The following is a 70530-nucleotide window of genomic DNA, read 5'->3' on the forward strand; positions in this document are numbered from 1 at the left end:
TTTACATGAGTTTGAAGTGCTGTTGAGAGAGAAAACTGAAGCTAATAATAGAAGATTGTTATAGGCTATAGAGCAAAAGACAGATAAGGCTAAAACATATTTACAACTTACGAATCCAAAATTATTGACATAAAATAGAATCGCAGTAACTATATTGTGAGAACTACAATAAAAAGCAGTGATAATAGCAAAATCCATCTGCAAAACTATGGACTTAATTTGAAGTGGGGACATGAACCTGACAAGAAAATTTATTTAATCTATAATTTTTGGGTTAAATTTTTTCTTCTATTTTTACCCTTCATGTACACCAGTTTATCATTTTTATATTATTATTGAAATCATCAATAATACCATTAAAATAGGTACAATCCAACACAATAGAGTGAATAATGCACAATCATAAGATCATATTAGACATTAAAAAAATCTTTATTTTAGTGTCTTGATGCTAGTTAATAGAAAGAAAAAGTAACTTTCTTTTCACATCAAACAATAAATCCAGAATTCCAGCATTGCAACTCTTTTTTCTTTTTTTTTGACGGAAGCAATGTAATTCTTTTCTATCATTCATCTATGGTAATTCCACTTAAATATATTCTTACGATAATTAAGATTATTATTATTATTATTATTATTATTATTATTAATATGGAATTTTTGCTTTTCATTGCTTTTCCATGCAAGCGTTCTATTTGCCAACTCAGTGGCGCGTGTGAAAGAAAATTTGACACTCAGGATTTTTATGTATGCATGTCTTGGTTTGATCAGGGTTTTGGGAGTTTTGAGTGTGCCCTTTACTAACATGATTTTTTATCAAGTTTAGATGATTATTTCTCTTTGTGTGAAAACCTCGTGCATTTGGAACCCTATTTGTGGGGATGGAGTTGAATCCTTGATACTTTGATGTTTTAAAAATGTTTGAGACGTCATGAATCTATCCTTAGCTTTGTTACCTTTAACATGCATCCAATTTTTGCTTAATTGAGGCCTAAAGAACAATTTTGTTTATACTTTTAATTTTTTTTTCTCCTTTAGAGTTTTGTAAGTTATAATTAAAAATTAAGTGCATAAAATAGTTGTTCTTCCTGGCTTACCTATGAATTTCACATTGTATCTTGGGTATAAACTAGTAGTTATATGGTGAAACTGATGAATTTTCATGCATGTCATAGTTTTTTTTTATGATCTGCATGCCATAGTGATGTTTGTTGAATGATGCTGAGTCCCTTGATTTACTAAATCAAATATCAATGTTGTTGTTTCACTTCAGAATAACATACAACTTATATGACATTTTGTTTGCTGAGCATATTGCTAAATTGCATTGAAACTGTTATAGAGGATACTAGAGTTCAAAGTATAAGTGCTCTTCAAATTTATATTTTTCTCGCATTCTTTTTTACTTTTCAGGGACATTTTGTGTACTTCTCAAAGACGATGGATGCAAGAAGCATGCAAAACGGTAAGCAAGTAGCAAACATTGCGCCAGAGAGATGGAAAGCGGCTGATTATAGAAAAAAGATTCTGCAGAGCATCTAAGTTTAACTATGATTCAAATTGCTCACGTTATTTTAATTTATGAAAACCTATGTATGATGTTCATATTTCAAGCAGTGTAACAAAATGTGTTAAGCATAAATTCAAACATTAAAATCTTTTTGTTTTCTACTCGAGCATTTACAATTCTCAATATCTTTCTGTGTAATGATAAGCTTTTGTAATTGAGTTATAAGAAGATGCATCAATTTTGTCAAAGAAAAAATAATATGCATCAATGCAATATGCGTTTGCAGTCCTTGATCACATGAATTTCACATCATTTCACTTCATAGTGCATGCCTTACATTTTTATCAGGAAATTAACTTTCTCTTTTACTTTGCAGCATGAACGAACTAATCGAGCATGTTGTTCCCTTTAAGAAACTTAGTTTATCTGAGCTTCTTCCGTCAGTGGACAAATAAGAGGAGAAATTTTATGCTTCTGCCCAAACTGAGGTATCCTTTTTATGTATTTTTCAGTTCAGGGATTTGCTTTGCTTGTTTCTGTAAGTATATATTCCAAGAATTAACTTTTGAGAATCACTTTTATTTTACTAAAGTCACGTTCTAAAAATATATAGTGTGTTTGTTTTAACCTTTTGAAAAGAATTAGATTTGTTATTATTTTTAGCTAGCTACTTTGAATAGTTTTCAAAACAAAACCGACGCTATAGTAATTTTACAATAGTAATATTCTTAACCTGAGTATGTTGTAATGTTTTGTTCTATACAGTATTAGGTTCTAACATGAACAAATAGTTTCAACAAAATTATGTATTTAACTTTCATGTGAAAAATATGTGTTGAAAACAATAGTAACGTACTTTCTAAATCTTTTTAAAGGATGAGTACCTTGGTTTGGTGAGAGAGAAGATGAACTCGATCCGTGAACTGTCACGGAAGGCTTTTGAAGCAAAAAATCTGCAGATAAACCCGTTGGAGTCAAGTGAGTTATTCTCTTCTCTAAATATTAAAATAGTTTAAGCATTCTTTCTAATTCTATAATGTATCCATGGAAACTTTTCTAACCATCAATATTAAGGATTGTGTATTTACTATAAACAAGCATTGTATATTTACTATAAACTTTTCTTAGGTTTTTAATTGTTTCATTAATCGGTTGATCCTGATATGTTTCACTAGTAACGCTAAGATACATTTAATCTAAAAAAGGATTCCACAATAGTGATAGAGATACATTTCGTAATCTTTATTTTAGTGTCTTTTTTTTTTTTTTAGGTAAACCAGGAGAGAGGACGGCATCAAGGAGAAGAAACGACATCCCAACTAGGTTGGCACCCGGATGAGCTCCCATCCTATACTGCCAATCTCAAATTTTATAAAAAAAAGGGGGGGGGGGGATTACAAGAGGGGGACTAGGCCAAAACCCTCGGAAAAAAAACAGAAACCAACAAAAAAAAAACAAACAAAAGAGAAAAGTAGCCAAAACAACTTCCTCCTGCAGAAATCTAAACCGAGGTAAACCACACTAAACCGCAAAAATATCCTGTTGAAATTCTGATGGACTTCAACAGCAATGCATTGATCAGACCAATAGCAATCACCCTCTATCATTCAGACAACTCTTGGTAACTCCAATACCATGAATCCAATGGGGGAGAGATGGAAGTTTCGTTGGCGTAGGGAGTTGTTTGTATGGGAATCAAATAGAGTTCTAGCGATGATGGAGAGGTTGGAAGGGGTGGTGGTTTCGGAGGGTGTGGACTAATGGTTTTGGAAGCCGGATGCGGATGGAAAGTTTACCGTCAAGTCTTGCTATTTATTATTACAAAATTTGTGGCTAGACGATGGGGTTTTGTCGTTGGAAGAAGCATTGGTTTTCCGTGAGCTTTGGAAAACTAGAGCACCGACAAAGGTGTTGGCTTTCTCATGGACATTGTTACTAGATAGGATTCCGACCAAGGTGAATCTCGATAAGAGACGGTTATTGGGAAATGAGGATTCAAAGCGGTGTGTGTTTTGTGATACCCATCATGAATCGACTTTGCATCTATTTCTTCATTGTGAAATAATTGATAAGGTTTGGAGGGAGGTCATGAGATGGTTAAATTTTAATTTAACTACTCCTCCAAATCTTTTTATTCATATTTGTTGTTGGACAAGGGAGGTGTGGTCTAAAAAGCTTAGACGAGGGGCGTGGTTAATTTGGCATGCGGTCATTTGGGTGGTTTGGCTTGCGAGAAATGATCGCATTTTTAATAACAAGATCATTGAGGTGGAAGAAATGGTGGATAAGATCAAAGTGCTAGTGTGGCAATGGAGTATGTGTAGGTTGAAAATTCCCACGTGTCTGTTTTATGAGTGGTGTTGGAACCCTCGCCTTTGTATAGGTAGTTAAGTTTGGTGGCTGTTTTGTTTCGGTTTGGGTGGTTTAGGTAGACTGTTGTCACTTTGTTTTGTGTTGCGGCTGTTCTGTTGTATTTTTCTGCAGTTTCATGTTCTGCTGGGCACCTGGTAGCGGATTGTGCTGCCAGTTTTTCTACTGGAACATGTTTCTGTTTTCCCTGTCGTGTTGCAGGACCAGGGCCTGTGTTTTGTTGCTCTGCGCCTCAGCCTTCTCTGCTTGAGAGGTGCTGTTTTGGCTTATATATTAATGCTGTTAAAAAAAAAACTATTTTTGATGTAATAAGTTATACTTTTACTATAATGACATTATTCATTTAATATCTTATTTCATATATTTCTCTCTCCGCAATAAATAATTAAGGGTAATATTGATAAAACATCATTTAATATTGCATTGAACTTTGAAAGTGACAGTTAAAAAGGAATAGATGGAGGGAGTACATTATTATATTGTAGCAAGTCACACACTCTCACTGATCATACCTTTTTCTCTCTACGTTTTTGCGTCACAAAGATGTATTTGGGATGGTATTTTTGCACAATTTAAATTTGTTTAGCTTGTTTAGTCGTTTTTATTCATCATTTTCCTTTTTGGTGTGAATACTTGTTATTTTAAGTTCTTGATTGATTATTGAGCATGTTTATATGTGACTTGATGCATTGCATGTCTTGTGAGTTTTTGACTGGATGATAAGAAAACATTAAATGAGATGAGAAATATGAAGATGACTGATGTAGTTTTAATTTGATGGAAAGTAAATTTCAATCCATTTTGATTGGCTCATTAAAAACAAATGAGTCATGATCCTATTTTTATTGGTTGATATAAAATAAACGTGCCAAAATCCATTTTGATTGGATGATAAGAAAACATTAAATGAGAGGACAAATATGAAGATGCCACGTGTAATTTTAATTTGAAGGAAGGTAAATTTTAAATGAGTCATGATCCATTTTGATTGGCTCATGAAAAACAAATGAGTCATGATCCTTTTTCTATTGGTTGATATAAAATAAATGTGTCAAAATCTTTTTTGATTGGATGATAAGAAAACATTAAATGAGATGAGAAATATGAAGATGTCAGGTGTAAATTTAATTTAAAAGAAGGTAAATTTTAAATGAGTCATGATCCATTATGATTGGCTCATAAAAAACAAATGAGTCATGGTCCTTTTTTTATTGGTTGATGTAAAATGAGATGAGAAATATGAAGATACCAGGTCTACTTTTAATTTGAAGGAAGTTAAATGTTTATTACATAGAGATATAGACATATAATAAGGTTTTCAAATTGTCAAAAAACAAATTAAGGTTTTCAAAGAAACCAATCTCACTTGCCGGCTGCTTCTCTCTCTCACACTGTTATCTGCCACTGCTATCCCTAACCCTTACGCAACTTATTACTTTCACCTTTTGTTCCTTCCATTCCACCAAATGTAAACAAAAAGCTGTCATGAGCGAACCCTTGGTATGTTTAACTACAAACAGGTATGCCTTAGATCTAATTCCACTTTCCTCTAGATTTTTGTTTTTTTTTTTTTTTAACTTGTAGTCAGTTTAATTTGTAATCTATTTTCCTCTAATTTCTGCTTAAATTGTTGCAGCTTCATTGTAGAGATCGGATGCTATTCCTTGATAATGATTTCGATTTCATCAACGAGTGTAATTTCTTTGATTAAAAAAGTGACTGTGAGTCAACATGTCAGGAGCTCAAGAAGATGTCTCCATAAAAAAGGTACTCAATAATCTACTTCAGATTTTAAATTCATGTTTAGGTTGAATCATTTGATTCTAGTCGTGACATTCAAAATTTTCATATTTATTAGGTATTGACACTCATCCCATAATGAGCTGCAACCAATCAAGCCTGCCTGCAACCACATGGTATGTTTCTCAAATCTGCTCTCTTTTTCTCACATCCACACACTGAATTGACCTAAGAATGAAGACTGTTATTGCCAATTTTAATTTGACTTGGAAGTTGCTTACGCGAATTTGGTGTCGGTGCGGGTTTATCAGAGGTGGCAGATGGGACGATTATTAATTACTTTTATAATGGCAGTTTCAAAGAAATAGTATTTTGGAGACATTATTTTAAATGATATTGTTGATTTTCGATTTGGATTTACTATATCATCAATTACATTTTGTGTTTATTTAAATAAAAATTTGAAACTTAATGATATCAACTTGTTTCATTTGGTCATTGTAAATGTTTTAAGCACAAATTAGTTGTCTCAAACAAAAAAAAAGTTTTACATTGTTGTTACTCATCAAAATGAGTGTGCTAGTGTGTTTTCGACCTCAAGCCAATGAGGTTAGGTCTCATAAAATGGTGAATCACAATTGTTGGAAGATACTTCGTATCTAGTATCCACCAAAAAAATATTAGTAGCCACCACCATCTAAATTTGTAAAATAGGCAAGAACTTTAACTTTTTCCAAAACTGTTAAGAATTGTGTGTTGTATGAGTATGTTATGAGATATAAGTTTTTATAAAAAATATTTTTGAAAATTAGTTTTATCAACAAAAACTTATGCTAACGTAAAAAGAAAAAACTAATATTTACTAGTTAACCTTTGACTTTCTTTGAGGTATGCTTGAATAACATACACATATCATTTGTACTTTTCATAGTTATTAGGTATTGACACTCATATTTATGTTTATCCTGAAAGAGATGAAACTCTTATCTACTATATAGTGTATCAAACAGTAAATGTTAATAGTACCCTCTTTATTCACGAAATGTTGGCACTGAGGATTTTGGTACATGGTGATATGTGTGATGCAGGGATTGCTGTCAGCTTCCCGCCAAAGAAGCAGCTTCAGGACACCAAGGCAGAATCATTAGAAACATTCAATGAAGGGGTTGGTTATATTTTGAATAATTGGTTGGCTCTTTGAGGCACTGTTGATTACCAACAAGGTGGCAAAAACTCTCACCTCAAAGCTAAAAAACTCATTAACGAAATCCGTTCTTGGTTCATTCAATCCAATGATTTCAAGTGATATCAGACATTTGAAGTGTTCAAGAAGCTGTTCAGCCGCCATTGCTGTCTTTTTGGCTAAAAGAAATCTAAACCTAATCTTTGAGTTTGAATGCCACCATCGATCTCGTTTGTTGGTTCCATAAAAACGGTACTAAAAAATTATCATTTATATTGTTGCTGTTTTAGTTTAAATCATTTACGACTTCAAATTTTGCTGCTGACTTTGTTTTGCTTTTCTGATTGGCAAGTAAATGCCTTTGTTTTTTTTTTTTTTTACACTTACTAGTAAATGTCAAGTAGACTAATTAAATGCTGAAAAATATGATCACCTAGTTTTAATTGAAAATACCTAATTGAATAGCGTGGCTTTGTTTCGATTGAAAATGCCTAACCTGTAACACTAGATATTGATACAGTTGCATTAAATTTTCCAGATCTTGTGTCCTCCTTATTCAGAAATGAGTAACGATATTTTTGAAACTATGTCCAATGATCAAAAAATTAATGCAAACTTACTTCATTTTGTTTTGGGATAAACATGATATTTTTGGATTCAATGTGTTTTCTCTGTCTATAATTAACTAATTCCATTGGATGAAAACACTTCTTGGTATGATGTTTTTTTTTGCTTTGACATTTTTTATGGGATATCTGTGTTAATTGTTTATCTTTGACATTTTTTTTTTTTTTCATTTTTCCTTTTTGTTATGATATCTTATCGTTCTTTCAAATAGTATTTGTAATTATTTATCAAAATAAAAAACTATTCTCTTGTAGAATCAACAACTGAAATTATTGGCAGCAGCAATTCTATTTTATATCTTTGACAAGTTTATGAACATAAGTATTCATGTATCTTTTTTTCATTGAATGCTTCTCACTTTAATGTGTTGTATTTATCTGTCGTATTAGATACTCGGTTTTTTGTTTTTCAACTCTTGTAGCTTATTGTTGTATAGTTCATTAACTCTTCTAATCAAATATTTAAATCGATATCGAGTCAAAAAATTTCCTACATTTTTTAGTGTAGACTTAGACAAAATTAGTATTTTCTGACATGAATCAAAAATAGTTTTTTTTCTTTATAATATTTAGGAATCAATATTTTTTCTTCATTTAGAGTTATACATTTATTGTGAGCCATAGTTGGATGCTATTCTCATTTTTGGATGTCATATTTACTGGTTTCCATTAGAGGTCATACTCATGGGGTTGAGTTTTATATTTCAGGTGAAACAGTACATGATTACGCCTACCCCAGCACATTCAGAGAGGAAGACCATCACCCATGTTGGAAGGGAGGCAGAATTAATGCCTCTATGAAGTTTGATAGGGATTTGAGCTATAGCCCTACACAGTCTAAGTTAGACTTAGAATTCGCGATGATAATGTCCTTGTCTGCACAAGAGGCAGCCACATTCTGCTCAAGTATTTTCTGAAGTGAAAGCCATCCTAGAGGAAGTTGAAGAAGCAACAGAGGAAGGCTTCACTATACTATGGTAAAAGTTTTTGTGAATTTCCATGAGTCTGCATATATGATGTTTAGAAACTAAATAATATTGTTGAATTTTCGTCCACTACTGTTTGATAGTCTTTTTTTTTTTAGGAATCAATATTCTTTCAAATAGTATTTTTAATTCTTCTAAAAATAAAAAAATTATCCTCTTGCAGCAGTACCGGAGTAAAAATATTTGCAGCAACAATTCTACTTATATCTCTGACATAGAGAGAAAATTAATTAGTATTCATGTAAAGAAATAATTATTTGAATACTCTCCATCAATGTATCTTTTTCTATGAATGTCTATCACTTGACTGTGTTGTATTTTGGTTGCAGTCTTATTATTGTCTAGATACTGAGCAACATATCTATACATATCCCATCATCATACACTGTGGAGTATGCTGAGAAAAACCGAGAAAACGGCCTAAGGTCTGACTAGAGGAGAGGATAACGGAATCATACATGATTTCAAGTGAAATCAGACATTTGAAGTGTTCAAGAAGCTGTTCAGCCGCCATTGCTTTCTTTTTGGCCAAAAGAAATCTAAACCTAATCTTTGAGTTTGAATGCCACCGTCGATCTCGTTTGTTGGTTCCATAAAAACGGTACTAAAAAATTATCATTTACATGGTAAATGTCTTTGTTTCAGTTTGGCTAAAATTATCGTTTGTTTCAGTTTAAATCATTTACGACTTCACATTTTGCTGCTGACTTTGTTTTGCTTTTCTGATTGGCAAGTAAATGTCTTTTTTTTTTTCTTTTACACTTACTAGTAAATGTAAAGTAGACTAATTAAATGCTGAAAAATATGATCACCTAGTTTTAATTGAAACTACCTAATTGAATAGCGTGGCTTTGTTTCGATTGAAAATGCCTAACCTGTAACACTAGATATTGATACAGTTGCATTAAATTTTCCAGATCTTGTGTCCTGCTTATTCACAAATGAGTAACGATATTTTTGATACTATGTCCAATGATCAAAAAATTAATGCAAACTTACTTCATTTTGTTTTGGGTTAAACATGATATTTTTCGATTCAATGTGTTTTCTCTATCTATAATTAACTAATTGCATTGGATGAAAACACTTCTTGGTATGATGTTTTTTTTTTTGCTTTGACATTTTTGATGGGATATGGTTGTGTTAATTGTTTATCTTTGATGTTCTACTCTTGGTTAAACTTTACTATATTCAGATTTTAAGAAACTAAATAACTTTGTTGAATTTTTATCCACCATGGCTTGTTTTTTATTTTTTTCATTTTTCCTTTTTGTATGATATCTTATCATTCTTTCAAATAGTATTTGTAATTATTTGTCAAAATAAAAAACTATTCTCTTGTAGAATCAACAACTGAAATTATTGGCAGCAGCAATTCTATTTTATATCTTTGACAAGTTTATGAACATAAGTATTCATGTAGCTTTTTTTCTTTGAATGTTTCTCACTTTAATGTGTTGTATTTATCTGTCGTATTAGATACTCGGTTTTTTGTTTTTCAACTCATGTAGCTTATTGTCGTATAGTTTTTTCAATCTTATGTTTCTTTCTATTTCATATGTTTAGAATGATCAAAAGGAAGAAGAAAGTCTTCCAGCTGAGGGAAAAGAAAGTCTACTTTGTGGGATGTTAAGTCAGAAGTTCAAAAGGGTGGCTCCATAAAAATGGAACTCAAAAATTTTATTTATTGATATTGATCATGTTTCAAATTATCTTTTACATAGCTTCTGATTCGGTTTATTTCATTTTATGAATTCAAATTATACCGCTGATTTTGTATTTCTTTTCAAATTATATCCTCCAAGTCTTCAGAAATTTCCAATGTTATAAGTTGTATGATACGTACAGTTCACTTAACATTAACATAATTAATTATAAAATACGAAATACTTCTCTATAGACTACGTTTGAAGTTACATTAGTATCTTTACCGTATCGGTTATCATAATCTCAACATTAGTATCTTTACAGTATCGGTTACATTAGTATCTTTACCGTATCTGTTATCATAAATTCCAATATGGAAAAAAAAAGTACTAGTTAGGGGAACATTTTAATATCCCTACTTGGAGAATAGATTTATATTTGGCATTGATAATTATCTAATCTCAACAAAGTACACTATAATATTTTGGAAGAGCAAGATTAAACCTTTATATAGTGGAAGCCAAAGAACTATGAAGCTGTACCAAAGCAGCTGAGAAATTCGGATACTAAATTTTAGTCTTCCAATTTATATTTCAATTATCAACTTAACGCAAATCACTTGATCCATCATATATTTCTACTGGAAATTACAAAACACAACATAGGAAAAAACTAAAGAGATTACAAATAAAGATACATAATACAAACATCCCAAGTCTTTAGACTAATTACAGACCCTAGCTAACACTATATATACACTGTTAGTTCCCATAACAACACCAGTAGGAGAAATTTTCACCAAAGTGAGAAGCATATGACTTAGAATGGTTAGAAGCATAGGCTGCTTCAAAAAATAAACTTGTAAAGAATGGCAAGAATCATATTTCTTCTCAGCACCAGTAGAAGAAAAGCAACAAAATCAAACCCATGTCGACTTCTTGGAATGTTAAATCTGAAAAAATAAAATTCAACATAAGAGATTTTTAACTTAACAGAAGTGATAAACTTTAGAAACATTAATTGCTAAAGTAATGGTTAATGAAAAGGCTTTCAAATGAAATTTAAAAGTCTATCAAGTTTGATAAATTAGAAAATAAAAAAAGGCTTACAAAAGCTCATGGACACACATTAAGCATATGCTACAAAAGCTCATTTGAAAGTTGTAAATTCTGGTTTAACCTAAAAAGACAATAATAATGAATCCCTAATATATAGATTGTTGTACACTATTATATAGATTTACATGAGTTTAAAGTGTTGTTATACAGAGAGACAAAACTGAAGCTAAAAATAGAAGGTTGTTACATGGTTATAGACGAAAAGACAGATAAGGCTAAAACATATTTACAACTTAAGAATCCAAAATTATTAACATAAAATAGAATAGCAGTAACTATATTGTGAGAACTACAATAAAAAACAGTGATAATAGCAAAATCCATCTACAAAACTATGGACTTAATTTGAAGTGAGGACAGGAACCTGATGACTTTTCTTATAATACAGATTGAAATGTGTGACTTTTCTAATAATTAGGACTGAAGTATACTCCAAAAATTTATTTATTGAGGTACTTATTCAATTCATGAAGATTTACATACCTATTCAATAGTTATTTAATACATCCTTTAAAAAAAAATAGTTATTTAATACATAAAGATTTATGACTTATATCAATAAATATTTTTTAATTCATATTTTCTTCATTTAGTACTCAAGTACTAATTAACTTCATTATTAAGAAGATATGACTTATTTTTCCAACCTTCCATTTAACAAAAAAACAAGAAAATTTATTTAATCTATAATTTTTGGGTTAAATTTTTTCTTCTATTTTTACCCTTCATGTACACCAGTTTATCATTTTTATATTATTATTGAAGTCATCAATAAATTTTTTTTGTTAAATACCATTAAAATAAGTACAATCCAACACAATAGATTGAATAATGCACAATCATAAGAACATATTAGACACTAAAAAAAACGTAACCAACAAAAAAAAGTATTAGACACTAAAAAAATCTTTATTTTAGTGCCTTGATGCTAGTTAATAGAAAGAAAAAGTAACTTTCTTTTTTTATGTATGCATGACTTGGTTTGAACAGGATTTTGGGAGTTTTGAGTGTGCCCTTTACTAACACGATTCTTTATCAAGTTTGGATAATAAGTTCTCTGTCTTTTCGGGATGGGATTTTTGCACAATTTAAATTTGTTTAGCTTGTTGAGTCCTTTTTTCGAATGATTTTTTGCAAGAGGCTATGGTATTTTTCATTTAACATTTTGTTATCTTGGATTTTAGGGTAGGCCTTGGTGCAACAAGGTTTCTGCCCTGTGATCTGGAGGTCACGAGTTCAAAATAGCCTCTTTGATTCCAGGATAAGATTGCCTACATTATCCCTTCTCATATCCCATCCAGTGAAAACCTTGCGCATTTGGAACCCTATTTGTGGGGCTGGAGTTGAATCCTTGATACTTTGATGTTTTAAAAATGTTTGAGACGTCATGAATCTATCCTTAGCTTTGTTACCTTTAACATGCATCCAATTTTTGCTTAATTCAGGCCTAAAGCAGAATTTTGTTTATACTTTAATTTTTTTTTTTTCTCCTTTAGAGTTGTGTAAGTTATAATTAATAATTAAGTGCATAAGATAGTTGTTCTTCCTGGCTTACCTATGAATTTCACATTGTATCTTGGGTATAAACTAGTAGTTAGTTATATGGTGAAACTGATGAATTTTCATGCATGTCATTAGTTTTTTTTTTTTTTATGATCTACATGCCATAGTGATGTTTGTTGAATGATGCTGAGTCCCTTGATTTACTAAATCAAATATCAATGTTGTTGTTTCACTTCAGAATAACATACAACTTATATGACATTTTGTTTGCTGAGCATATTGCTAAATTGCATTGAAACTGTTATAAAGGATACTAGAGTTCAAAGTATAAGTGCTCTTCAAATTTATATTATGGTCTTTTTAAGGTGCTGCTTCTGCTTTCTTGTTAACACAAGAATAAAAGCGACTTCCGCAGCTTTTTTATCATACTCCTTAACTCTGCGCAATAATTCCAGGTCATGCTGAATTCTAGAGCTATTGTGAACCTCTGTTACAACAGGTAGCGATGTACCATCCTGACTGCTAATATCATGTTCAATGTCACCATCAAGAGACCCATCAGAAGGATCCGTTACAAACAAAGGCATAGCTTCACTAGGCATGTGGACTGCTGCCAAATGAAGAGGGATGGAAGCTTTTGCATCCTTGGACGCAGCTACTACTATATTATCTTCATCAACGTCCTCATCATCATCATCATCATCATAATCTTCACCGTGTTCGACAGAGAAAACAGGATGTGCCGAAAGAGTTTGAACATCATTGTTGCTATTAACCAGAAGAGGAGCTTGCTCAGATGAAAGTTGTACATTTGCATGCTAGTTCCAAGATAGGTTGAGTAAGCCGAGGTAAATTACCTTGAGGAATCTGAAAAAATCATGCAAATTGTTGGGAGTAGGACCTGCTGCGTCGTTGTGCGGGACGATTTCATGGGAGGATGGCTGGGGGGCAGCAGCTGTTGTATTATCATTGGGGATGGCAGCTGTTGTTAGGGGAACAACAGTGTATGCCGCTGCAGAGGGGGCAGCGGCTGGTGGGGGAACAACCTAAACGTAACGAAGGGTACCTAAGGAAGAAGCGTTGTTCCCAACACGTGTTGGAGCTTTTGCATCATTAACCTGTTTCTTCCCCCGGTCAGGGACCTTGGCAGCCTGAGGATTTAACCTCTTACCATTCATTTCATTATGTCCAATGACATAGCAGTGGTGGAAAAACAAAGGACGTCTTTCATATTGCACTTCGACGTTAAAAGCAAAGCCCTCCCGTTCAACAAGGATTTCATCATAAACCCTCTTCGATAAATCAATGTCCACAAGGATGCGTGCATAGTGTTCAAAGGCTCTATTACGTGTAGGTCCATCAATAAATATAGGGGTACCCACAACCAAGGTAGTCAGGAACGAGTCCCAGCACGTAGGATCGTCCGCTCCTACGTGCTTCCCACACAAAAACGTGCCTCATTCTTACCTGGGTTCGTTTTTTGCTTCTTCACAGTCAGGAACGAGTTCCTGATACAGGAACGTAAGTTTCAAACGTGCTGGGCTTAGCAATTACAATTTGGGCTTAACGAACCGGGTCGGGTCAAAATATAACCTGGTTTTATATAAAAGATAAAACCCAGAAATTTTTCATTATTCTGTTTCTTCCTCACCTAAACCCTAAATGTGCGGCCACTTCTCTTTTCCGGTGAATTTCTCGCCGTCGTTCTCTCTCTACCCTCACCTAAACGTGTTTTTCGTCGTTCTCTCTCTCTACCCTCACCTAATACTCTGTTTTCGTGTTTTCTCTCCATACCCATACTCTGTTTTCATTTTCTCTCATACCCAGACTCTGTTTTCGTTTTCTTTCCATACCTTTGTAATGGCTTCAACCAGTAATGTCAATGAAACTTCCTCAGTTGCTTCTTCAGCTCCAGTAGCTTCTTCATCAGCTGCTGCTAGGGTAAGGCCAAAAAATGCAAAAGGGAATAAAACTGATCCAGCATGGGAGTATGCTATTTCTACTGAACCAGGATCAAGAAGGGTGCAATGTAAATTCTGTCAGCTTGCTTTTACAGGAAGTGCTTATAGGGTTAAGCATCATTTGGCTGGAACGAGTAGAGATGTTGCGGTTTGTCCGTCGGTTCCTCTGGATGTTAAGAAACTTATGCAAGATAAGGTTAATAAGTTACAAAAGAAGCTGCTAGAAAAAGCTAATTTGATAGTTGTCGATGCTGATGGTGACAAAGACGGTGCTGCTGATGCTGATCTTGAGATTATTAGTGGTGGGAGGGGAAAAAGAAAAAGTGCAGGGGAGATAGCACATAAGAACATGTTAAAAGAGGACTCACTACGATGAAACAAAGCACAATCAATGGTGTGTGGAAGAAGGAGCACCGGGAAAATGCTTGTAAGGCTATTGCTCTCTTTTTTTTACAATAATGCTATTTCGTTTAATGTTGCAAGGTCTGATGAATATCTTAAGATGTTTGAACTTGTTGCAAAGCATGGTATAGGATTTAAGCCACTCTCTTATGATGAGATTAGAAATAAATATTTGAATTATTTTTATGGTGAAATTGGTAAGGATTTGGAAGCACACAGAGCTGTTTGGGAGAAATGTGGTTGCATAATTATGACTGATGGTTGGACTGATAGAAGGAGAAGAACTATATTGAATTTTTTGGTACATAGTCCAAAGGGAACTTTTTTTTTAAAGTCTATTGATCCATCTGACATTACCAAAACTGCTGATAAAATTTTTAAGATGATTGATGATGTTGTTGAAGAGATTGGAGAAGAAAATGTTGTCCAGGTAGTTACGGACAATGCAGCAAATTATAAGGCAGCTGGTGAGTTGTTGATGGAGAAGAGGCCACATTTGTATTGGACACCATGTGCTGCTCATTGTATTGACTTGATGTTGGAGGATTTTGAGAAGAAGATCCCTCTCCATACAGATGCAATTTCAAAGGGCAAAACGATCACCACTTATATTTATGGAAGAACAAGTCTCATATCTTTGTTGCATAAGTTTACTAATGATGTTGATTCGATTCGACCGGCAATGACACATTTTGCTACCTCTTATTTGACATTGGGGTGTTTGAATGAACATCAAAATCAACTTATTGATTTGTTCAAGTCAAACGAGTGGAAGACTAGTAAACTTGCCAAGAGTAAAGATGGAAAGATCGTGCAAAATGTTGTTTTAAGTAAGGTTTTTTGGAAGGATGTTTTGAACTGTTTGAGGGGTGCTTTCCCACTTGTAAAAGTGTTGTGTATGGTGGACTGGGAAGAAAAAGCAGCCATGGGATATATTTATGAAGAGATGGATCGTGCTAAAGAGAAGATTCGAACCAACTTTAGTGGCCAAGCTAGGAGGTAACTATAATTCTGCCTATAAATCTCTTCTATTTTACTATAATTCTGCCAATAATTATGTTCTGTATTGCTCCCTTCAATTCTGCCTATATGTGATTCAATTCCTTTCCCTTTTTTTAGCTATAATCCCATATGGAAGATAATTGATGATAGGTGGGATAGGCAACTTCATAGGCCATTACATGCTGCTGGCCTTTTCTTGAATCCTATGTTACGTTATGCTCCTAATTTCACAGTTGATGATGAGATTGTAAATGGCATGTACGCATGTTTGCGTAGAATGGTTGCTGATGCTGAAAAGAGAAAAAAAAAATTGATCAGCAACTTGAGGATTTCAACGCAAAGGCTGGAAAATTTGGTGATGACTTTGCTACCTATGCACTTGAAACTAAAACACCAACTCAATGGTGGGAATCTTATGGATCTGGACATCCGGAATTGCAGTGGTTTGCTATGAGAGTACTTAGTTTGACATGTAGCTCATCAGGGTGTGAACGGAATTGGAGTGCTTTTGAAAGGGTGAGTTTTCAAATTATTTGAACAAATTGTATTACAATCCAAGTATCTATGTTTTAATTCATCTTATAAATATAATAGGTTTACACTAAGAAGAGTAATCGCTTGAAGCAACTCATGATGAATAAGGTTGTTTTTGTGATGGTTAACTCAAAATTGGGAAAGCCTAAGAAGGAGAGAAAGAGTGCTAACTATGAGGTTCATGAAATTGATTCCGAAGATGATGCGGAAGAGTGGATTGAGAATGTGGAGGATGATGAAGATGGAGAAGATGACATCTCACTTGATGTTGGACAAGGTGCTAGTATTGGTGATGATTTGGAGCTGCCTTCCATTGATGAAGAAGGAGACAATGATGATGATGAAGTGGAAGAGAATGAGGATGAATATGATGATGACCCTTATCAAGAATTTCCTCCTGCCATGGGAATAAATGATGTCTTAAACTTAGATGGGTAGTCTAGTTTCTATGGTTTGTTCATTTAGAAACTTATTTTGAACTTGGTAGTTTCTATGGTTTGTCCATTTAGAAACTTATTTTGAATACTTTGATGATTATGACTTATTAATTAAGTTTGATGTACTTATGATTTCTATGTTTTTTTTTTGTATTATATATGTATATGATTGTGTGCGCGTGAATAGAAAATTACAATTTTGCCCTTGAGTGGGTTCTTACGAACCGTGTTACGTTCCCCGACTTTACGTCCCTTCACCGGCCAATCGAACCTATGTAGAAACTCGTTCCTGACTACATTGCCCACAACGCTTGCAATTTCTTTCAATGTTCTCTCGCGCCAATATTCCTGAGGCAACACGACAAGTCTGATCCACATTGATGCATGTGTTTGTGTCTGAGAATAGTGATTAAAATCCTTCTTCCATTGGAAAAGTCGAAGGAGTCGGTTGTAGTGAACGTGTACCTGTCGTCCAAATCCGACTAAAGTCATATCATCCGGATATTGATAGTAACATTTTAATGAGATGAGAACTTACTAGGTCCATTAAGATTGAGGGAAACCTAACCTAATAGTGAGACTATATAAGGATAACTTTAGTAAGCAACTAGAGTTGAGCATTCATTTCATAAGTTTTACCAAAGGTGGCTATAGAGAGAATAGAGAGATAGAGAGAAGAAGAAGAAGAAGAAGAAGAAGAAGAAGAAGAAGAAGATCTTAGAAGATGAAGAAGAGGAGAGCAGAGCTAGGAAGCAAGATAGAAGAGGAGATTAAAGCTCTAGCTTAAGCTTTTAGGAGATTGAGGTAAGAAGGATAGGTTTGATTCTCATAATAAGCTATAATCATTTTTCTAGCTTTGGGGTCATATTTGATTTGCTTAATTTTTTAAATTGATGATTATGTGTGTTAATTTTTGTGCTTGAAATTTAAGTGATAATTATGGATATGATGAGAATTAAGAAATTAACTTGTTTATATGTTCAAACTCAAGTTTGTTGATTTGAAATAAGTTGTTTTGAGAATTTTGCTTAATTGTGTGAAAACCATGAATTTTGTTGATGATTATTGCTCAAACATGTTTTAAATCACTTGTTGAATCATTGGGTATATTTGAATATTGATGGGTTATGAATTGTGGGTATTGGTTGTGAAGTTTGGTTTGAATTGTGATGTTTTGGAGTTTTTGTGAAAAATGAACATGATAATGAAAACTTAATTAATTGGTGATATGAATCCATGTTTAATATGTTTTAATTGTTCCTTTTAGTTGTGTTATCTATTGATGAAGTTTGTACAACAATTTTGGGTCAATTGGGATCAAAAATGGAATTTTTGGGATGTTTTGGTGTGAGTTCCCGAGAGGGAATCCATTTTCTGGATTCCCTGTTCCTGCTAAGCTCGATGGGCGAGCATGTATGTGCCTAGGCGGGAAGTGAAGAACAACACATGTTGTTATGTGTGTTCCATGCCTTTGGGGTTGTTTCTGGACATCACGAGTGTTCCTTTTATGATGTTTTGATGTTATTTTGATTAATAAAGTTGTTGGAACATCTTTTACTTGGATTTGAGATGGTTTTATCAATTTGAGACGAACTTGGAATGAGAAATGAACATGAACATGGAATGATCGAATGGTGATGTTTCTTAAATGATATGATGATGATATGACTTGTTTTTATGTAATAATGGACATATAATAGCCATGTAGGATTGATATGATCAAGTAACTTGATTTTTGTGAAAAATATGAAAATAGACGAACTTTGATTAAATGATGAAATATAGCTTGATAACTTGTAAATGATCTTGTATTCATGATAGAATGATGAAATAAGAATGAATCAATGATTTATTGATGTATAATATGTTGGTTATCATGATGTGAATAATTAATCATCTATTATGCAAATTGTGCTTTATGAAGTGAAATCGTTTCTTTGTAGTAATAATTGTTGGATGATGATTACTATGATGTGAATGTTGATGGTGATTATGACTTATTGATAATGCAAATGATGAGTTATTGATTGGATATATTATATAATGACGTAAATTATATAATGATGGGTTGTGAGTTATGCATTGTCGAGTCTTTACTTGAAGTTCATGCATTCATAAACATATTTGGCAATGATGGGGGATCGTTAGAGATAAATGCGAATTATCCAAAAATTTGGCAATGATGGGTGGATCACTCGGTAATATTATCTCCGAAATCCAAAATGGTACCACATGCATGTAGAGTCATGTCTAAAGCATTATATGCACGTGAGTTATGTGAAACGTGTCTTTGTGCATTATGTGATTATGTGACTTTGTGCATTATGTGATTGGTGAACAATGTGATTTTGTGTGAAGTCGTGTGCTTGGATATATTTACTTGATGATGCTAGTGCACTTTAGATAATGTTGTAGTTGTAAGAATGATGTGATGATTTATTGATGATGATGTGATTAGAGAATGTTACTTGTCTTGGAAAATGAGTTATGTTTTTACATGCCTCGATTGAATTGAAGATAATATTCATACGATGTTAGTATTCTAGGAATATTGAGCATGTATATATGTGATACTTGAAAATCTAGAATGCTATTTTTGTGCTTGTATCTTTTTATGTGAATATTATCTAACCCCCTAGTGGTCGTTTGGTTGACCGCCTCTCCATTTGTAAAATTTGTGTAAACTTGCAGGCTTGAGGATGTTCATGGAGACGTGAGTACCCGAGGCTTGCATGACGCATTCCTCGTTTTTCTTTTGCATTGAGTCTAGTATATAGGCTTTGTTAGCATTGTCGGGATTCTATGTTTATTTATCTTTGAGGTTATGTTGGAACCATATTGTTTATGGATTATGAGACCTGAGATAGGTTGTTGAGATTTTGTGATTCATGCATTTTGAGATGCTGGATGTATCTGAGATATTTGAGATTTTTTTTTTCCGCTGCGAGTTTTATAAAAACTGAATTATGCATGTTTTTGAGAAAATGATGACGTAACATCTTAAACTCTTTTGATTAAACGATTTATTTGCATTAAATATTGTTTGTAGGGTTCAAGGGTGTTATAGTGGAGAGCTGAAAAAGAATGAAATGAAGAGTTAATAAAATCACAAGAATATGCTAACAAATTTTACGATGTATTATGTAAGGGGCCTTTTCTCATATTATGTCTAAGCCCGCTAAAACTATAGGAACGACCATGCCTCCAACGGCTCCCTGATGAGGCGCTGCATTTCACGGAAGTCGTTAGCATCACTTTCACCTATATAAGGATGACTCAACGTCACCCTCAAGGTACGACTCATTTTCACTCACACTTAGGCATATTCATCCTCATTTCATACAATGACTTGGATGTTGGAGTACTTACGTGTTCGCAAGCACTTTTCACTCTGACTGCACCGCCACCGTACCGAAACACAGCATGCGGCTGTTGCCTCTATCTAATCACTGCCGGACAAATCATTATCTAATCGACCAACTGAATATCTTGTAAAGAACCCGGACTCCATGGTGCATTCACGAGAATATTAAAGCCTTCAACAACTAGAAAATAAATTAAATTAAACAAAATTGCAATCAAATAATGTACATCCTACGGTTCATATCCATTCATCGTTTATCGTCGTTACAGTTGTCGTACTAACAAGCTTTTTTCACTTTTAGAAATAGACAAAAAAAAACTAATTAATTGATTTGTTAAAGTTTTGTTTTTTGAAGGGTGATTTGTTAAAGTTTTGAAATTATTAAATCAGTTCGATCTCATCTCATAGTCCAACATATAGATACGTGAGTGTAATATAAAATATGAAAAGTTAATATTTTTATTTGGATAATAATTATACAAAAAAAAAAAACTAATATTGAATCCAACATTTTACTATTTCAATACCTCAATTTTTTATTCTTATTTCATTAATCATTGGTTTTCATGGTCGCAACTTGCATCCACCGTCACTATAAGAAGAGAAACAGCACAAAAACAAGTTTTCCAATTCATCATGACGTTAGACGTAAGTCATTTTCATGGCATGGCATCCAATTCCAAAGCATTATTAGAATATAATAATATTGAAACAAAAGGTTGGATAACTTTTCCAACTTTTTTAAACATAAATTACAAAAATACACTTTCACCCGTAAACATATATTTGTATAATAATATAGTCAAAGGGACATGCACTATCTATTTAAATCTTTTTTAGATGTTCTCATGAGTTTAGCTCAGTTGGTATAGGACAATGCATAATATATGCAAGGTCTAGGGTTCAGCTTCGGCCACCACAAAAAAAAAACAAAATCTCTTTTACCTACAAACTATAAAAACTCACTTTAATACCCGTGAACTTAACTCAATTGATAAGATTAGTGAATAATATATGAAAGGTGCGGCGTTCAAACCTTCCGAACATCACCAAAAAATAAAAATTCACTTTCAAAATAAATTTATACAAACAATTTTAAAGTACATTTAACAAACAATTTTAAATACATTTAACGCAGTAAACTCATAGTTCTAAGTGAAGGTGGGAATAGTTCATCCGTATAGTAAGATTTTCAAAAAAGATAAGACCTAGATTTAATGTATATTATGATAGATTTATATTTTTAGGTTTGAGTTTGATATTTTGAAAGTTTGATATGATCTCTTAACATCTATAAAAACTTATTTTAAATGAACATATTTAAGGAAGTAATTTGATTTATTTTTAAATAATTTCGTGAACTAATAGATCGATTAGATTAAATTCCTTTTCGATATTTTACATGGTATTTTAAATAATTTAAATATATATAATATGATATTTTATTTCAAGTTTTATAATATTTAAATATATGAGCAATTATTTGTTAAAATATATATAAATATAAAATTAATATATACTAATAAGTTTAAATTGAAAAATTTAATAAACATATAATTTAATCAAAATAAAAAATTTAATATAATAGTAATATTATTATTTTGGATTTTAAAAAATATTATTCATACATACTTAATAAGTCGGTAGGTCTAAAAGGTTTTTCTTATGAAGTGTGGCATGACATTTTTAGCTAAATAAACTTATGAAAAAAGTCTTAATTTTATCTATTTAAAAATTAAATCAATAAATCTGATATGAGCATGACATGACATAGGCCAAGTTACTAGGAAAATTGTCTCTCTCTTCTCCTTCTCTCTTGTGTAAGCCGTCACCAAAACTCTAGTTTCTTTCCCTTCATCCAACAAAGAGGGGTGATTTAGGGTCAACTTTTGACACAAAATCACCCCTCTAACTTGTTTTTCTCTTTCACTTTTATTGAAATAAGTAATTTTCACATCTATTTCGTTTTTTCTTTCATGATTTCGTCGTCTTAGTGAGATGTTGTGTTGTTTGTCGTCTTTGTGCAGCGTTGTTTGTCTATCCTGTTTTGTTCAGGTATTTGTTCGGTTCAGATTGTCAGGTCAGCTTAGATCCAGTGCAGATCCAATCAATGACTTTGGTGTCATCAGCGTTGCAGATCCGGAGACATGGGTATTTCGGAGACTTGAATATAGTCTCATATTGGTAGGCTTTTGCACTATGCCGTTTTATGCTATTAACATGGATGTTGTGAGTTTGTTTGCAGATTCGTCCTTTTTGTTTTTGGCGAATTTGCATTGTATCGATGTACTCTATCAATTTGAATGAATGAATGTCATTTATTTTTGTCAAAAAAAAAATGACATAGGCCAAGTTGTGGGTAATTTTATGATGGTATTTTTCACTTCGTCTACTTAAAATAAATAATGAAATGAAGTACAAATACAAATAGTGTAATTTCATATGATAAACTAAATTTAAAGTGTGCATGTTCTTTAAACTTATTTTTTCATTGATAAACATTTTTTTTTTCTATTTTTGAGAGGAAACATTATTTTATTTGATAAGCAAGTTCTTCAAACTATTAATAACTAGGGTCGACGTAAGAGAACTACACTAGGTCCTTACTCCGCACCACCGCAACCAGACCTTCTGATGGCCTTGAAGTCGCACCGGTGGTGGTTTTTGGTTCGTACAGAAGTTTGTGGAGGTCCTTGTTATAGAAGATTTGGTATTATCACGGTGCATGTTGACGGTGGCTACTCTTTCCTTATGAAATCCTTTTGGGTCATCTTCTTTTTCACAATGACGGTAGATCTTTCGCGAGTTTTCTTAGATCAGTCTTCGATTTGAGTTTCACAGTTGGTTTGTGGTCATTTCCTTTGGGTTTTGTTTAAACCAGATATGTTGTTAACACTGATCCGGTGGTGGTGCTTCTAAAACGTGCTTCTTTGTGTTGCGTCGGTGTTGGTTGCTTTGAAACTAGAGACGACTGTCACCACCCTTTATGGTGTGGGTTAATGGGTCCTCTTTGGTATGTTCTTGACTCAACGGTTGTGGTGTATTTGCTGTTGTGACTGTGTTACTATTAGTGTTAATCCATCGGTTATGGGCTCTGAAAGGCGGCTAGTTCATTGTGGATCATCGACCCTTAGCCTGTTTCTAGGATGTTTGGTAGCTTGTTTTGTTCTAACACAACTTTTAGATTCATTGGCCAGAAATGGCTGCTTTTTAGACTTGATGTTGTGGTTGATGCAGTGGGTGGTGGATGGACTTGTATCAGTGTTGGCAGCCTGGTTCATACGTCGTTATCAATTATTTGGGTATATTACTATTCATTTCTTACAATGTCTTCTATTTTAGCAATTTGATTTTGGTTCCGTAAGCGGTTCCACTGGATTGTGCAAGCGGTTTGAGATTGTTTGTTTTGGACTAAGATATGTGTTTTATACCCTTTATGGTTGATTTGTATCACACATTTTAGGTTTGTTTTTTTGTCACTAGGCCAGTTTATGTCCCCAAGTCGTTTGTACTATTTGCTTTTACTTTATTATACCTAGTGTGTTGCATATTCATCTCTACACCCCATTTGCCAAAAATAAAAGAGGACTGCTACTAAAGCAAAGATTTTAGGCTCCAAAATTTTTTAGGCCTCATATTAGACCTCCGAATATTTTCCCCTTTAAATATATTTATGTAAGTCAAATTCTTTTAACATTTTTATACGTAGTTTGGTTGGTAGTTAAATGCAGAGTTTTAGATTTATAGTTGATGTTGCGAGTTTGATCCTAAAGATATATTATTGTATGTGTTAATTATCCAGTTCAATGTTCAAATCTTATTATGAGCGATACTCATATTTATTATTTAATATGTCTCAAATAAAATTACACTCAATTTTTCTTTCAACATAATTAAAAGGTCGCAATTTATAGTTTATACCTACAAATACATTAAATAGACCATGATAATAACACCTTTTTATCAATTAAAGTTTATTTATACCAACTAGTAGCTAAGTATATGTAAAATTTATATACTATTATTTATTGATTAATGGATACTTGGATCTCAAACATCGTACTTTAATAATTACTCAATATTTTTTCTTTTCAAAAACTTGTCGATAAAGACACAAGAAAGTGCCACGTGGAAAAAAAGATAGAAGAAGAAAAAACTAACTTTTTTGGTTTGTTAAAAAAAGCTGAAACAACTTTATATAATTAGAAAACACACAGCAAAATCACAGACAAAAAAAGAAAGACAGAAAAAACAATAAGGAGAAACAAACAAACAAGTTCATCAACAATCTTCAAAAAAATCAATCTTCAATTTCTCTGTTCTTCTTCTTAGGTTAGTTTCTTTGATCCATTCTTTTTCTTCATGCATCAATTGATGTTTTTTTTTTTTTTGAGATTTTTTTTGTAATTGGATCTGTTTTTGTTTTAGTTTGTGATCTAAATTTTCTGTGTTTTGAGGTTTATTTTGATGAATTGATGGTAAAGTTTTGTTTTTTAGGATTTTATTTTGGTGGGTTTTGAACCGTTTGTTTTGAAAATGTTATCCACTTCATGATTGATGGTTATTTTCTTGTGGGGGTGTAAATATCAATATGTCTGAGTTTCCCCTGATTTCATAATTGTTAGGGTTTTGAATTGTTGGAAAATCTTGTGTTCAATTTTTTTTACCTGATTTATTGGATTTGATTAATGCTTGGCTTGATTTTGAATTTTGTAATTTTGTTCAAATTGGTGAATTAGGTTACTTAGAAAGATATAATTTCTATGTTATTGTTCAAATCTTCACCAATTATGGCTTTATAAAAAAGTTTAATATATTTTATTTGTTTTGTTGGTGATGTTTCTTTTTCTATGTAAAGGATTCTGATCTTAATTATGGCTTTCTTGAGATTCTTTATAGTTTTGACCTATATGTGGATCCATATATAAAGTTTGAATATTGATCCTTTATCTTTTATCATTTTTATATTTATTACGGATCAGATTCATGTGATTTTAGTTCTTAAATGTGAATTTCCATATATAATTCAGTTATGTCAATATTGTTTTTGAAGATTGGTTCTAAATTATTTTTGTCAATTATATATGCAGGAAAAAAAATATAGCAACAAATAGAATGTCTCCATCAATGAAATCAAAATCCAAGTCGAAGGCGAAGGCTGCAAAGGAACAACAAAAGACTTCTCCAAAGACTTCCGGATCTACTAATGATGAGAGCAGCATTCCTTCTAGTGCGTGCGATCTCGAAACATCATTGGTTGATTCTTCATCCATAGTTAATGACAACAGCCAATTCGCAAAAATAAATGAAACAGATGATCATTCTATTAGTCCTCAAGGAACGGTATCTGAGTATGATTCAGTTTCTAATAACGGCAGTTGTTCTGGTGAATCGGAAGACACTAAAGAGAAAGCTGCAAACTCGTCTACTCGGTTGGAATTTATACCTGGTTGTGATAACGACAGAAGGGATAAGATCCGACTGAAGAATGAGAGGAAGCACCAGAGACAGAGGGAAAGGAGAGCTCATGAGTTGCACGAGCGATGTGTTGCGTATCTAATGTCGAGAAAGCTAGAAAAACTTGTGCAGAAGTTAGTGGCGATGGGATTCACTACCGAGCGAGCAACATTGGCTTTGAAGTTAAACAACGGAAAATTAGAAGAATCGATATCGTGGCTATTTGAAGGAGGAAGTGAAGCGAAAGATACTACCAACCTTGTAAGTGATGGTAATTTGAAGATCGACATAAGTGAAGCGCTTGAACAAATTTATGCTCTGGAAGTAAAGTACAATTGTTCAAAGCAAGAAGTCGAAAGAGCAGTTGTTGCCTGTGAAGGTGATCTTCAAAAGGCAGAAAACACGTTAAAATCTCAGAAGGAAGAATCTCATGTGAATCAGTCAGAAGATTCTGCTCAAAATAATAATAGTTCGATTAGATCTCATGGATTACAACCAGCGTCAGTATCAATACAGCAGAGAGGGAATGAAAGTGATTTCAACTATTACAATGTACGTGGTGCTGATTCTATGTTCCATGATCCTGAAAATAGGAATCCACAGTCTCTACACTTGAATCATCAAAATGAACTGACACAGAAAAGATGGGGTGTTGGTGCTACAGCATCAAATCCTTCAAATATGTTACAATCCATGCAAGCAATGTCACCGTATGTTAAAATGGAGGTGCAGCCGAGTGCCTTTAGGAACGACGGAAGAATGATTCATCAAGGCGTAGGAAGGGAACCGGTAGTCATGATGCAGCATCCACAATTCGCCGATGCCAAACAAAATTATCTGAATTCTATGAATTCCATAGCTTCCGGAACATCTAGTTGGTATGTAAATAATGTTCCGTCGTACGAAAATACAAGGTCGAATGGGAATTTACTACTACAAAATCATGGCATGGGAAATGTTGGCGCAGATCGCCTGCAGCAACTTTCTCAAGCTCCGTATAAAGAATATTCCCATGTATTTGGGCAGGCAGATTCTTCAATCTCATCAGGTGGAATGGGAGGTTTCTATAAACCGATGGTTGCATCGTCGCCTTCACCTACAATGCCTTCTCAGTCTCACCCTCAACATCATGGCTCACGGAACACCACCGCATCTTCGCCTGCACTTACAGTTCCACCTTCCCTTGGGCTCTTTTGCGGTCATCAGAATCCATCCGCCAGATCATTCAGCTCACATTCACATGTGGATTGGAATACGGGGGGCATGGTGCAAGAATTTGACTACAACAATATAGATTGGAGTTTAGATTGCCCACCGTCATCCAGATCAGGTGATGTATGGCTAGGATTCTCATCGTCATTGAGAAACAACGCCGGGAATAGGATGGCCAGTTCTTATATGACTGGATCTCGAAACGTTGGCACGGCGAGGGAAATTTCATCGTCTGCTGGATTGCGAGATTGGACCTCACCTTTTGCTGGGAAGGACATATTCAGTGCTCCCAGAAAGTTTGTTACCTTTCCTCCTATGTAGTAATGGGATCATAAGGGGATGTCTTAATATTGTTGTTTCTGGTTTTCCAGTGAAATTCATCTTCTGATTTGTGGTTTATAATTGTTTTTCCAACTACTCCTCATACTTTTCTTCTCTTCATTTTCATGTGTTTTATTTTAATTGAAGTGCTTTTCTAATGCTGATTGTGCTTGATGACATTAAAAACTAACATAGGAGTTTTAACTAGGAGGTGTCAAACCTTAAAAACTAACATAACCATATTAATTTACTACCTTTTTTCTATTAAAAATAATATATTATTGAAGGATTAAGCTTCCTTACCTTCAGAACTTAACAAGATTGAAAAAGAGAAGTTACTCACAATTTTTTAGTTTTAGTTTCAAACAACGAATTTAGGATGTAAGGAGGTTTCTTAATTGATAGATTGAAGACAATAATAAGTAAAATATAGTGGGATGGAGTTCTATCATAGCAATTCATAAGAATAGACTCTATCCAGTCATTAAATGTTAAAAATATATATGATTTCATGTTGATTAAGGATTAAGAATAGTAGTTAAAGTAAAACTCATTTTCTTGTTTCCTTTAAGTGCAAAACTTTATCAAATAAAAAAAATTAAACTAATACAGTGAAAATTATTAGTGAAAATTTTCAGTTATATAATTTGCAGTGAAAATTAAACTAATACAGTGAAAATTATTAGTGGTACATAAAAGAAATACATTATTAGTGTCAAATAATTTGCAGTTATATATAAAGTGAAAATTTACTATTCTGCCTCGTCATCTTATTACATGTATTTTTAAAGTGTCTATATAAAGTTCACACGTTTTAGCATAACCGGCAAGAATACCAAATTGTTAGATCGGACGTTGTGACAAAGGGTTCGAATTCTGGCTCTACATTTTGTGTGTACAAGTTTTCAAGTAGCTATTATCATATTATTTATCTAAAAAAAGTTTTTTGCAAGAATTTTTTTTTTTATATGAGGTTGCAAAATGGTGAGGTATTGATTGTCGGTGTAAAATAAAATTAGCTCTTGTACAGTAATTTCTCTACACTATTTTCTAGTCTGAAATTTTTTTAAAACACAAATCTAGAATGAGATTTTTTTTGGTTACTTTAGATATTTTTATGTAACTTTTCAAATCATTATTTTCTGGTTATTAATATTTTATAATTCTCTAAAGAGAAAAATTACCCATTTCAAGCCTCCTGTAAGCTTTAATAATACAAAATACAAAAGTCTAAACTCGTAATTAAAATAACAAATGTAAACTTCGAAGTTGGCTTTTATCATATTCATGAATTCAGTTTAATTTTCTTTCATCCTTCACAGCAACAAAGGTCTCAACATCCATAAGCAGGCAAGAAAAACCCTATAAAGACCCTAAATCCTAAAAAGATCAAGTTCCTTACAAACAGTTATGAAATAGGACAACTGAGTCGGGTAATCTGAAAGGTGGAAAGAGGACTTCATCAAACTGCTCCAAACATACTGAAAAATTTAAAAATATGACTTTAATTGAAAATAAAATTCAAGATTTTTACTTGAAAGAGACTCAAGATACTTCAATTCATGTCAAATGACTATTTTCCACCTATCTTTGGAATCTATATACATTATCTTTAAAACACAGTCAATGATTGCTGAAACAAATTGAGAACACCCGTTTAACCGAGTCCCAAAATATATTCTATACACGAAAATGTTCAATAGACTTGGTCGCATCACCTCCACCAACAGAATTGTCTAAACAGATATATCTTTCTCATCCTAGTATTGTAAGTCAGGAAGGCTCTAGCTTTGATAGGATCGGCGTTTAAATATTCAAATGCATACATCTGTCTACTCTCTTCCAACCCATCTATCTCCATCACAGCCTGTAATAGTTCAGAGGTATCAATTGAGCATTTGCTGCGCTCGACCGAATCAGCCAATCGTCGGATGCTTGATGCCACTGTCATCAATGCATTGTGCAGATCATCTGAGCTACGAGACCGTTTGGGAAGTTGTCTTATAGGTACCACTGGAGGCTCATCATAGCCATCTGGAATCTGGCCATATTCAGGAGGCCCATTGTATGACTCAGTTCCATCTGTATCACTCATGTTTTCTGAACTAGGAGATGCAAAGGAGGCTGATTCCTCCTCGCAATTCTTCATGTCCACCACTAGACCATTACCATCCTTCATCTTTGCCCAACGCCTTGGAGCTTGATAATTTCCACAAACAATTTTAAGTTGTTCATAAATCTCTATTTGTTTTCCACGGAATCCTTTTGCATCTGGATGTGCCTACCAAATGAATCAAAGAACACTTAAATAGGTGATTTAATATAATTTTGTCGTTCAAGAATTGAGAAAGCTCAAAGATACTCACTGCAATATATCTCTTCCAAAGCTCATTGTGATCACACTCAATCATCTTCGTATCTGGATTCCACTTGAAACCATCCTGACTTAGAATATCTTTAATTACTTTATACCTCTTCTTCAGCGTCTTCAGTCGATTGATAACTTTCTGATTATTCAAGTTTAAGTTGAAATATGTGTTTACAGCTACACAAGCTGCAGTGTATGCATTTTCATTGAAACATTTGTCAACTCTGTTTCCATTTTTTGCTTGAACAACCAGGGCTTCAATGAGGCACTTATCCATTGGAACTGACCACACAACATTTCTTCCCTTATTTTTTATATCCCTTCTTTGTCCTTGCAGATCACAGTGCTCCATTTCTACATGCAAACAACACAGAAATGAACACACTATTCAATTTAATATATCAAATATTTAATATTGCTACCCTCATTTACTTAAAAATGAAGAAAAGCCTGGGCACAACTGTTAAAGTTGGTACCGTGTTGACTAGGATGTGATAAGATTGAGTCCTGGAGTTGGTCTCTGTCTCACTCAAATGTAAGATAAAACTACCTATAACAAGCCCAGTCGCCATGATAGGAGATTTATAGCACCAGGATTCCTTATTGTTATTTTCTTTTTAAACATAAAACGAAACATGAAATTTACAAACTTTTCGCTGAAGAAAAGGGGAAAAAATGGTCTGAACTCTGAAGTAGTGAAAATTCCATATTTTGTGTGTTCTTATTTGTGTACAAATGCACAGGCAGTACAACTCAAAGGTTGCATCAGAAAGCAACAACAATTAGGTTCATCAATATAATATTTCACCTAAAAAAAAGGGAGTTAAGGTTTCATACTAGTAATAGTTTGTATTAAATTCACTTATATTCCAGTGTCTTTTTTCTGAACAAGGAAAAAAAATATTACAATTGAAATCCCTGCTAGTACACTCTTCATCAGTTGCAAAAATTAAACATTCTGAATTCTGACAACACCAGTCAATGAGGGTTCCAGGACATGTGTTTTATGTATAGTGTGTGTGTGTTTACATAAAAAATAACTGAATATTAAGTGTAACTCTAGTCAAAAGTAGAAAATAGATGTAAGCCTGTAAAATATTTAAAACTATCAATAAAACAGGTCATACAAAATTTAACTTTAATTTCATAAGCTCTGAATTTATCTATATACTTAAAAGTTAATTTGATCAAACAGTAAAACATTTCATTTAAGAAGAAAAAAGGTGCAGAATAAATATAAGCATTTAATGATATTATAGCCAGTCCATTCCAAAAATATACTTATCACACGCACACCTCACTTGCATCTAATGGACCCATGATTAAGGACACATATCAGTGTTCTTCACACCAAGCCAAAGTGACACAACCAGGGTACACGGTACAGGTCATGTAACGTATATACACAGACTCAACCAAGCAGTATCGATTAGATCATAAGGCTCCCATCTTTAGTGATGGATCCTATGCAATCCTTTGGAGGATTTGGATAATGCTCGCATCTTTATGGGTGATTTTTCACCTCCAAACTTGTTACAGAATCCAAATTAGGATTATGTTCATGAATGAAAGTTTCTATTTCTTTTGATGCAGAAAAACTGTGCAAACTACCGGCCTCAATGCAGTAGTAATGGTTGCAGCCTGTACAATAGTTGCCGTTGTGTCTGTTGTGATGTGTATTCTACCAAGACTTCGATGTTACTATAGACGTCTTTTTTCCCTCTTCTATACTTCAAATTTATAAAAATTTATTTAAACCCAACCAAGTCTAAAATAACTACTTAAATTTAATTTAATTCTAAGCCTTGCTCAAGCTTATATATCAGGACATCTCATTAGTCAAACCCAACCTCAAAATGTCAACTGAAACTGCATTCCTAAGCAGCCAACAAACAAAATGCTTTAAACTTGAAACTTACAGCTTAAAAGCTCAAGCCCATGAAAAATGATTCCAAAAAATGACCACTGTCAGCCACTTGACCTGGAAGAAACTCTACCACTACTCCAATAATGATTACTCTGATATCAAATATTGATTACACATGCAGACATAATACTATCTTTCAAAAATCACATGGAGATGTTGATAGTGGGCCGGTCGAAAGCCCAACGAGCTAGCCCAACACAATTTTTGTATGAACTAAATGGGTTGGGCCCAATTGTTTTTTGGCTTTGGTTTCCTTTTTTTATGACCAAGCCCATGAAGAATTATGGGCTAATGGGCCGTCCGGTCAAGCTCAGCCCATTTTGATAGCTCTAACAATAACTAACTACTTCGAAAGAAAAAAAAAATTACTCCCTCCAATCCCCCGTCTCATAATACTTGTCACATTTGCACTTATTCTCTATCTTAAAATAACTGTCACTTTAGAATACCAATACAATATTTATTAATTTTTCTACGAATATACCCTTATTTATTAAATGTAACTCCATTTAACTACTCTACTAACTAGAATTTGTAAGGATGTTTTTGTAAATGACAGTAACTTTACTGTTGAAATGGACTGAGTTAATCATTTCCTCAACAACCATGCAGAGAGAGGGTACATACATTGTAATAAAATAAAGTCAAATATGCTACTCCTTTCATATTCACTACATTAACAAAGAACTACAGCAAATAATAACAATAACACTTCATATTGACCTAAAACCCAAAATGTAGTTAATGCAATAGAAATTTCACTATATCAACAATTTGCAAGAACAATTATACTATGATTACAATTGAAAAACACATCATAAAAAAGCTTACTGCAAAGTTTGAATTTGAATACGACCAAAAAAAATTATTTTTTCTTTTCAACTCAAACAAATAAATAAAACTGAAGCAATTAAAGAAAATTTAACACAACAAGTAGTGCATAGTGGAATGTTGAGAAGAATTACCAGATTACGAGAATTTGATCGTAGAGAGACGCATCGGCGGCATCAATGGAGTGAAGGTAGACGGTTCTGGAAGGTTAGATGGATAGAAAGGGTTTTTCTCGGGAAAATGTGATGGGAAAATTTCGTTTGGATTTTCCCGAGAAAATGAATGACCTATAGATGAGAGCCACGCGTGCAAAGATAATAAATATAGAAATTTATACATTTTCAATTCTCAAACTCCTCAAAAACTTTAAATAAATTCCTCAAAAAAAAAAAAATCTTTAATTTTAATTAAATCCCTAAAAAAAAGTTTAATTAAGGACTAAATTACACTTTCCTTCCTTAGATATTTGAATTACACTTTTCCCCACTCCATTGAATGTTAAAATATAAATTGTCTTCCCTTTTATAAAAGAGAAATTTGGATTGCATTCTCTACCATTTTTATGTTAAAATCTAAGCTTTCCTCTCTTAATAATGTTTTTATTTCCAATATTCTAGAAAATAACAATCTAACACACTCAAGAGAAAAATATTGTTGCGGGTCCATTTTAATAAATTAAAATTCGAATATATATTTTTCTCTGTTTTTGATTCATAGTTTCATTAACATCCAATTTTAAACCATATTATAAAATATGAAACAACACAAAATAAAATAAAAATATATAACTATTCTTAAAATAAATAAAAAATTATATAAAAAATTTTACAAATAATTTATTTAAAAGTGAATTTTATATTCTAAATTATAAAATTAATTACAAATATTTAAATTTAATTATCCTTGATAAATGGTGGTTCAAAGTTAGTAGATATCATAAAAATATTTATATATGTTAAAATAGACTAGAGAATAGTGCATATTTAATTATTAATGGAGAGATCATAATTCAATAATCTCACGGGGGGAGGGGGAGTATAAGTTTTACTATTCAATGAAGATGATTGTATATTTTAACATAAAAAGAGATAAGAGTGTAATTCAAACTTCTATCGGAAGAAACAAGAGTGTAATTTACTCTTAATTAAAAACGAAAAATGCTAACATGTACCATAAAGGAAAATCTTAAAGTACTCTTATGTGATCGTTTCATAACTCTCATAAAATTACTCAACCTTTAATCGGGTCATAACTCCCAATAAATTTTGTACGATCAGGGATACAATTCGAAAAATCTAAATCACTTTTCAATTGTGAGGGGCATAAAACAATATTCTGAAGATATCTCTCACAAAAGATCTATAAGTATAAACACACACACACAAAAAAAAAATGTTGGAATCAAACTACTTTGGGGTCCAAAAAAGCAAAATTGTAATAAGCAATGTTGGGATCCAAATGGGCTCACTAAATTCCCGCCAAACGTCATTGCTTGATTGTCTCTCAATTTCACAATGCCCTAACAAAACAAAAAAAAACTCTTCACATTCCACTGCTCTGTTCTTCTTCTGGACAAGAAGCAAGGTTTTGGTACCATCTTCGTCATTATTTACCAAAGGTATGATCTAAACCATTGTTTCTTCTATTCTTCTCAAATTATTGGTTAGGGTATGGCCCCTTTGTCGTAAGTCTTTTGCAAAGGGAAAGCTGCATGTGTTACTATTGGCCAAGTAATGTTATAACGCCCTGTTTATTTCGTGAAAACATTTTCTATTTTCATAAATATAACTTCATTTTAACTTGTGAATAAGAAGATCCGAGACTCTTACGATGGAGAGAAGATGACATGATAGTTAGGGGTGATGCATTTAAAAAAAATAATGAAAACAATTTTTTGGCATTTTCATTGTTTTAATATACACGAAAGGGTGCGTGTATGTTTGGTTTTGCTGTGATATGAATTGATTTTGATTGAATTAAATTTATAAAATTTATTTTGATTAAAAGTGATTTGTGTTTTAATACAATATATTCATGTAACAATGAGTTGAACTATAAATTTGTGTGTAAAAAATCAATTCTATAATCAAAAGCTATAAATCCTAGCTTCAAGTAGAATCAATTCTATTTGAAAGCAACCAAACATGTCAGAATCAATTGTACAACTCCACAATCAATTTTAACCCCTGTAGAAGTGGAACCAAACATACATGTTTTTTTTAACTCCCTGTTATAACTGCTGCTGGAGTTTTGTATGTTATCCTTTTTAACATGGAAAAATACTAACCGTGAGTTTAATAGACGAGCACCGCATTCATTTTACATGTCTATTTAGTTTAAAATTATATGTTGATAGAAAAACAATTATGTGAGTTGGGTCTCGGGGCCTCAAGAGGGTCATGTAGTTTCAGATACCCACAAATGCGGTTTTTGCGTCGACAACAAGATTCGAACTTCGGTCCTTGTGAGATTTGAGCTGAATCCTTACTAACTAGACTGACCTATGTTTGCGACTAGCACTACTAAAATGTCTATTACTCTGCCACTGAATATTATAGTTGTGTTATGAAATGAAAATTGAATGCACATGTTATTATAAAATGCACATATTTTGTAAACAAACTCATTTTGGATTGTTGTTTCTATTTGCAACATGATAGTGGATTCCGAAAGTGTGAGAAGAATGTTTACTGATGCGGAACATGATTTTGAGGAGAATGTAGGTGTTGTGGACAAGACAAATGAAGAAGATAGTGACTTTTATAATTATCATTCTGAAGAGCTTAAGACACCAATAAGCTCCTCGGATGATGAAGAAGAAGAAGGAAGCAAGAAACCTGTGTACCCTAAATTCGATGAATCGGCAAAGTTTGGTTATGTAAGTCTTGAGCTTGGGATGTTGTTCACTAACCTATCAATTTTTAAGACAGCTGTGAAGGATTACAATATCCATTTAAGAAGGGAGATCAAATGGGTCAAGAATGACAAGAATAGAGCTAGGGCAAAATGCAAGCAACAAGAATGCTGCAAGTGGGAGATCTTTTGTAGCTGGAGTGAGTTCTATCAAAGTTTTCAAATCAAGACTTTTGTTTCGAAACACACTTGCTGTAAAGAAGGGTTTAAAAATAAACAAGCTAACAGGAAATGGGTTGTTAACAAACTTGAGGACAAGATGAGAACCGAACCTAGCCTTAGTCGCTGTGAAGCACATGACTATCTAAAGCGCGAGTTTGGGGTGGATGTAGCTGATTCGAAGATTTCTAGAGCTATGAAACGGGCTAGGGAATTGGTTGAAGCATGTGAAGACGTGCTACAACCTGCTCCACTTTCAATGATACTGGCTAGTGAATCGGTTGAAGCGAGTGAAGACGTGCCGCTATCTGATCCACCTGCAAATGTTAGTATGCTTATATGTCTATACTTTCTGCTTTAATAGTCTACATTTGTTTTTATGATAAAACATTGATTGATACAGTTTCTTACCTCCTGTTCATACTGTTCTACTCTAAAAATACACAGCAACTGCCAAAAGCTATCAAAAGGAGCATTGTGAAAAACTGTTTTCTGGTATCTGTATGATGAAAAAAAATTGTTCCTTTGTATCTAACACAATGAGAATTGTGTATATGGCACTGTCCATAAGTTTAGCACTTCTTTTTATAGTTTCTATTTTATGTGTTTTAATGCTACTTTATTGGCTCCAAATGCAGACTTTGAATTAGATTTAGGAGGATTTTGGTTTAATGGTATTTTTCTTTACGTGGTTTATAGTTTTGATTATGACGTCTTATCTGTAGGGACTGGCTTCCGCGAGTGTTGGGGATAATGTAGCTGCAACTCCCTCGGATAAATAGAACCTGCAAGGCTGTGACAACATTGGTTAAGGGTTTGAGATTCTATTTTCTGAAATTAAGGGTGTAAGTGCACACAATAGGAGCAACTTTTTGGATTTTATTTTCTGATTTTTATTGTGTGAATGCACATAGTAGGTGCCAACTTTTTGAGATTTTATTTCCAAATACTCACAATGTAAATGCGGTGCAAATTTTTTGGATTCTAAAATGGTTGTCCTATGAATCAATACAATCTTGGTATGGTAGATTCTATTGGAATTTGAATTAATGCATATTGAAATTGCTGCTATTTGAATCATATAGAAGATTTCATTTGAATTCCTATTACTGCATCAAGATTATTTTTATAGCCATGTGCTGTAATTTCGTTTGCAGCAGGAACAATATTTGTTTTGTAGCCTTTATCAATTGTGCTAGTTATTTATATCGAAAATCTTTATAATTTAGAATAATTTCTTGGATAATCTCTCCACTACATGTTGCATTAGTGATTATGCTCTTATCATTTTATTGCAGTTTTAGCAATTCGGGCTGAAATATTAAATCTTTGGTTGTTTCTGTGATTGCAATTAAGGTTGAATCATCTGCATTTAATCACAGTTCTCTGCAAAATAAAAAATTGCGACAGACTGTTATCACGTCTGCAATTTAAAACTTTAGTCTGCATAAACTTTAGAGTTCTTACTCAATGGTTGTTTAACTGGTATATAGTTTACCCCAAATGTTGTTATTAGAAAAATAAGTAAATTACATGGAAACTAAAATCTCACTCATAAAACCAAGATTGAAGAGTTTACAAACAAGACATTGTTGAATCTCACGTTTACACCTTTCCAGCAAATTTACATTCCAATCAGCCAATTTATTCATTCCTCTTGCTTTACAGCCTGAATTCTGAAGTGATCTAGTGCGGAATTACCATCTAGTCCTTTTCCATAGTAGTGTGAGACCAAACCTTTAACCGATGTTTCTTTGTAAACAGGGGGATTCTCTGGTGTGAGCAACTCAGTTATAGGTCCATATAGTTTTGAATTCTCGGGGGGAAGATGTTGCCTGAAAAAGCATGCTACTGAAATTCGTGGACCAATTTTTGGTGCCAGAACTCTGTGTTTAACACTGAGAAACTTATCGTTTGTGATTAGCTGCAAAATTATTTAGACATTGAAGGACAGTTCGGATTAGCTTCTATCTCATAGTATTTTACTGGTTGATGATTTTATGTTCTTGTTCTAAAGTACTTCACAGCTTTTTTTTTTGATGAAATATACTAGTAGAAATGAAACTGTGTAGGACCACAGGTACTAAAAATCTAAAATAATGTTTTGGACGATAAAATGAAGTTATAAGGAGATGACACATGTCCACTTAATCATTTTTTTTCTTCTGGTACAATACTTAATCATTCTTTTATTAATTAGTTATAGTAAATAGATAGATAGATAGGTAGATAGATAAATAATGAAATTTTTACCTGCATCATGTCACCGAGGTTAATGACCAGAGCGCCAGGAATCGGTGTGACATCAACCCACTGATTTCCATGGAAAACTTGGAGGCCACCAAGTTGATCTTGTAAGAGAACAGTAAAGAAACTACTGTCAGAATGAGCACTTGTGCCAAAAGTGAGTTCTGGCTCAGGGCAAGGTGGGTAATAATGGGAAATTAGGAAAAGTCCTTCTGCACAATCTATGTCTTTAAGGTAATTGGAATTAAGGCCTAATGCTTCAGAAAGCAATTCAAGCAGAATCATCCCCACTTTGTTGACATAGTCAGAGTACTTAACTGTTATATCTCTGCATGTAAATAAGTTAAATATATCAAAATCTGAATGTTTGTATATTTTAAGTTAAATTCAAGGTTTGTACCTAATTTTGAGTAGAAGCACAAGACCAACCATTGTACTGTAGTAATGATTCATTTTAAAGAAAATATGTAAGGGATCCATGCATTATGAACAAATGAATTTGATTGTAATAACTTATTCAGGTAGATGTAAAGCTAAATAAGTATTACTAGACAGTTTTGACAACATTATATAAATAAATTTCTAAATTTTTTAGTAAAAGTTTGTGCCTAACTTTGTAAACAAAAATTTCTTAAAAGTCTTCGTGAGCTTAACTCATGGTTCGAATTTCGGATCCTCCACTTACTCACCTTAAAATGTGAATTTCTCGGATCCTCTACTTATTCACCTTAAGATGTGAATTTCTAACCCCTAAACTACTTGATTAAAAAAGTATCAGAGAGTACATGATAAATATACCTGCAAACTGTAGGCAGATCCTGAGGATCAAGAGGCTGAGGACCCATAACACAAGAAAGACTATCCCTCCAATTAACAGCAGGAGTAACATACAAATCAAAATTGGTATTAAAATAAGCTCTTTTAGTAATATCACGAGAATAAAACTTTTTCTTCATTTCAGTGTCTTGTTCATGAAATCTGACCACTCCATCAATCATTTCATCCAAAACAGTAGATGGAATACCATGGTTGACCACTTGAAAGAACCCCCACTTTTCACTTGCATGCTTTACTTTCTCAATTATCTCTAAACGTGAACTTGAACTTGTGTTGGTAAATAAAGGACCAAAATCTATGATTGGAATACTAAGATTGGTTGAACTGGTTTGTTTGTTGTTATGTTCATGAATCTTATCATGAATGAAAATCTTTGGGACTTTGGTCAAACCAGCATCTACAAGTCCTTTTACACCTTCTTTTGATTCATCAAGAAGCTTTAACTCTTTCTGTCTATCATAAACATGTTCATGTTCTTGTTTGATTTCTTCTAGATTTGTGTTCACCATGCTATGCTTTCTTTCACTGCTTTTTTCTCTATAACAACTCAACAGATAAGATATCTGTCTTTGGCTTTTTGGGAAGTTGTACAATAATGTCTGGAAAATAAGTACACTCTCCAATTTTGAAAATAAGCCAAAAAAAGAAAGATATTAAGGTTACGGTGACATTGATGATTTTAATATATTTTTGATAGAAGACAATGATATATGAATGACTAAAATAAGTTATTTTGATGAAAAAGAATGATCGGTTAGGAGAGAGAAGAGACAACTTCATCAATATTATCAAAATTCAATGTCACCTAAGTACCTAAACAATAATCGATACCAATTATCAATAATTTATTTGATTACTTCACAACCATCTCATCTAAGCGCTCTTGGGTGTGTGTGCCCTCTTTTAATTTAACATTAACGGTACTATGAAATTATAATTTACTAAAATTATTATTCGCTCTTTGATTTATATATTTTATTTTTATTTTATGTGATGGAACGAGTCTCTTCTAGCTTAATCAAGGTCCTGAGTTCGAATCCAGCCTTGGGCATGCAGCAGCGTTAAAACTCTTAGGGAGAGCCTGCCGCCCATTTAGGTCCCACAATGCTCGAGGGATTAATCTCTGCGGGATACCCGGTTTATACCAGGAAAAAAAGAGGGCACACACTAACATGTGTTCTTGGGATACATATTGATGAACTCAAAATAGAAATATTCATTTAACAACTTATCCTTTAGACTAATCGAACGGTGGTTACAGAGCAAGAGAGATCACAAGAGACAAATGGGCAGAAGATGATCTGATTTTTTTTTTTGATAGGGCAAGAGCAAAATGACATCAAAGAGAGTGACTCCCAACCAAGTTGGTACCCAACTCTAATCAATTGTCAATTGTTCATATATATATATTATTAAAAAAAAGGGAAAAAATTACAAAAAAAATTGGGGGGACATAAAACCTAACCCAATCGATCCATGTGAATCAACCATAACAGGTAATACATCAAAGAAGAACAACACAGTGGATCCAACCCTAATCAATTCTAAGAAACGAACACCATAACAATAAACGTTTGTGAGTACCAAGAGGGTCTATAATTTGGCGAATGATGCGATCGTCAACACGAAATCGGATCACATACCATCAACTCCATGCAAAAAATCGCAGCAAGCATTAATGACTGTTTCGAGTTCACACAGTCCCAAGTCAAACATAAGGACACATAATGACTGTTTTGAGTGTGCAAAGCTTCTAAATTGGCGTATGAATCGTCTGTCAACACATAATGATTCAAGGACCAGCCAAAGTACAAAAATTACAAATTCATCCTTGAATTTGCAAGGACCATCCAAATTCGTCCCCCGATTTATCTAAATATCAAATTCATCCATGAATTTGGCAAATGTCAATCAATTTAGTCCATTCATCAAGTTGTGGTGTTAAAGGTGTTGACGTGGTCTGTTAACCTCTCCCAAGGCTTGCCATGTCAGATGTCACACAAGCAGAGATTAATTTTGTAGAAAGTGACAAAATTGCCAAGGGCGAAATTGATTGATTTGAAGAAAATTGAAACCCTGATTTGCAGAAAAATGGTCGTCATACAACGACTTTTCTTCCCCAAATCTATAAAATTGGAACCCCAATTTTACAATCTGTAATCTAGAGTTCAAAATTCCAAAAATTTCTTCCATTAATTGATGACAACGTTCTTCCCCAATTCTAAAAATTTCAAAACCTAATTAATTGAAAGAACCCCACTTTTCACTTGCATGCTTTACTTTCTCAATTATCTCTAAACGTGAACTTGAACTTGTGTGGTAAATAAAGGTCCAAAGTCTATGATTGGAATACTAAGATTGGTTGAACTGGTTTGTTTGTTGTTATGTTCATGAACCTTATCATGAATGAAAATCTTTGGGAATTTGGTCAAACCAGCATCAACAAGTCCTTTTACACCTTCTTTTGATTCATCAAGAAGCATTAACTCTTTGTGTCTATCATAAACATGTTCACGGTCTTGTTTGATTTCTTCTAGATTTGTGTTCCCCATGTTTGAGTTTCTTTCTTGGACAACAAAACAACAGATGAGATATTTGTCTTTTGTTTTTTTGGGAAATTGTACAATGATGTCTAGAAAATAAGTATAATCCAATGTTGAAGATAAGTCAAAAAAAGAAAGAACTAAAGGACACATGAGAAAGAAAAAAGAAATTCTTGGGTGACATTAAAATTTGATGATATCAATGACTTTAATGTATTTTTTTTTTTGAAAAAGAATGATATATGAACGATTAAAATAAGAGTGGTTATACGTTGATTACCATAAGTGGCACACATCTTTTTTACCGCCATACATGGATGTGTCATGTGGCCATGTGAGCCTCACCACCCCACCTAATACTGTCTTTTACATGAGGTGAAATTACGAAAATGTCTTTTCACATGAAATGTATAATGGAGGTAGGTGAAGAAATGGTGTCAATATAACATTATTGTTAAAATAAATTATTTTGATAAGATAGAATGATATGTTGGAAGAGAGATAAAGACAAAGCCATTAATTTCATCAAAACTCAATGTCACTTAAGTGAAACCCAAAAAATAACGAGATTGTCAATGATTAACGTTAAATTAGTAAATTAAAAAATAGAAATAAAAATTATAAACCAAAGGTAGAATAATAATTTTAGTAAATTAAAATATCAAAGCACTATGGATGTACTCATTGCAATCATTAATGTTAAATTAAAAGAGGATAAATGCTAACATGTGTTCTTAAGATACATGTTAATGAACTCAATAAAGAAATATTTATCTAAATACTAATCCTTCGGATTAATTGAACAATGGGTAAGAAAACATGAGAGATCACAAGAGACAAATAGATAGGAGATGATCCGAGTCTAAAAACGATTAACTATTTACCCATCTTTTTTTAAGAATAACTATTTACCCATCTTAAAATTACAAAAATTACTAACAAAAATATAAAGTTGACCAAATTGACCATTAATGCGTGCTAGCATTTTCCTAAAAAGTTGGCCAAATTGTCCAATGCCACACGGAGGTGTAGAGTGGTGGTATGCAACGTAAGGTGGTCTATCTATCACTAGTCATAGTTTTCCAAGCATTTTCTTGAATAAAAAATAAATTTGGTCAACTAAATAGAAAAGATAGATAGTAGGTTCTAACTTTTTGAGATTTTATTTCCAAACACTCACAAAGTATACATAGTAGGTGCAAACTTTTTGGATTCTAAAATGGTTGTCCTATGAATCAATCTAATCTTTATATGGTAGATTCTATTAGAATTTGAATTACTGCATATTGAAATTGCTGTTATTTGAATCATATGGAAGATTCCATTTGAATTCATATTACTGCAGCAAGATTATTTTTATGGCCATGTGCTGTAATTTCATTTGCAGCAGCAATATTATTTGTTCTATAACCTTTAACAATTGTGCTAGTTATTTATACCGAAAATCTTTATAATTTAGAATAATTTCTTGGATAATCTCCACTACATGCTGTATTAGTGATCATGCTCTTATCATTTTATTGCAGTTCTAGCGATTCGGGCTGCAATATTAAACTTTTGACTTAGAAATCGTGGTTGAGTCTAACACAATCCCACAAAACCGGCTTGTGAGGTGAGAATTTTTCCCACTTATAAACACATATTCATGCCTTATTATGTTCGATGATGCAGGACTCTTTAATATTTTGGTTGTATCTGTGATTGCAATTAAGGCTGAATCATCTGCAGTTAATCACAGTTCTCTGCAAAGTAAAAAATTGCGACATTACTGTTATCATGTCTGCAATTTAAAACTTTAGACTACATAAACTTTAGAGTTCTTACTCTTCAATATTTAAAATTTTATGCCAAATGTTGTTATTAGAAAAATAAAGTAATTACATGGAAACTAAAATTTCAGTCTCATAAGACCAAGATTGTAGAGTTTACAAACGAGACATGTCGAATCTCTCACGATTACACCTTTCAAGCAAATTTCCATTCCTATCAGCCAATTTCTTCATTCCTCTTGCTGTTCAGCCTGAATTCTGAAGTGATCTAGTGCAGAATTACCATCTAGCCCTTTTCCATATAGTTTTGAGACCAAGCCCTTTACTGATGTTTCCTTGTAAAGTGGAGGATTCTCTGGTGTGAGCAACTCTGCTATAGGTCCATATAGTTTTGTATTTTCAGGGGGAAGATGCTGCCTGAAAAAGCATGCTACTGAAACTCTTGGACCAATGCTTTGCGCCAGAACTCTGTGTTTAACGCTTAGAAACTTATCGTTTGTGATTATCTGCAAAGAAAGTGTTTAGACATTGAAGGACAATTTTAATTAGCTTCAATCTCATTAAATTTACTAGTTGATGATTTTACGTTTTGCTTCTAAAGAACTTAAAACTTCTTTTATAAAGTATACTAGTAGAAACGAAACTGCGTAGAACCACATGTACTAAAAAATGTCTAGTTATAAATATAAATTTCTACCTGCATCATGTCACCGAGGTTAACGACCAAAGCGCCAGGAATCGGTGTGACATCAACCCACTGATTTTCATGGAAAACTTGGAGGCCACCAAGTTGATCTTGTAAGAGAACAGTGAGGAAGCTACTGTCAGAATGAGCACTAGCACCAATAGTCAATTCAGGCTCAGGGCAAGGTGGGTAATAATGGGAAATTAGGAAAAGGCCTTCTACACAATCTATGTCTTTAAGGTAATTGGAATTGAGGCCTAATGCTTCTGAAAGCAATTCAAATAAAATCGTCCCCACTTTCTTAACATACTCAGAGTACGTCGTTGTTATGTCTCTGCATGTAAACCACGTTAAATAATATCAGGCTTAGTTCAAATCTATTATTGTGTAGCAATTTATACAGGTAGATGTAAAGCAAAATAGGTTTTACTAGACAGAAAGTAAGACAAAAGTGCTTATGTATATGAACAGAGAACATAAAACAGATTTAACATCATCATATAAATAGCTCTGAAACAAAGGTACTCCTAATTTCATGTTGTAATATATTCTAATGGTGTACTTGACAACCATGGTTGTCATTATCAAGTCGATATTCAAATTGTGAATCTGGAAGATCTATTTTCCGAAACGTGAATTGAATCTATTAATGTATACATGACCAATGAAATATGACATTTTAAAGTAAAAACAAGGGGTTTGCATAAAAGAATAAGCACTTATATCAAATTGAAACTTCAAAATAATTAACGACTTAAGTTATAAATCAAGATGACAAAAGAAAGTGGCAAGAAACACGAAGTTGACAAAAAATAGTGATTATCTACACAAAGATAAGGGCAAGCTGCTAATCATATAATGAATTGAGATTCATTGAAATGCATCGAGATTCATGTCATAAATAGATATGCACAACAATTCATATCAATAACTCAGTTTTGTTTCGAATACAAGTTACGTGTATCGTAAGATATTGATAACCAGTATAGGTTGAACCACAGTTAGTATACATTAAGCAGGCAGAGACCTGCCGACCATAACAAGAAGGTCTGTGTAACTAACAGCAGGCATGCTGCTATACTTATTCTACTCTAGAAAACTCCACCCGGTCCTGTTTATAAGAGAAAGTTGGGTCAACAAAAGTTGATGTATCTGATTCAATTCAGATCCATCAACTTTCGTTGACCAAACTTTTTCCTATAAAAAGGACCGGAGTTTCAAACTTTAAAAACTACAAATAATAAAGAACAAATATTTGTAAAAAAAGACACTGGAAAAGTAAAGAGTACATGGGAAATATATACCTGCAAACTGTAGGCAATTTCTGAGGATCAAGAGGCTGAGGACCCATAACACAAGAAAGACTATCTCTCCAATTAACAGCAGGAGTAACATACAAATCAAAATTGGTATTATAATACACCCTTTTACCATTATCACGAGAATAAAACTCTTTCTTCGTTTCAGTGTCTTGTTCATGAAATCTAACCACTCCATCAATCATTTCATCCAAAACAGTAGATGGAATACCATGGTTGACCACTTGAAAGAATCCCCACTTTTCACTTGCATACTTTACTTTCTCAATTATCTCTAAACGTGAACTTGAACTTGTGTTGGTAAATAAAGGTCCAAAATCTATGATTGGAATACTAAGATTGGTTGAACTGGTTTGTTTGTTGTTATGTTCATGAATCTTATCATGAATGAAAATCTTTGGGACTTTGGTCAAACCAGCATCTACAAGTCCTTTTACACCTTCTTTTGATTCATCAAGCAGCTTTAACTCTTTCTGTCTATCATAAACATGTTCATGGTCTTGTTTGATTTCTTCTAGGTTTGTGTTCACCATGTTTGAGTTTCTTTCTTTGACAACAACTCAACAGAGGAGATATTGTCTTTGGCTTTTTGGGATATTGTACAGTGATGTCTTTGTCTCTCCAATTTTAAAATAAGCCAAAAAAGAATGATCTAAACTGTAACAGGAATTAGGTAGTAGTGAACTAGAAGTATTGGTCAATTAGATTATGGGAAATAAAATTTTAAATCTAGTGCAGGCCATGACTGCTAAATAACATAAAATAATCTATTTTCATCAATAATCTATTTCTAAAAATAGTGGCCGATATTGATAACCATGTTATCGGTCGATAAAACAGGCATATTGACTGTCTCAATTGGTATTAGGAGCCTTTAATCTAGTGCAGGCCATGACTGCTAAATACAAACTGAAGAAAACGTCTCAATTGGTATCAGGAGCCTTTAATCTAGTGCCATGACTGCTAAATACAAACCGAAGTAAATTTTGAGTGTTATGGGAGTTGAGTAAAAGATGGAAATGAGTTTATGCTTCCTATGTGATGAACCTCTTACTTTAGATCATTTTCAATTAAAGCATAAGAATATTAAAATAGCAATGAGGGATATTGATTAAAGCATAAGTGTTATGGAAAATTTTCTTGTACTGAATCCATTAATCAACATCTCTCTTGAAACCCATGAATAGGATGGGTAATGCACTTGGACTTGAAAAGTTGTGTTATTCCCTTCAAGGGTTTGATCAAATGCTGCCGAAGCAGTTGATAGCCACGTTGTTGAACCATCAAACAACCAATTACGGCAACAATTGTGCCATTGGTTGTGCGACAACCAAAAGGTTTTTCAATCTCTCCTTGAAATTTTCTAGTTGGATTGAGCGCATCTTCAGAAAAGCAATCATCACCTTCGACAACTAGTATGTATGCACAATCAGTCGTTCTGCGTTTAAGCAATCTCAGATGTTTTGATCCCGGTGGGTTGTTATCCCGCGAGCTTGACGCAACTCATCTTTCACGCTACAGGTTCACACCGATTGTTTTGGTAGCCACGATGCCATCACCGTCACCAAGGTTCTATCCGCCTCCAAAACCACCTGATACGGTTGTTGAGCTCTTTCTTACGATCAGAACTAAGTGCTCTGGTCCTTCTCCACAAGTTCGTAGCAGGTGCAGAACAACTCAAAGTGCTAAGGTATTTCTGCATCAATAGGATTTATTTCCACATCTTCTAATCTAGTTAGAAGTAACTTTGTAAGTGGTATTCCATTGACAAGGTTAGCTGGAGATAAATGTGCATCATAGTTATGTGACTCTTTTGTGCCCCCCTCAAGATTTGGATAACTATATTTTTCTTCATGCCAATCATTTTGATATTTCTGGCTTAGATATAGTAATCAGATTGATTTCAAGAGAGATGTTGATTAATTTATCTACCTTCTTGGGAATTGTTTTTTTCAAACTGCTACAATTTCTAGAATTCCAATGACGAAACTGATAACGATACACCATTCATCTTCTTTATTGATGAATTTGATTCTACTGTACCCAAGAGAGAAGACACGTGATGAAGTTGATAGAAGGATTGTTTCACAAGTCTTGAATCTTATGGATTGATTGAAATCATGTGCTTATATTATGCTTATTGGTGCTACTAATCATCCTAATAGCATTGGTGCTACTAATTTTGTGCTTATATTATGCTTATTGGTGCCACTAATTTTGAAGATGTGTTGGTATTCAATAGCGTCTATGAAAAGAAACCTTATAAACAAGAGGCTTATGAGTAAATCAATTAGTGAAGATGGTGTTTTTATGCACAATACTTTGTCAAAATGTTGTGTGAATGCTTCCAAATTTGAATTGGTTGAGTTGTTGTATGAAGAAATAGAAGGTACCATTGTTCTGGATGGTTATGGCAAGAAATTTATGTGTGAATGGATGGAGAACATATTGTGTAGTGGGATGCAGTGCACTAATTGCAAGCTTGCTAGTTGGACAATGAAGTTATCCCTCACTTTTTTCTTTGATTATATAAATATATATATGATTTATATGATGGAAAATTGGTATGAACAACTTAGAAAGTGGGGAATAGTACTGATGGCTGCACTATGTCATTTATTAGAGAAAATTCTAAATTCAAAAATTGGCATTTCATGCACTATATACCATCTTGGTTAGGTGATAGGGTGGTAAGCATTAACTCTCCTTTAAAAGAAGCTACTGGTGAGAAGGTTATTTTGTTTATGAATCTTGAGCTTCATTCCTTGAAGTCGAAGCTAAATTTCACTTTTTCACATTTTCACGTTTGCTCTCTTTCTTTCTCTCTTTTCACCAAAGTTCATCTTCTCAATAATACTTGCTCCACGAATCTAAATTTCATTGATGTGAGGTTTGGAGTTACCGAATTCACAGCACCTCAGAGATTTGTTTTCCAGGCTTTGCATTAAGTTGACTAATGATTTCTCTACCAACTTGTCTTGCTTTATCTTTCCTTAATGACTTCTATGCATAAGTACACATTTTGTGGTTTTTTCTGTATATACAGAATTGTGTTTATGGCTTTCATTGGCGCTCTTATTCCAGCTTCTTTAATAGAACAGTTGTTTTACCTGAACATCAAAATACAGGTACGTATGCGATACTATATGTGTTTATCTTTATACATCTCTTACTTTTTTATCTTCTATAACTTATGCACATTTCCTAAATACACACAAAAACCTAATTAAGTCATTGTATTTGACATTCATTTGAGAGTTCTTTGCACTGATGTACTTGTTTATTGAATATTATTTCCTCCTTTATTGTCTTTAGTCTTTCTAATTCTAAATTGACCCTTCTATCTAAAAATGTGTTTCATGAGGCTGTCCAATATATTCTATAATAACAAAGATCTGTAGTTCTGTTCAATGCAACAAGAAGAAAGTTTTTTCCCAATTGATAGTGTTAGGTACATGGATAATTGACAACCATAGAATGTTGTCATGTAAAAATTTCAAAACAGAACATTTAACTCTGTATATCTTTTAGTCGTTGTTATGTATAGTTATCCTCAGTCTTCCTGTCTCTAATTATACGTACAATTGTGGTCTATTCTCCAAACCAGCATAGGATATTTGCTTTTGTCTAACTGCATATATCCGAAGAGTCTTCACTTCCTTGGCATTTGATCTTCCTGTTCAATTACAACAAAGGAAAACGGTGTTTGTTCCGATATCCTTACCTTGGTAAAATGTTTGAGACTGTTACATCATTGATGGAAGGATCCTTGAAACTTTTTGAGGAAGATGAATCAGTAGAGGTCATTCTTCCAATTGAAAATGCAGGTTGTTTGGGTTTTGGAAGGGTCATTGTGTCACTAGCCAACATTACAACAACAGTTGACATGGTTGGTCTATCTGCCGCATCTTCTTGAACACACAAAAGACCTATGTTTATGCACCTCACAACCTCATTGTCGTCGATGCATGATTTTCCTAGTACCGAATCCATTATTTCCAAACACGTTCCTTCACACCATTTTTTCCATGTCTGCAAGTTATTGTGCATATTGTTAAGCCCTAGTAAACTCTAATGCATGTACATAAATTCTTGATCAGATAAGAACGAAAAACTCACATATAATAGAAGACTCTGACCATGTTCTGATAGATAGAATCCAGTATTCTTTTTCCCACTAATGATTTCCAACACTAGTACTCCAAAGCTGAATACATCGGTTTTCACAGAAAATACTCCTTCCATTGCGTATTCTGGTGCCATGTATCCACTATTGGAAATCAATAGAAGTTTGTTAGTTTTCCTTACATCAAGGAATAAATTACGAAGAATTCCATTAATTTTCAACCAAGTATAACTCACTAGGTGCCCATTATTCGTCTTGTATTTGCCTGGTTCTGGCCTATGTCAAATGCCCTTGCCAATCCAAAATCTGATATTTTGGGATTCATTTCATGATCTAATAGAACATTGCTAGCTTTGAGATCTCTATGAATTACTCTTAATCTAGAGTCCTCATGGAGGTATAAAAGACCTTTAGCTATTCCATTGATAATGCTCAAACTTAGTTTCCAATTTAGTTCCTTTCTCTTTTCATTATCTGACAACCAAAAGACAGAAGAGATCAGTATCTGATATAGGCCTTAATTATAAAAGTGCCACCCAAACAAATCTTGAGGGAATAGCAAAAACTAGATAGAAAGTGTTGGCCTTAGCATGGAGTAAATGTATTATTATTTACTCACTCACTATTCTGTATGCATTATTTATTGACATTTCATATAAAGATCTGGAAAACAAAATGAGCCACAACTTTCTTGGGAATTATGACTTGAGTTGTTGCTTTCATTTACCATGTCAAGAGATGTCAATATCATATTGTTCAATTCATGATACTCTTGATACAAGTATTAGTACACAATAAAGTTCTAACTTACTCTCAACTACTACTTCATAGCCCAAATCATTAATATTAACAATTGACAAGTCTGAAATAAAATATATTTTTTCAAGTAAAAATCAACAGATATGGAGAAAAAGAGTGAAGTTGGGTTATAAAGCTTAAAAATGTCGGTTATTTGAGGGTTGAAAACTAATTAAGTAGAACTCATAAAATGTTAAAACATGCACTAATTGAAATTTAAAAAGTTTCCTTTAATACCAAGCAATGTAGTTATCGGATAACATACCAAACAGGTGAAAGTCCAGACTTGCATTCGGCATAAACTCATACACAAGTAGCTTCTCATTTCCTTCCAAGCAGCATGCTAAAAGTCTTACAAGGTTGCGATGTTGCAATTTCGCTATAAACATTACTTCATTCTTGAACTCCTCTGAGCCTTGACCAGAAGTTCTTGAGAGCCTTTTTACGGCTATTTGTCTTCCATCTGGCAGAATTCCCTATAAAAATTTGAAACCAAACTAAAATCATAAACAAAAGTGATTATATTAAATAACCTATTTTAAAAACTCTAAATCATAAATACCTTATAGACAGATCCAAATCCACCTTCCCCTAATTTAGATGTTTCTGAAAAGTTATTAGTACAATGTTGAATTGTGATCAATGGGATTGTAGGAAGATCTGCATTCAGTGTTTCCTCATATGCAGGTGCCAGCCAATCTATATAAAATGTTTGTTCAATTTATATTTGATAATCTGAATTAAATGACCATATTTGAATATGTGAAATATGCTACCAAACAAATTAGCATGTATTATTTTAGGAAGTTACCTTTTCTAACTCTATTCTTGCACCAGAAACAGTATATAGTGGAACTTAGTAGAATTACTGATCCTAGCACACTAAAGCCAATGATCAAGTTTTTTGACTTACTAGAACCTTTCTTTTTTGCTGTAACTGTAATAGAATAAAAAAGGATTATAATTTCTATATACTACCAGTGAAAATGGGAACATGAAACACCATAAAGTAAATAGAACCTCGAAGTAATTGATGTTTCACCTGTTTGTGGATTAGGAACAAGTTCTGAAGGGAATTGCTCAAGGTTCTGATAGAACTTATAATCATCATACCTAATCAGACAACTAGCAGATCCAACAAGCCACCCCAACTTATGTTCACAACATTTGTGAACCGTTGCTAACATAATCTCCAAACACTGTCTGCACCTTTCATTTGTAAGATCTCTACTGCATTGAACCAGTCCATACCTACCCTCAGTAGAACTCAAATTGAAACTGCTCATATAATACAATTGGTTTCTCTCAGTAGTTGCTTTTTTGATCAAAAATTTCATCAAATCCTCACTTTTCTGAATTTCTATTGCATTAGAGACGGTTTTAGATCCAACACGAGTCCAATTAGGGTAAGTTGTGACTTTCCCAAAGAAATTCTCATTTGAGTACCTCAAAATGCAGTCGCTGTAAAATATAGTAGCGGCGACTCTATTGGGGCAGCGCTCAAGAACTTTTCTAGTAGCAGAAGCGACACATAATTCACAAAAGCTTACATCGCCACGACAATCATAGAGACCATACACTGCATCTCCTTTTGTTGTGTTTTCGCCTATGCTGTTGTAGTTATAACCTTTGCTTTTGGCTGCATCAGCAGATAGATATGAGAGGATGCTTTTGAGATTTGTTTTGTATGCATTGCTAAGAACCTTTGGTTTTGAGTAATTACAGTCATCCCGCATATAAGTAGGTGATTGAGCTTTTGTAATGAGTTGTTTGAAGCTTATATATAGTATGAAAGCAAAAAATATTGATCTCAAGTTTAGTTTTCTTCCTTCCATGGAGTACTATGTTCCTATTGCATGATTCCAATTATTGCCAATGATGTTGTAATGATAATTGAGCTATTATATTTAGAAGTCCAAAGCAAATGATGCTGTAATGATAGAAAATTTGAGTCATGAATTTATGTTTACCAAGTCCACTCTTCATGTGTTTGTATTGATAGATATTTTAGAAAAGTCAAAGGATATTATTGGTCATGAATCAAGATAAGAAATTATTTGTCATTATGTTTACTGTAATTCCTTTTTCTATATAAACAGTCTTGGACTGTAGAAATAAAATATGAAAGAATTATTCCTCTAATCTCTCATATGATTTCTTATATGTTTTTCTAGATATATGAAAGAGAAATTATTTAAAAGTTTGTATTCAACTGACTACTACTTTGTTTGCCGGCCTCCAAGTTTAATTAAATTGTTATATTTCCTTATAAAATTGACCTGGTTTTCCATGCTTTGCATTAAGTATACAAAATGTAGTTAAGTTTTGACTGATGATTTCTCTACCAACTTGTCTTGCTTTATCTTTAATTAATGTTTTCTATACAGCAGTACGTATTTTAAGGTTGTATCGCTCTTACTGTCTCTGACTAGAGAATTGTGTTTATGGCTTCTCATTAGTCTCTTATTCCAGCTTCTTTAATAGAACAATTGTTTTATCTGAACATCAAAATACAGGTACCGTATGCGATAAATACATTAGCTTCTTTAATAGAACAATTGTTTTATCTTTACATATCTCTTACTTTTTATCTTCTACAATTTATGCACATTTTAAAAGTACACACAAAAACCGAAAGACACTGTCTTTGACATTCATTTAAGAGTTATTTGCACTGATGTACTTGTTTATTGAATATTATTTCCTCTTTCAATGTCTTAATTAGTCTTTCTGATTCTAAATTGACCCTTCTAGCTAAATATTTGTTTTATGATTTAGCTGAAACTGAACTTTGGATTTGGTCTACAAGGTTAATATGGATCTCAGACAGTGCATTTTCCAATGTTGGTGGAAGAGGTAATATACTTTTTCCTTAACTATTAATTTTTTTATTTTATTTTAAGCAACATTAGACAGTGCATTATGTCACTTCTGAAATTTAACTGCAATATCACATTCCATGCTATGCAAGATTCATTTCTAAAGTAACAAGTTAATCATCGTCTAAGGAGCTTTTTCGATCACAAATAAAATTATAAAACCAAAATGAAGGACATTTGATTCAAGGCTGTCTTCTTTTTTAGTAATAGTTTGTTTAATTAAGGCTTGTTCGCAGAAAAGTATTTATCGAGTTACAAGCCAGTTTGAGTAATCTTCTACACAAACATTTATGAAAAAAATATTAAAGGAATCAACTATCTAGGCGAAACAATAGTTATGGGTACTTCATCAACATAATTATCCTTATAACTTTTTAAAGTTGGATCGTCCTCCGTCATTCTTCCTACTGAAAATGCCGGTTGCTTGGGTTTTGGAATGGGCATTGTGTCACTGCCTAGCATAGCAACGACCGTGGACATGGTTGGTCGATCTGCAGCATCTTGTTGTACACACAATAAACCAATGTGTATGCACTTCATAACCTCACTTTCAATGTATGATTTTTTGTGGATTGGATCTATTAATTCCAAGCTTTTTCCTTCACACCAAAGCTTCCAAGTCTGCATACAAATATGCAAAGTTAGACGCTTTAGTTGAAATATTGTTAGCAAAATTTTAAAATACTTTTATTTTTTGATAGTTGGTTCATGACATGATATCCCATTAGACCCCTTATGTTCAAGTGACCTAATATTTCCGTCTTGCTACCTCAAGTATTTTTCCAAACAAAAATGGTTAGAAGTAAGCACAAGGTATGTTTGTATATTATCATTGTTTTATAACCAATAGGATTTCATTTATAGGGCTTGCAAGAATTTCACAAAATATAAAACTATTTATGTGTGCTAAGTGGAATAGTATGGTCATCAACTTCTTTTTCCATTTAATATCAGTTTGTTGATGAAATGTGATTAGCCAAACTCACATATAATAGAAGACTTTGCCTATGTTCTGAAAGTATGAATTCACCATTCCTTTTTCCATACACAATTTCTAATACAAGAACTCCAAAGCTGAAAACATCGGATTTCACTGAAAATAATCCAGCCATAGCATATTCTGGAGCCATGTATCCGCTGTTTAAAGTCAAAAGTACATTGTCAGACTCAGAGTTGTGAATTATGTGAACTTTTCTAATATTTGTTTGAAAATAGAGTTGCCAATAAACACTTACTAGGTGCCAATAACTCTTTTTGTTTTTGTCTGACTTTGACCTTTTTCAAATTTCCTTGCTAATCCAAAATCTGATATTTTCGGATTCATTTCATCATCCAGAAGAACATTGCTGGCTTTCAGATCTCTATGGATAACTCTAAGTCGAGAATCTTGGTGAAGGTATAAAAGTCCTCTTGCGATTCCATTGATAATACTTAGTCGTAATGTCCAATCTAGTTTCTTATGCTGTTCTTCATCTAACATGCAAATGAACATTGTATTCATGTTATTGAGGAAAAAATAGAGACTGTTATTCACTTTTTCCATCATAATTGTTTTATACGAAAATTATATACTATGTCATTTCAATTTATCTCCCAATATGAAAAATGTTCCCATTTAAGATTATTCTTTGTAATGTTACAGTTTTTTTTCTTAGTCTAACATCCTTTTACCTCATGAATTTACCACCTTTACCGCTAGATGTATAGTAACTTCTTATAGTCAGAACTAACTTGGAGCAAGTAAAAAAATTATAATCATGAAAGCAAATAGGTTGAATAATGTTTATGTCAAAACATACCGAAAAGGTGAAAGTCAAGGCTTGAATTCGGCATGTATTCATATACTAGTATCTTTTCATTTCCTTCAATGCAGCAACCCAAGAGTCTCACGAGGTTTCTGTGTTGCAGTTTAGCTATGAAAATTACTTCATTCTTGAACTCCTCTGAACCTTGACCCGACGTTTCTGCAAGCCTTTTGACTGCAATTTCTGTCCCATCTGGTAAAGTACCCTAACAAAGATATAGGAAATAAATTTAAGAGATCATGAATGTGTCATAGTTTTGAACCAAAAGTATATATGCTAGGAAACTTGGCTTCTTTATCCATTTCATTCATACCTTGAAAACAGGTCCAAAGCCACCTTCTCCTAATTTTGATGATGATGAAAAGTAATTAGTGGCATGTTGAATTACAGAAAAAGGGATCGTAGGAAGGTCTCCATTCAATGTATCATCTATATTCAATGTTTTCCTCAACAGAAATCCACCTACCAAGGAAGCTAGTAAGTTTGAATAAAGATACGATGTAATAGGTAAATTTGTGAAATGTGCTTAGAGAACTTTAAACATGTATGTAACTTTTATAGTTACCTTTACATAACCCATTCTTTCTCCAGTAGTAGTAGACACAACAACATAGGAGAGCTACTGCCATTAGTACACTTACTAAGATGATGATCAAGGTTTTTTTGTTACTTGCACCTTCCTGCTTGGCTGCAAAAGTAACATGGATTAAAATGATGCATTTAATTTCTCATTTATAGGTCAAATGAATTTCAAATGGGCAATGAATACAATAGGGAGTTTTAGGCCCTATTTACTTTCTGAAAATATTTTCTATTTTCATTTTCTAAATTATGTAATCATATAAATTTGATAGTAAGAAGACGCGAGACTCTTTAAGTGAACTATTGCGAGAAAATAAAATACTATCTAGGGGCGATGTATTTCAGAAAAGGGAAATGCTCAATTTTACGAAATCCAGAAGCACGAAGCCGAAGAATTAATTTTTATTGCCAATTATTACACCAACTGCACCGCCTGATTTCCACCAAAACCAAATTAATTGTTTTTGAATATCTATAAAAGGAAAGAAGGCGTTATTCTTCTCTTTCGTGTGTAGGTTGCTCGTAATAAATAGCAATGCTCTTCAGAATATAATGAGTACGATTCTTTTGACATTGTCATTGTTTCTAAAAAATGCACACAATTATTCACTTCAAGACTTTATTATCTCGTTAGAAAATCAAACTAGCACAAATTTTAAAAATGAAACTAAAAAATGTTTTCACAAAGTCAACATGGCCTTAAATTTCAAGTGCATCAATGTTTTACAAAAATATAGTTTTCAGTGTTAAGTAGGAAAACCTATGGCCAACAATCTCACCATTGGTATGTGTTTTGACACCAAAGGAGTATTAAATAAAGGTTCAGGGTTTGATTTCTATAGCTAATAAATTTTCCCTCAACCCTAATGTATTTGCAGTGTGTACAAAATCTTAATTTAGGGTTTAGAACTATTTAGGTCATGCCTTGAGAATGCTCTCACGGGGGCTTGGTTTTCCATGACTTAGGCGAAGTAACTTGGGCCCTAAGTCACGTTTAGAGCGTTCCAGATGCTTCTAGAAGCTCTTTGAGGCGGCGCCTTTAGAGAGACTCGTCTAGGGCTCTTTCGGCCCTTCTGGAGGGCATTGTGCCCTTAATTATATATTGACGGTCCACAACCTCCCAAGCACGAGTCTTGGGACAAGGCGAAGTGATTAATTATGAAATTGATGGCCCACCTAACAAATTAATCACTAACATTTTCCTATAAAAAGAAAAACTCAAAAAATATTTGACCTATGACATCCAGCTTAATTGATGGAACAAATAAACTACAAAGATCAACATGGTTTTATCTATATACTGATCCATAATTTTCATAAATCTAAACGTTGATGATATTGATGTTACCTTGATTTGGCTTAAGTGAAGAGGATCCACTTTGGTCATTTAACTGGAAGAACTTTTGATCATCAAACTTGATTCCACAACTCGGAACAACAACTTCCCATGCTACCTTTGTTCCACAACACTTGGGAACTAAGTCCAACACAGCCTCCAAACACTGTCTGCACCCTTCCTTATCAAGCTCTCTAGCACACTGCAGAAATCCATATCTTTTACCAGTTTCATTCGAATTAAACTCACTCGCTCCCCATGATTGATTAGTCTCTACCGTCACTTTTCTTATCAAAATCCCTATGTAATCCTCTACTTTTGTAAGTTCAGTTGAGTCTTTTATCTTTTTCGATCCAGTAACATTCCATGACGGTGTGATGGAAACATTTCCAAAGAAATTCTTGTTAGAGTAACGGATTATGCATACATCATAAAATATAACAGCTGTGTCGCTGTTAAGACAACGTTGAGCAATTTCTTTGACAGCAGTGTTGATACAAAATTGACAGAAACTTCCTGTGACGTCAGCCCGACAATCATAGTTTCCATAAACATCATCACTGGTGGTGTTGTTGCTGCCTATTTTGTTGTTGTTAAATTCTGTTCCCGCGGCAGAATCAGAGTTTATCCACAAGAGTAATTTGTTTACGTTGGATTTGTATGAAGCTGTGAGAGATTTTTCTGTTGAGTTTTGACAAAAACTGTACAAGAAAATAGGAACTTGTGCACTTGTTGGTGTGAAGTGAAAGAGAAAAAGAAGTAAGAGCATGAAGTTATGAATGCTGATACATGCCATGGTGAGTTGTGATTTGTGAATGTTCTTTTAATTTATCTTCAATCTTATGTGACAAAACTCATTGATGTTCAACCATATATTTGTCACAAAAGTCAAAACATATTTGATTTAATGTATGAAGATTCATAGCAGTCTTTCATGAATAAAAACAATAATAATTATTCAGTACTCCCTCCAGTCTTGAATTAAACATGTTTTGATTTTGTTTATATTTAAAATATGAGAGAGTAGTCTTGAGGGGTAACAAGATCACCTAACTAACTCATTTATGTCCCAATATGCTATGACAATATCTGCCGCATAGACCCACAAAGTTTTGCATTAAATTCAACAAATTTTTTTACTTTTATAAAGTCAAATCTATCACTTTTCACTATTTTCCAATACAATAAAGAAGTTAACCAAACAAGTAAATTATATTGAATATGTTCTCAAGAGTGTGACTAATAAGAACACAATTTAGCATTTCCCTTAAGATATAACAAATGCTAATGTGTCGTAAAGACATTATTTAAAAAGTCTAAAATTGTAAGTATTCATTGGACTTTTTTTTGTTTTTCTTTTAGTTTTTCATAGGTTCTTCTATCGGATGTGATCTTATTTAAATTGTGTCAGACATTAAATGTTGGTACTTCTTCAATTAAGAATTTAAACATTGTTGGTTTACAATGATGGGAGAGTCCAATCTCATCCGCTAGACTAAACTTTGTTGATAGAAGTTATGTTTTATTAAATTGTTAATATATCTTAACTTCCCAATGATTAATTATATATTTTGAAAAAAAAAGAGAGTATATATCTTAACCTCTCAATGATTAATTACTTTGTTTGGAAACATTTAACAATATCTTTTAACAGATATGAACAAGATCCTAATTAAGATATTATTAGGAATTATAAATCAGCATATTGTGCAAGGCTGTAAAGCTAGTCAAAGCCATCCAATTTGATTTAGCTTAATTGAGGGAATTCATTCCCATTGTTTTATTATTCCTTCTATTCCCATTAATGTTGACTTTAGCGTTAGGGTAGTCGATTCTAAATATTTACGATAGCGTCGGACTGACAAACTCTAAAAGGATTTGTTGACATTTTTATTTTGAATTTAATAGCCTCGGCCACGCAAAGAGTCGGCTTTTAAATTGGCTAAACTTACGCTATATTAGCCTCAGAGGGCGGATAGCCGACTCTACCCAGTAGCTTCTAATTTTTTAGCCGCATATGACACCAACGCTAATTCAGTCTTAGCGTCAGTTTTTACACAGTTAGAGTGGGTTTTAGGCCGACGCTAAAACATTGTCTTCTTGTAGTTATACACGTCTTTTAAATTGTATTATATGTGAATGTTTTAAATATTAGATTGTAAATACTAACATTTGGAAGGTTTAATTATGCAATTGGTGTCTATAAATAGGGTCACTTGAATTTAAGTCTTTACAAAACCAAATCCTCTCAATTTGAGCATACAATTTCAAATTACTATAAATATAAAACCAAATCCTTTCAATTTGACCATACAATTTCAAATCACTATAAATATAAAACCAAATCCTTTCAATTTGACCTTACAATTTCAAATCTCTATAAATTTAGCTCCTCTGGTTGATTTTTTTTACCGAAGTTGCTAGAATTTGTAGACATGTAATGACAAAAATGCCCTATATATAAGCACCTTTTGCTTTTTTCACTCTAATTAAGAAAAGTTGGTAGTGTAGTTAATGTGTCCATCTTAGGTATGAATGTACCTAAAATAAACTCTAATTAGGTTTTTTTTTATTTTTTCCGGTGCTATAGTATCACTAAGTTAGCACTTGATTAACTACTGTAATAGTTATTTATGTGACTGTAATACTTTGACTAACAGCAAACACTTTAGCTTCAAAGTTCAGAATCCAGCTTTTTCTCTAAATTATACAAAATGAAATATTATAGTAAAAGTTCAGAAAGCACTATGAAAAACGAAGTGGAATCTGTTACACCTTGCTGCTCAGAACATAAGACAGAAACTGTATTCTTCGAGTAAGTGTAAACTCAAAAAAAGAAAAAGAAAATTTGAGAGAGAAGAAATATTCTTATCATTCATCATAAGCTATTGGCTCACAAATACAACATTATATAGCTATTACATCAGGGAGGAAATAACTGAATGAGTAAATAACATAATTGCATCTATCTTCTAGTCCTATCAGAATCCAACCTTAGTATAAATCTCAGAAAGTGCATTATCCAATGATGGTTGGTGGAGAGATAATATACTTTTTCCATTATTAATTTTCAATTTGAAGAAACAAAATTTGTCATCAATTTTCTTCCATAATCTTTTGCATTGATTTGTACAATTCAGGCTTGTTCACAGTAAAATATTTATGATTTTGTTTTTAAAAAAGAATCAACTATCTAGGGGAAACACTACTTATAGGTACTTCATCAACATAATTATCCTTGGAACTTTTTGAATTTGAATCTTCTAGGTTTGACATTCTTCCAACTGAAAATGCTGCTTTCATGGGTTTCGGAAGAGGCATTGTGTCACTTCCTAGCATGAGAACGACGGTGGACATGGTTGGTCGATCTGCTGCATCTTCTTGTATGCACAATAAACCATTGTGTATGCATCGCAGAACCTCACTTTCAATGTATGATTCTTTGTGGATTGGATCTATTATTTCCAAACTTTTTCTTTCGCACCAAAGTTTCCAAGTCTGCATATAGTTATGAATAATTAGTCACTTGAGTTGAAAAATTGTTGTAAAAAAGCAAAAATACAGTAATATGTCATCATAACTTTTTGTGTAGTTGGTTATTGACGCTTGATTTTCTAATTTGTTGATGAAAGATGTGATCAAGAAAACTCATATGAAGTAGAAGACTTTCCCTATGATCCAAAAGAAAGAATCCACTGTTCCTTTTCCCATAAACGATTTCTAATAAAAGTACTCCAAAGCTAAAAACATCAGATTTCACTGAAAATAATCCAGCCATAGCATATTCTGGAGCCATGTATCCGCTGTTTAAAATGCACAGATCACTGTTAGTTGCGAATAATGTAAAATTTTCTAATATTTGTTTTAAAAAGAGTTGTCAATAACACTTGCTAGGTTCCCATAACTCTTTTTGTTTCTGTCTGACTTTGGCCTTTCTCAAATTTTCTTGCCAATCCAAAATCTGATATTTTTGGATTCATTTCATCATCTAGAAGAACGTTGCAGGCTTTAAGGTCTCTATGGATAACTCTAAGTCGAGAATCCTGGTGAAGGTATAAAAGTCCTCGTGATTCCATTGATAATACTCAATCGTAATGTCCAATCGAGTTGCTTATGCTATTCCTCATCTGCCACACAAATGAACATTTTATTCTTGTTATTGACGAATAAAGCGGAGATTCTTATTCAATTTTCCATCATAGTTATTTTATAGGTGAACTCACTGATATGGTATTTCAGTTTAAACTTCCAATATGAGAATTGCGCCTATACTCAAGATTATTCTTTATAATGGTACACTCTTTTATAAGTTCAAATTTTTTTACATCATGGGAGTTCCACCTTTACTGCTAGACATATAGTAAAAACTAACTTTGTCTAATTAGAAATAAATTTCAGCAAGTAGAAAAAGTTATAAAATCATGAAAACAAATAGGTTGAATAGAGTTTTTGTCAGAGCTTACTGAAAAGGTGAAAGTCAAGGCTTGAATTTGGCTTATAGTCATATACTAGTATCTTTTCGCTTTCCTCAATGCAGCAACCTAAGAGTTTCACGAGGTTTCTGTGTTTCAGTTTAGCTATAAAGATTACTTCATTCTTGAATTCCTCTGCACCTTGATCAGACGTTTCTGCAAGCCTTTTTACCGCAATTTCTGTTCCATCTGCTAAGGTACCCTAATAGAAAATAAAGTAAAAGATCATGAATGTGTCGAAGCTTTGAAACAAAATTATATATGCATGTGCATCTTGGCTTCTTGATCCAATTTTTTCATACCTTGTAAACAGGACCAAATCCACCTTCTCCTAACTTTGATGATTCTGAAAAGTAATTAGTTGCATGTTGAATTACAGTAAAAGGGATTGTAGGAAGGTCTCCATTCAATGTATCCTCTCTGTGGATATGATCATGAAAATCGATAGTAGTAGTGTTCCTCAACATCAATCCACCTATCAAGGAAGCTGGTAAGTTTGAATAAAGACATTATCTTCGGTAAATTTCTGAAATGTATCTAGAGAACTTGTTAAAATTACCTTCAGATACAACAACATAGGATTGCTACTGCTACCAGTACCCTTACGATGGTGATTATCAAGGTCTTGTTGTTGCTTGCATCTTCATGCGTGGCTGCAAAGGTAACATGGATTAAAACGATGCATTTATTTTCTCAATTTATTGGTCAAATGCATTTCACATGGACATGAATTTACTAGAAAATTTTAATTTTCATGTGCATAAGTGATCATTAATCTAATTTTCATTGTAAATTAACCACCATATCTCATCAAATATTTGACTGATTGCCTCGAGCTGAATCAGGTCAAAATCAAGACTTCTAACTTAATTGCAACAATCATACGCGATACTTTTATTAACAAGATTATGTCTGTTTCCTTCGCTTACACTTAGCAATTTATAGCATGACCAATTTGTTTTAGAATTTGCTGTTTGTGCACAGTACAAAGAACAAATGAAGCACAAAGGTCAACAAGGTTTTAATTAAGATTTTGGCAGTCTCTACGATCAGGGTTTTAAATAAAGGTTTGCAACCGTGATCTGGGACACATCATTAAGGTTTTTGATGTTGCCATGATTGCGATTAAAACCTCATCGGCCACATTTGACCAGAGTTCTCCACAATATAAAAAATCACATTGCAATCACAATCTATTTCTTCTACTGCTATTTAAAACCATGTCTGCAACCACGACAGCAGTTGTATTAACCATAAATTCATTAGTGGTTGTTAATGGAGTTGAAGTCACTAAATTCTGATGAGTTCGTATCGATTTATATCTAATTGCTCCTCTTTGCAATCTAAACCTTGAAAGGAATAGAAATTAACAAGCCCTATATTGATGTTACCTTGGAAGGAGGATCCTGGTTGGTCATTTAACTGAAGGAACTTTTGATCATCAAACTTGATCCCACAACTTGGAACTACAACTTCCCATGCAACCTTTGTCCCACAACACCTGGGAACTAAGTCCGACACAATCTCCAAACACTGTCTGCACCCATCAGTCAAGGTCTTTAGCACACTGCAGAAATCCATACCTTTTACCAGTCTCACTCGAATTAAACTCATTCGATGCGCATGATTGATTAGTCTCTACAGTCGCTTTTCTTAACAAAATCCTTATGCAATCCTCTTCTTTTGTAAGATCAGTCGAGTCTTTTATGTTTTTTGATCCAGTAACATTCCATGATGGTGTTACAGAAACTTTTCCAAAGAAATTCTTGTTAGAGTAACGTATGATGCATACATCATAAAATATAACAACTGTGTGGTATAGTGATCAATGATTGTTGTTTTAATAATTTTTTCAACTTTAGGTGACAAAAGATATCAAGACTCTTTCATATTCAACCATTTAATGTATGAGCATTCTAAAGCAGTCTTTCATGATAAAAAATTTCTATAGTATTAGTCTATGAAAATATCTGCCACCTAGGTCTACAAAGCTTTGACTATGACATTATTAGCAATTATGAGCTGGGATCATCTTCAGAAGCAAACTATGTTGTTTTGTTACTTCCTCTATTTTTACATGTCTTTTATGATTGTATTATACTACTACAAATCAAGAAACAACTTTGATTATTAAGCAAATTTTAAATTATATTAGTAGTTTTTATTGGTCTATTCATCAGTTTCCTCCGTCACTTCATTAAAGTGTAAAATATTTGATAAAAAAGTAGTAAAATTGATAAAATAGTTGTTAATATTACGTTGAAATTTGAAAACGATAGATAAATAGAAAAACATTTTTTTGCCAAAAAACTACAATTAAAAAGGAGCAAAGGAGTGTTTAATAACTAGTTCAATTGACAATGTTAATATTGTTAGATTGTACATTTTGACTCGGGTTCGAACATGGGACCTCACAATTATCCGACTAAGTTTCAGCGATGCTTCTCACGCGGAAAAAAAAGGAGCAAGAGAGGTCTTGAGGAGGTGTAATTGGTGTACATTAAATTACTTTGAAAGAATTGCAATTGTAGTTATGGCGCAGCCTATGAACTCTGCAGTTGTCAATCTAAATTCTTATTCCTCAAATGGAAACCAATCACGGTTATAATTTATAAAGCATGCATGCTAGCAATGATAAGGGAAGGATGTTTATCGGCTTTTAATACGCCTACTGAAGAAACAGATGGATTGATTGGTAATATGTTCATTCAATCTTCAATTATTTGATCTAGTTTCTTTGAGAGAAATAAAAATAAAATATGAGAGAAATGGGTCCTTCATTAATTAGTTGGTAATGTTATTGCTACCATTAATGCTGAGGAAACAATAATGCAAAGGAAGCTGCCTTGACATGAAGGTCAAATAGTTGCATATCATCACTAGAGATTTGTCATACCCCAAATTTTGACCTAAGGTCCCACTGACACACGTCTCCGAACTCGGACCAGACTCACGTTTCAGTAAAAAATTCGGCAGGGAGGTATTTTAAAATACCTCATAAAATTCCGAATCGGGCCCTCTTCTCTCAGTCTTTAATTATTTATTTCCATCTTTTATTTTTTTATTTATTTATTTTATTTTAGAATTCTAATTTTAATTTTAGTCCAAGATTAGATTAAATTTTTCTTTTTTATTTATTTTATTTAAAACCAAAAAATATAGATATAATCCTTTTATTATTAATTTTTCTTTTTATTAAATCCCAAAATTGTCCAAAATCCCAAAAATGTCCATGAGTCCCAAGAACAGGCCAGGTTCATGCGTAACAAATCACAAACCATCATCCTCATCCTCATCCAGTCTGTTACGCGCCTATCTCCGTCTCAATCTCCTAAAATCTGCAATCTTTGTAACAAATCCCAGCCTCAAACTCACTCTATAAATAGAGACCTGCACAACAAAGAAAAACACAGAAAGAAGAACGGAACACGGGAACAACAAAAAACAGAGGGCGGCATCGCAACACAACACACAACAGAAGCCAGAGAGACGCGCATAAGAAGCAAAATCGCACAACACACACACAGAGGCGCACAACCGCAACACGGCAACACAACAAACACATCGCACAGAACCGGCACGGCAACACAACACACGCACACACACACAGGAGCGACACGACCCCAAGCACACAGCAGCGCAAGCCAACACCATAGCAAAACCAGATTCACGAAAAAACAACAAGAGGTAGTATATTCTTCACCTTTAGATCTAGGTCTCTGTGTGTATATTTTTGAACATCTAGGTTTAGAAGTGAACGGAGGGAGAAAAGTAGAAGAGAAAGAGCGAAAAAAATCAAAAAAAATAAGCTGTTAGGGTTCCGGCGCGGTGGCGCCGCCGCACTGGCCGGCCAACCACCGCCGGAACCCCATCCCCTTCGCCGGAGAAGAAGAGAGAGAGGAGAGCTAGAGAGAGAAAGAGAACGGAAGAGAGAGAAGGAGGGAGAAGAAAATGAGAAATCTAGGGTTTACAACCCTTATATATCCCCCAAACGGGTCAACCCATGACCCATGACCCGCGACCCGGTTCGTTTTCTTAAGCCCAATTCTTTTTTTTTCTGCTTTCTGCACACCCCTGTTTACCACTGCACCCCACCATGTGTTTGGACCTTTTTTTTATTCTTTTTCGTATTTATTTATTTTTCTTAGCATTTTAATTTTATTGCAGACCTTAGAATGTAAAATAGGCTTTTTATGTAATAGTCATAGATTTTATATTTCTAACTTAGGGTAGCCGCGCTTTTATTCTTTATGCTCCGTTAGTTTATATATTTATTCAAAAATCACAAAAACATGCAAATAACCAAAAAATCACAAAAAAAAACATTTTTCCATAATAAACCTTGATCCTAAATCAAGTGATCGTCCTTTTTTTCATTTTATTTTCTCAATCAAATATCAATCAATTTAATCATACTTCGAGTTATCTTTTTTTTAATAAAAAACACAAACAAATTCTTATTTGCCACTTGGCCTTTATTTTTAAAACCTTTTTCAAAAACTAATAAAAAACACAAAACCAATCAAACGTCGTTTTCTACCCCGAACTACGAGGTTTTGATCCCTCACGGGTACGTAGGCAGAGGACCATGTCCTTTCAAACAAATAAAAAATGTAGATAAATTAGGTCTCACTTTCTTTTTCTTTTAATCATCACATTAACTTCTTTTTCAAAAGCAAGCAAGTTATAGCACATTAAATTAAATAAAACCAAGAGGTTCCCGTAGAGTACTACGGACATAGAGGGTGCTAATACCTTCCCTTTATGTAACTAACCCCGAACCCTAAATCTTTTCAATATGGGGTGTTTTGAACTATTTTCCCCTTTTCCTTAAAAATTAAATGTTCGGTCGTGAAATAAATTAGTGAGTCAAAAGCTAATCAAATAGCCTTGATCTCCGAAAAATGACGCGACAAGATTGAAGGATAGTTTCATGCACATTGATATTAATCAAATGGTGCAAAAGCATTCATGCTCTGGCAGCCGATATTACGCTAAGTCGGAACTTTCAAGGTGCGTGTGAATAGTTCATGCTCTCAAATATCTCATTTTATGTACTGATAAAACTTTTATATATTTTTTTAATTTCTCCTGTTTTATTTTAGGATTTTTGTTTATGCAAATAAAGTAAATAACTATTCAGACTCGTAATTGCTTCAGCGGCACAAAACTCATGGCCTATTTTTCAGTTGGAGACTTGACACAACAGCTATTCATTAATCACCCTCCTTATGGTTATATGAAACATAGAAGTGAAAATAAAGAGATGGTAGAAAATTGCTCATTGTTTATTTATATGTTGACAATCTTATATTAACCCAAAATGATAGTGCCAAGATTTAAAGATCCAAAAAATCTTTGCTGGGCGAATTTGATACGTAGAATCTTGGAATGATGCACTACTATTTTCTTGGCATTGTAGTGGTACAAACTGCAGCTGCAAAATTTATTTCTCAAAAGAAATACATGCGAGAAATCTTGGACAAGTTTCCAATTAAAAATTGCAACTATGTGAGCAAATCTAATGAAGTTGTTTTGAACCTGTTACTAGATCCCAAAAGAAAGAAAATTGGTAGTAGACTTTACAAGAAAAGTTAAGGAAAGAAAATTGCTTGGCTTTATGGTTAATGACTGTTCATGTACAACTTAAAAGTTTCAGAACGCTTTGGAGTTGAGGCCAAGGGTAGTTTATATACAACACCCACACTCCTCAAACCAACGAGGCGCCTTTTATAAAGGGAAACACCGTGAAGGGCTTACATCCAAAGCGGACAATACCTCGGAACGCAGTGTGGCGTACTTGAGGGTGGAAGGGAACAGTGATTATGTTTGAGATTTTGAAGATTGAAAAAGTATTTCATCATGTGTTTCCATGCTTGGTTTTGAGCTGTGTCAACAGTCACTTTATCAAAAAGTAAAGAAGAGTTTGTTTCTCAAACAACATGTGATTGTTCAAAGAAGCAATCAATCGTTACTTTATCAACTCCTGTAATGTGGCCTACTGCAACTGGCTCATAATTTGAAAAGAAAATGAACAAGTTCCAACCTGTCCCTAGAGGAAAATAAAAGGGTTATTTCTGCAGCCAAAGAAACACTGAATGCCTCTCAGAGTTGCATTCTTTATTTTCAAAATAAAACCTATCATTATCCAAAACTAAAATAAAGATGCACAATACTAAAGAGAATTGTTTGAAGTTAACAAAATCGCTTTAACTGTTAACCTATTCAGGAAACAGAACTTATGGTGGTCGATGCACTTGTATAGACAAGCTACTATTTTGGAGATAACCTATAAACTAGAAGCTAATTCAAACTACAACATAAGATCAACTATCTAGGTATAAAACTAGTAATTGTAAGTTCGTTAACCGAGTTATCAGTATAACTTTTTGAAGTTGAATCTTCATCATTGAACATTCTTCCGACAGAAAAGGCTGGTTTTTTCGGTTTTGGAAGGACCATTGTGTCGCTGCCTAGCATGAGAACAATGGTGGACATGGTTGGTCGATCTGCAGCGTCTTCCTGCACACACAATAAACCGATGTGTACGCACTTCATAACTTCACTTTCGATGTATGATTTTCTTTGGATTGGATCAACGAATTCCCAACTTTTACCTTCACCCCATAGTTTCCAAGTCTGCATACAAATTTGATTATTCGGACATTAAGTTACAACATTTTGTTAGAAAATATTGCAAAATGAAAATTTTCATTTTTGGTTAGTTGGTTCATTAGAAGCATATTATATCTACTAATAGTAATTAATTTACATTTTTTGGTGAGGGGCATGTAATGATATTTGAAGGTAGTAAATCTGAAACTTGAAACTGAATCTTTATTGTTAACTTTGGTGGCATAGGAATAAAATGCAAGATATGTAATCAAGTTCACTTTGGTGGCATAGGAATAAAATGCATAGGAACTTCTTGTCATTAGAAACAGTTCGGCTCACAATAAACAGTTCGATTTGAAAAGGTTCAGTTCAGTTTTCTGTACAGGTTTCAGTTCCGTTAGGTTGAAAAATATAGAACCAATTCACTGAACCATTATATCAGTTCAGTTTGGTTCGGGATGAACCATTAACGATTCTGTTTTTCCCAAACTGCTGTAATGGTTCAGTTCGTTTCAGTTTTATTTCTGAAACAAACGACGAATAATCCTCGCTACTATGGCCAAGTGGTCTAAAATTTCATAGTTCATATCTTACAGAATCTCATTTGTATGTGTTAGCAGCCAACACTCGGTGGGATTTAGTCCCACATCGGATAGATAGGATTCTTGAGAAGAGTTTATAAAGAGGAGGCACTCCTCACCGTACAAGCCTGTTTTATAGGGATGAGTTAGGCCTCGATATTCATTACGGTATGAGCTATGTTTTATATCCAAGAGGCTCTCATCTAAAGGTTATGTTAGGTTTCATATAAGTATAGAACTATTTATATGTGAGTAGAAAAACTTACATATAAGAGAAGTGTTTGCCTATGTTCTGAAAGAAAGAATTCTCCATTTCTTTTTCCATAAACTATTTCTAATATAAGAACTCCAAAGCTAAATACATCAGACTTCACTGAAAATAACCCAGCCATAGCATATTCTGGAGCCATGTATCCGCTATTTAAAATCAATAGAACACTGTCAGTTGTGAATAATATGAAGTTTTCTGTTACTTTTTTCATATATAAAGAAGAGTTGTCGATGACACTTACTAGGTTCCCATGACTCTTTTTGTTTCTGTCTGACTTTGGCCTTTTTCAAACCTTCTTGCCAATCCAAAGTCTGATATTTTTGGATTCATTTCATCGTCCAAAAGTACATTGCTTGCTTTCATATCTCTATGGATAACTCTAAGTCGAGAATCCTCGTGAAGATATAACAGTCCTCTTGCTATCCCGTTGATAATGTTTAATCGTACACTCCAATCTAGTTTATCATGATTTCCCGAATCTGCCAAGCAAAACTAAATTGGAACAAAAGAAAATACGATCATGAAAGAAAATGAGATGAATAAAGTTTTTGTGAAAACATACTGAAAAGGTGAAAGTCGAGGCTTGAATTTTGCATGTACTCGTATACTAGTATCTTTTCATTTTGTTCAAAGCAACAACCCAAGAGTTTCACGAGGTTTCTATGTTGTAGTTTTGCTATGAAAATCACTTCATTCTTGAACTCCTCTAAACCTTGACCTGATGTTTCTGAAAGCCTTTTGGCCGCAATTTCTGTCCCATCCGGTAAAGTACCCTGATGAAAAGATTGAAACAAAAGATATGAGAATAGGACTATGTCAAAAATTGAGGAAAACGATATGCATTGTTTGGATTATAGATTCAAAATTCTTTCAAACCTTGTAAACAGATCCAAATCCACCTTGTCCTAATTTAGTTGACTCTGAAAAGTAATCAGTGCTTTGTTGAAGTACAATTAAAGGGATTATTGGAAGGTCTCCATTCAATGAATCATCTCTTAGAACATGACCATGAAAAGCTAGAGGAGTGGTGCTCAACGTCGATTCACCTACCAAGGAAGCTAGTAAGTTTGAATAATAATGACTTATTACCAAAGATAAGTTTATGAAATTGTGATTATTCAAGAACTTTAAACATACGCGTAATAACTCGTTATAATTACCTTGACTTAACCTATTATTCCTTCTCCATGAGTAGAAGACACAACAAATTAATAGAGCTACTGCCATTAGTACACTTACTAAGATGATGGTCAAGGTTTTTTTGTTACTTGAACCTTCCTGCTTGGCTGCAAAAATGACATGTATTAAAATGATGCATTTCTGTGCTCAATTTTTAGGTTGAATACATTTCAAATGGACATGAATATAGAACAAAGTTATAATCTTTCAAATGCACCATTTCAAGTCCCAATGAGCTTAGGTCGATGGCTAGGGACATTGCATTATATATGCAAGGGCTGGGGTTCAAACCCTAGACACCCCACTTTCACCTTAAGAGGTGAATTTTTAGCCACAGGGCTACTTGACCAAAAAAATGCACCATTTCATATCCTTTAAATCCAACTAAAATATACTTTCAAAATTGAGTGACCTAGACCCAACAATCTAAGAAAATATTTTGACTCAAATAGACAGTTCAAATAACAATACAAGATCAACATGGTTTTCTATTGCAGTCTAAAAGAAGTCCTACAACTAATGCATATATTTAATTTTTTCCTGCTACTCAAACCCTTGAAATGAGTCATTGTTTAGGCAAATTAACAAGCTAGCAATTAGGGAAAAAAATTTCTCCACCCTCAATATATGACTACATACGTACACATCTGAAAAAACACAAATTATACCGTTCAAATGTATACTTCAAGACAAATCATCATGTCCAGAAATAATCATTCTGGACATGTCTTATTTTTTAGAAACCGGGACGAAAACTGAATAGTAGCACCCAAAAAATCATTTAATATTACCTGGATTTGGTGAAGAAGAAGACCCTGGTTGCTCAGAAGATACCTGAAAAAACATTTTATCATCAAACCTAACTCCACAACTTGGAGCAACAATACCCCACATTACTGATGTTCCACAACACTC

The 70530-nt window shown here is 33.3% G+C and overlaps 8 protein-coding genes, 1 long non-coding RNA gene and 1 pseudogene across 9 annotated transcripts in view; 4 read left to right on the forward strand and 6 right to left on the reverse strand.

The window, feature by feature from the left end:
- The first annotated feature begins 5522 nt into the window (after positions 1 to 5522).
- On the forward strand, positions 5523 to 9130 carry LOC112417085 (uncharacterized). Its single transcript, XR_003007565.2, has 4 exons — positions 5523 to 5796; positions 6709 to 7055; positions 8138 to 8406; positions 8745 to 9130. It is a non-coding gene; the product is annotated as an uncharacterized lncRNA (long non-coding RNA).
- A 5413-nt stretch (positions 9131 to 14543) lies between these two features.
- LOC112417336 (uncharacterized) lies at positions 14544 to 17020 on the forward strand. The gene is made up of 5 exons (XM_039829019.1): positions 14544 to 14995; positions 15128 to 16045; positions 16166 to 16295; positions 16367 to 16564; positions 16643 to 17020. The coding sequence occupies exons 1-5, from the start codon at positions 14544 to 14546 to the stop codon at positions 17018 to 17020; spliced, it is 2076 nt and encodes a 691-aa protein (XP_039684953.1).
- A 7546-nt stretch (positions 17021 to 24566) lies between these two features.
- Positions 24567 to 27493, forward strand: LOC11425035 (uncharacterized). The gene is made up of 2 exons (XM_003627978.4): positions 24567 to 24715; positions 25474 to 27493. Exon 2 carries the CDS (start codon positions 25499 to 25501, stop codon positions 27371 to 27373), a length of 1875 nt encoding a protein of 624 aa, XP_003628026.1. The 5' UTR covers positions 24567 to 24715; positions 25474 to 25498; the 3' UTR covers positions 27374 to 27493.
- A 1362-nt stretch (positions 27494 to 28855) lies between these two features.
- Positions 28856 to 32793, reverse strand: LOC11434576 (uncharacterized). The gene is made up of 3 exons (XM_003627979.4): positions 32634 to 32793; positions 29740 to 30095; positions 28856 to 29654 (listed from the first exon to the last, which is right to left on the reverse strand). The coding sequence occupies exons 2-3, from the start codon at positions 30091 to 30093 to the stop codon at positions 29088 to 29090; spliced, it is 921 nt and encodes a 306-aa protein (XP_003628027.2). The 5' UTR covers positions 30094 to 30095; positions 32634 to 32793; the 3' UTR covers positions 28856 to 29087.
- A 1061-nt stretch (positions 32794 to 33854) lies between these two features.
- LOC112417534 (uncharacterized) lies at positions 33855 to 36605 on the forward strand. Its single transcript, XM_024773748.2, has 3 exons — positions 33855 to 34117; positions 35160 to 35896; positions 36297 to 36605. The coding sequence occupies exons 1-3, from the start codon at positions 33892 to 33894 to the stop codon at positions 36351 to 36353; spliced, it is 1020 nt and encodes a 339-aa protein (XP_024629516.1). The 5' UTR covers positions 33855 to 33891; the 3' UTR covers positions 36354 to 36605.
- Positions 36606 to 37034: 429 nt separating this feature from the next.
- Positions 37035 to 39309, reverse strand: LOC11429536 (1-aminocyclopropane-1-carboxylate oxidase homolog 1). The gene is made up of 3 exons (XM_003627980.4): positions 38617 to 39309; positions 37825 to 38146; positions 37035 to 37495 (listed from the first exon to the last, which is right to left on the reverse strand). The coding sequence occupies exons 1-3, from the start codon at positions 39162 to 39164 to the stop codon at positions 37220 to 37222; spliced, it is 1146 nt and encodes a 381-aa protein (XP_003628028.1). The 5' UTR covers positions 39165 to 39309; the 3' UTR covers positions 37035 to 37219.
- A 3690-nt stretch (positions 39310 to 42999) lies between these two features.
- LOC11429538 (1-aminocyclopropane-1-carboxylate oxidase homolog 1) lies at positions 43000 to 45658 on the reverse strand. Its single transcript, XM_003627982.4, has 3 exons — positions 44957 to 45658; positions 43665 to 43986; positions 43000 to 43473 (listed from the first exon to the last, which is right to left on the reverse strand). Exons 1-3 carry the CDS (start codon positions 45502 to 45504, stop codon positions 43198 to 43200), a joined length of 1146 nt encoding a protein of 381 aa, XP_003628030.1. The 5' UTR covers positions 45505 to 45658; the 3' UTR covers positions 43000 to 43197.
- Positions 45659 to 48337: 2679 nt separating this feature from the next.
- Positions 48338 to 57419, reverse strand: LOC11425036 (uncharacterized). Its single transcript, XM_003627985.4, has 15 exons — positions 56510 to 57419; positions 55145 to 55267; positions 54893 to 55041; positions 54574 to 54784; positions 54010 to 54247; positions 53761 to 53911; positions 53091 to 53395; positions 52289 to 52367; positions 50938 to 51736; positions 50707 to 50832; positions 50458 to 50594; positions 50161 to 50371; positions 49334 to 49571; positions 49091 to 49241; positions 48338 to 49003 (listed from the first exon to the last, which is right to left on the reverse strand). The coding sequence occupies exons 1-15, from the start codon at positions 57291 to 57293 to the stop codon at positions 48692 to 48694; spliced, it is 4014 nt and encodes a 1337-aa protein (XP_003628033.3). The 5' UTR covers positions 57294 to 57419; the 3' UTR covers positions 48338 to 48691.
- Positions 57420 to 59370: 1951 nt separating this feature from the next.
- LOC11425037 (cysteine-rich receptor-like protein kinase 5) lies at positions 59371 to 62957 on the reverse strand (annotated as a pseudogene).
- Positions 62958 to 66987: 4030 nt separating this feature from the next.
- Positions 66988 to 70530, reverse strand: part of LOC11424055 (cysteine-rich receptor-like protein kinase 19) — a 4282-nt gene continuing 739 nt past the window's right edge. The window contains exons 1-7 of the mRNA XM_003627989.4: positions 70407 to 70530; positions 69597 to 69722; positions 69313 to 69482; positions 68999 to 69209; positions 68678 to 68915; positions 68432 to 68582; positions 66988 to 67608 (exon numbers count right to left, since the gene is read on the reverse strand). The exon at positions 70407 to 70530 is cut by the window's right edge and continues 739 nt beyond it. Coding sequence (XP_003628037.2) covers positions 67300 to 67608; positions 68432 to 68582; positions 68678 to 68915; positions 68999 to 69209; positions 69313 to 69482; positions 69597 to 69722; positions 70407 to 70530 — 1329 coding nt within the window. The 3' untranslated portion in view covers positions 66988 to 67299. The remainder of the gene's footprint in view (positions 67609 to 68431; positions 68583 to 68677; positions 68916 to 68998; positions 69210 to 69312; positions 69483 to 69596; positions 69723 to 70406) is intronic.

The sequence above is a fragment of the Medicago truncatula genome, chromosome 8, assembly GCF_003473485.1.
Source record: "Medicago truncatula cultivar Jemalong A17 chromosome 8, MtrunA17r5.0-ANR, whole genome shotgun sequence".
NCBI classification, from domain to species: domain Eukaryota; kingdom Viridiplantae; phylum Streptophyta; class Magnoliopsida; order Fabales; family Fabaceae; genus Medicago; species Medicago truncatula.

Bases quoted from the DNA above. Each gene is read 5' to 3' on its own strand.
- LOC112417336 (XM_039829019.1), top strand. From the start codon at position 14,544: ATGGCTTCAACCAGTAATGTCAATGAAACTTCCTCAGTTGCTTCTTCA. The intron at 14,996-15,127 runs GTTAAAAGAGGA...TAATGTTGCAAG, and splicing joins GAGATAGCACATAAGAACAT to GTCTGATGAATATCTTAAGA. The intron at 16,296-16,366 runs GTAAATGGCATG...AAAATTGATCAG, and splicing joins TCACAGTTGATGATGAGATT to CAACTTGAGGATTTCAACGC.
- LOC11425035 (XM_003627978.4), top strand. From the start codon at position 25,499: ATGTCTCCATCAATGAAATCAAAATCCAAGTCGAAGGCGAAGGCTGCA.
- LOC11434576 (XM_003627979.4), bottom strand. From the start codon at position 30,093: ATGGAGCACTGTGATCTGCAAGGACAAAGAAGGGATATAAAAAATAAG. The intron at 29,655-29,739 runs GTGAGTATCTTT...TTCATTTGGTAG, and splicing joins TTTGGAAGAGATATATTGCA to GCACATCCAGATGCAAAAGG.
- LOC112417534 (XM_024773748.2), top strand. From the start codon at position 33,892: ATGTTGGAATCAAACTACTTTGGGGTCCAAAAAAGCAAAATTGTAATA. The intron at 34,118-35,159 runs GTATGATCTAAA...GCAACATGATAG, and splicing joins TTCGTCATTATTTACCAAAG to TGGATTCCGAAAGTGTGAGA. The intron at 35,897-36,296 runs GTTAGTATGCTT...TCTTATCTGTAG, and splicing joins TATCTGATCCACCTGCAAAT to GGACTGGCTTCCGCGAGTGT.
- LOC11429536 (XM_003627980.4), bottom strand. From the start codon at position 39,164: ATGGTGAACACAAATCTAGAAGAAATCAAACAAGAACATGAACATGTT. The intron at 38,147-38,616 runs GTATATTTATCA...ATTTACATGCAG, and splicing joins GATCTGCCTACAGTTTGCAG to AGATATAACAGTTAAGTACT. The intron at 37,496-37,824 runs GTAAAAATTTCA...ATAATTTTGCAG, and splicing joins ACCTCGGTGACATGATGCAG to CTAATCACAAACGATAAGTT.
- LOC11429538 (XM_003627982.4), bottom strand. From the start codon at position 45,504: ATGGTGAACACAAACCTAGAAGAAATCAAACAAGACCATGAACATGTT. The intron at 43,987-44,956 runs GTATATATTTCC...GTTTACATGCAG, and splicing joins AAATTGCCTACAGTTTGCAG to AGACATAACAACGACGTACT. The intron at 43,474-43,664 runs GTAGAAATTTAT...CTTTCTTTGCAG, and splicing joins ACCTCGGTGACATGATGCAG to ATAATCACAAACGATAAGTT.
- LOC11425036 (XM_003627985.4), bottom strand. From the start codon at position 57,293: ATGGCATGTATCAGCATTCATAACTTCATGCTCTTACTTCTTTTTCTC. The intron at 53,396-53,760 runs GTGAGTTTGGCT...ATTTGTATGCAG, and splicing joins GGCAAAGTCTTCTATTATAT to ACTTGGAAGCTTTGGTGTGA. The intron at 50,372-50,457 runs GTATTTATGATT...AAATTTTTATAG, and splicing joins GATTTGGATCTGTCTATAAG to GGAATTCTGCCAGATGGAAG.